The 72,089-nt window shown below is 37.4% G+C and overlaps 2 protein-coding genes across 2 annotated transcripts in view; one reads left to right on the top strand and one right to left on the bottom strand.

Annotated features, from left to right (window-relative positions):
• The window catches only part of LOC140239358 (metalloproteinase inhibitor 3-like), a 19,557-nt gene extending 491 nt beyond the window's left edge, over positions 1–19,066 (top strand). Inside the window, exons 2-4 of the mRNA XM_072319233.1 lie at positions 16,132–16,392; positions 16,874–16,995; positions 18,874–19,066. Of these exons, the coding sequence (XP_072175334.1) occupies positions 16,132–16,392; positions 16,874–16,995; positions 18,874–19,059 (569 nt within the window). The 3' untranslated portion in view covers positions 19,060–19,066. The remainder of the gene's footprint in view (positions 1–16,131; positions 16,393–16,873; positions 16,996–18,873) is intronic.
• Positions 19,067–30,216: 11,150 nt separating this feature from the next.
• Positions 30,217–48,872, bottom strand: LOC140238028 (synapsin-3-like). Its single transcript, XM_072317957.1, has 5 exons — positions 48,603–48,872; positions 42,433–42,490; positions 37,061–37,152; positions 32,928–33,084; positions 30,217–30,426 (listed from the first exon to the last, which is right to left on the bottom strand). The coding sequence occupies exons 1-5, from the start codon at positions 48,851–48,853 to the stop codon at positions 30,217–30,219; spliced, it is 768 nt and encodes a 255-aa protein (XP_072174058.1). The 5' UTR covers positions 48,854–48,872.
• Between the last annotated feature and the right edge of the window lie 23,217 nt (positions 48,873–72,089).

Here is a 72,089-nt window from a genome sequence, read left to right as displayed (position 1 = left end):
AGATTCCATATTTTATTTATTTTCATTTCACTGTCCCCCTCCCCCCCCCCAAAAAAAAAAAGGTTACTGATTTCAAATAACTGACAGTTTTTTACTGAACAAAATGACTGAAATGCTCATTGCCATCATTTGAGGCTGGAAAAAAAAAATTTGATTTTCACCACAGAGTCATGATTGTCAGTGGGGAGTGAGTTGCACTTACTAGAGTGTGATAGTTGTATTATGCAGTTGTAAAGTTGTATGGTTCTGAAGCTGAAGTTGCCGGAGCAATATGAATTCAAAGTCTCTGAACTGAGCAAATATTTTATGCAAGCAAAGGAGGAAAAAGGTAAACAACAGCCAAGCATAACTCATAAAGTATTTGCTCTCATAATGGTCTTCATCTGAAAGTTGACAAATCCTACACTGATAAATTATGACTCAACTGCCAAATTGTATGACTTACTCTGTCACACTGATACGATCTCATTTGGCTGTGCAACTAAGCTGTTTGATGCCCTTGCCATTACTAAATCAATGTTTCACAATTTGTGAGTGAGCAAGTAGCGGATAGTCTAAGCACGCGGCATTGACATTTTTGACCAAGTGTTCATGAACCTTTTGTTCAGACACAACCATTCCAGAAATTCAGCTAACACACTTCCAATGCCTACATTTACAATAGCATGTGCTCTACTTAATACTATAATAGTGGGTCAGGGAAGTGTAATTGAATTTTGTGCAGGCACAAGTGCACATCAAGATTATGATCGTGGAGTCATTTTGTAATGATATTAAATCTTTCAATTTAATAAAGCCATGGTCAACTTGATATAATTTGGACGATTGGGAAGAGATGGTCATTACTAGATTGACCACACTTGTTTCCAAAAGACAATAGTGGGATTTGCCCTGACAGAAATTAGCGAAATACATACATATCTCGAGATTTACATCGCCATCCAAATCTTTAGAATTTTGCCTGTTTGGTCATGAAACTCCCACTAGATAGCATGATTAGCATCGCCATGCAAACTCTAATATATCCTATATGATTATTGTGGAATTATCATGATAATTTGCACTGCGGTTTGTGTGAATGCCTATTTTTGTCCCGTCATTCAAAATATGAATGATTGAATCAATATCCCTGTAGTTTGTCTGTGCGAATGCGACAAAACTGTCTGAACTTAACACCCTTATCACCCGACCCTTTAATAGCTTCATTCATTTACACCAAGATACAGTGATTAGCACATTTTGTTTGTCCATTTGTTTATTTTTGTTCAAGAAACAACCAACGCTGTAGAAAGAAAGCAACGCAAAAAGTAAATCCCAAAAGTCTGACTAGAGAAGATCCAAACCAAGGTTCAGAAAAAGCTTTACCACGATGTTCAGACGTTATGTTGTCAAAAGAAACAATCCCACTTTTTTGTTCAAAACTGCCCCTTTCATAGTATTGATTGAGCACTAGTCAATCAATATGTAAGGCAGATGGTCAAAGAAAGATCGAGGCTCTTGTCCCGATCCTTGCACCGCATCAGGTGTTCCTTGTTTTAGAAACATATCAGATGGGGAGGATATGGACAAAAAAGAAAAGAAAAGAAAAGAAAGCAGGCCTGTCACTGCAAACTAATTGGTGCCACTTGTAGAAGAGAAGAAGCTACAGTGTATAACTACTTATAATATTGATCAAACAAAGGGACACACACTTGCCACCTCCCTCCTCTTATGTTTTCGCTCGACATGCCCCTCATCCATCTTAAATCTTCTTTGGAGAGAAATGATGTGCTTACATACAAAGGCTTCCCTCCCCCACTGTGTATTGCCCTGACCAGCGCTAATTGTTAGGGAGGATGATTCTTTATACCAGTAGAAAGCCAGCGGTGGTGATGGGGGGGGGAGGGAGGGGATGTAGGTTGGTAATGAGGCATCATTACCAGTGGCTTAACTTGTTATCATGTTTCTTTATTGTCACTGTTTGGTAACAATGGATAAAATTTGCACAGGATGTGGATACGGGAGAGACAGAGATTATCCGATATATAGCCTGAAGCTATACCAATGGCTAAAAGACTCACATCCAACCCCAGTTTCCTCAAGAATACTCATGTCGTTTCCAGACTGCTGATATAACAGGGTAGGCTTCAATTGGCTTTGAATGTAGAATAACAAATGTGGACTGATACATATGTGTGTGAAAGCACTAACCCCTTACGGCATAATTCCTTATGTAGGGATATGGAGCAATGCTGAAAATTGTCTACACGACTCATACATTGTTCCCCCTTTGGATTTGCAAATCTGCGTTCAAGGAGGGCCCTCTCTTCTTCACATGGCAATAATTCTTTTTGACTCCAACGTGCACAGAATTAGGAGCAGAAGTGTTCGGAGGACGGCAGGGGATTAGATGAGATAAAGATATAGCTCAGGGAAGATGGCTTGAGGGGATTAGAATCATCATAGAAGATTGGGCATTACAATTTCTGGACTCTAATGGGAGCTCGTGGGGTGGAAGACTGTGAAGTTCAATGAAATCTTCACCAATTAGTGACTTCAACAGGATGATTCATCAAATTTCTTCGTCACTTGTTCTCTTTCTCTGACCTTTGCTCTTTCTCTCTCTCTCTCTCTCTGTATGAATGAAAACAATGAACATTATCTCTACATGTGGTCAATTCATCACTAGCTGCTGGCTTATTGTGAATAACTCCCAATTTGTTTCAATCGTACAAAAGCACTTCAAACACAAAAAGGACTAAATGTATGTGCAATCAGATAAAGAAGTCGAGATCGTAAGCCCACCAGAAATTGCTAAATGTGTAATCCTAGCCTCTAGTAAATTTCGTTAAGCCTTCACTAAGAATCTATTTTGAATAGTCTGGCATTACAAAAATATATGTGTAGCCCTATATGAAAAGAGAAACACATTGTTGCCACCAGAAAAGAGAGGAAATTTGCAATTCTATCTTTCTTATCAAATCATTGTATAGAAAGACGGGGGAAAGCAGAGAAAAGACCACAAATCCCCTTGATTTTTGGTTTCTTTACACAGGTTTCTCCATCCTTGCTGGATAATAGAATGCCCTTCTCAACGAAGAAAAGAAGGGGCAGTGTTTTTGATGTATTAAATCAACTTTAACTCTCCTCCCTTCTTGCAGCAAGCTTTTCACTTGCATCTATACACGGACACATAAAGACAAACACACATACATAGAAAAAGAAAAAGAACTGCTTAATGAATTGAAAACAACCCTCAGGGATGCTCATTTCTGAAACTTTCAAAGCGGCAGATGACTAGTCTAATAATATGTACATCTCCAAGTGGGAAAATGAGAGTCAATAGAGCATTATCACCATCATGCAGTATGGTTCTGCTCCAGGAGAGGTTAGATTATCTTCTTGCAAATGGCTATGGAAGAATATTAATCATAGACGATATATTTATGTATACATGTATATATATCCACTATGGTATTTATAGCTATATAACATATAGCATGCAAACAAACAAATAGCAACACACGTGTCGAACGCATTCTTGTTTATACAAAAAGGGCGAGTTCATCAGTGCGCCTTCACAGCTAACGGCGCATCTTTTTGTAAAAAATACAATTTATTGATTTTTAAACATCATTTCATTCGAGCTTTATGGAGTTAGGCAAAGCCAAGCTTTTGTCGCCAGGCACGAGGGCCATTGTATGGAGCGATGTGGTCTGGGGTCTGCTGGAGCAGGGCGAGCGGCACGCGCCCATCCTATAAAGCCAAGACAGCACAATAGCCCCTGAACAATAGACTTTGAGGGACCAGGAGAATGGGTTGAAAAAAAAGGGGGAAAAAATTGAGAGGATTCTATTGATGGAAATGTGTCTTAGTCCCCTTGTTTTGTTTGAAAGAGGTGCACGCAAAGTTGTACCAACTGTTGAGAAGAAACAACAATAACAACCAACACAGAGAAAGAGAGAGGGGGGGGGGGGATGGAGAGGGGAAAGAAAGAAATGTTCCAGCACTTATTTAGGGTAGAAAGAACCCCATGGAGCAGATGTTAATTGAGGTACATAGGGAGGATTATAGGCTTGAGGAGTTTGGGTAGTCGGCAGCTGGGATGCAGTCACTTGTTTGGCAGGGAGCAGTGGGGAGCTCCTGGGCGGGTTGACGGTGCAGTGTCATGCAGAGAGCCATGGTATAGTGCTGCAGAATGCATGGGCGCGTGGTGTGCGAGTGACCACACCCGCCTGCCTTTTGTCTTGGGAGCGTGCAGGCTGGTGTTTTCAAGTGCAAGAATTTGGCAAGGAACAATGGCTTAGGGGAAGGCAACAAGTCCTCTTGTTGATGCAGTGTGCTGCAGGAATCTATGGCTTCACAAAATGGGATTATCCACCCTAAACTCATAGTCCACTTAGTTTTGTCCAAAGCCTCTGTGAGACTGATCCTTCTTTTTAGATAGATTTCTCAGCCAAATGGCTCCAAAAACCCGGCATGTAAATTTTGGCAAGAAAGATAAAATATATAATCTTCTGATGATGGCTAACCTTTGTATGAATGTGTGTATGATGCAGCAAATACATAGCCATCCACTCATTTCAGATATACATTATGAAAAGTTTCCGAACACCAAAGGATCTCAAAATATTGATGATAGATACAGGCACATAAAACCAGCAACATTACAAAAACAATATTATTTCTTCTTTTAAGCTGCATATTTTTAGATTTAACACTGAATGCTTGTTTTACATGGTGATCATAGTTGTGATGTTACCCTAAGGATTTATATCTGCTGTACAATGTATTCTCAAAAGTTGCTGAAGGATAAAATTTTGATAATATATCCCATTTGATTTTGATTACATCAATTTCTGTAGGGCCTACATGTCTGACATGCTTTTTGATCGGAAGGGGGTGGATATTTCTATTTTTTATGCTTGCACACATCATCATGATGAGATTAGAGTTCATACTAGAGTTTCATGTTTAATAAATGATTACAACCAAGTAGAATTACTTTAGATTGAAAAATGTGGAGACCAAAAAGTGGGAAAAGATACACTGTACATTATCTGATGAGCACCAACTAGACAAATGCCAGAACTTAATAGTTCAGGATTTTATAGGTTCCTTTTTGTGCAGTCCATAACAAGCATGTAATCATTATTGTCACACTGCAAAGCCAACACGTGTGTATGTTGTGACAGCCAGGCTCTGCGCATCATTTACTCTCAAACAATGGGGGATGCGGACGAGGAGTGGGGTGGGGGTGGGGGGGGGGATAAATGGAGAAGGGCAGCTCTGCCCAAAGCATCGGAGAGCGTCCCTCGCTTCCCAATACGGACAAAGGGATGAGTCCGTAATTACACCATTCAGTAATAACAAGAGATAGGATGACAATAACCATCAGTGACCACAACTCCAGCATGGGGAGCATCTGCTGGTAATTGATTTTTTTTTTAACCTATTTTCTTATCTTTTATACTTTAGAGACATAACATGAAGAATAAAGGCCCTGTCAAGATAGATTCAGGAAGAGAGTTGTTCTAATTTGGTGAAGACGATATATCTTCACTAGTGGCATGATGAAATACCATTCATGCTAAACGTTGGAATGGGGCTGTCGTTGAAAAAGCAAGCATCACTGTAGTTAAGAGATCCTCACATCATAAAAAATACATCCCCAGTGCACACTCACACAGTCACATAATCATTGTCAGAGATATGAAGGAGATAGAATTGACTTGATATTCATTCAGAATGTATACTCTATCAAAGTCATGATATATAGACCTGTCCACACATAGAAAAAAACAAACAAACAATATTTCCATCATGATCCCAAAACTGATAACTTTTTAGTGTGAATATGCCTTACCAGTGAGAATCACATCAATTGGTTTCTTGTCTAATTGGTTTACTTTGTATGAATCTTTTGTCACTAGCTTCATTTTTTGTTTTATTTTCTCTTTTTTTTTTTTGGTTCTCCTTACAACAATTTTGTAATGGTGTCTTTATGCTTACATTTGAATGTCAACCCAAGGAGATTTAATATGATACACGCATAACAATTATTAACCATGAATGAAATGTTGTGACATGGCATGGCAACAAAACATGATACAATTTAACCTTTTCAGCACCGAGCAAACTTCTCTCTGCCACCGTCCCCTTAAGCATAAATTTGAACATTTTTTCTCTTTTTTTTTATATTATGCATTAGTTTACTTAAATGTAATATCTATCAAATATGTTATATCAGGGAGTATGTGAAAAAATCATGAAGTTATTCAAACCTCAAGTCATTGCAGAATGATCTCACATTGACTTAACACTTCTCTAGACATCAACCTTAAAGGGATGGCGTAGTTTTGGTCGAGATGAGGCTTCAGGTTTCCAACTTTTTTTCATGAGATGATAAGAAACCTCTTATAAAATATGAAATAGCATGTAATTCTCAGAGGGATTCAAAATTTACTCGATGAAAATTGGTTTTGAAATGGCTGAGATATCCAAAAGCAAAGGGATCCTGGTAAAAGGTGGGACCCACCTTTTATTAGGATTACTTTGTTTTGCACTGTTTTTGGATATCCCATCCATTCCAAAACCAATTTTCATAAAGTAAATTAACTTTGAATTCCTCTTAGAATTGTATGCTCTGTAACATTTCATATAAAGTGGTTTCTTGGTGTCTTGCAAAAAGTTAAAAGCTCAATCCTTAATTTCAACCAATACTATACCATCCCTTTAACATTCCATCGACATGTACAAGTTGGTATCCATTGGCACTTAGGGGGTTAAAGTTATGATGGGGTATAATTTCTACAGGCCTCCAGCTGGGTATACAATGGACATAGTCCCAGTAAAGCAGGTTAACAAACAATGGCTGATCAGTGGGTAATTATTACCTAGGAAGACAGGTATAGTGCAGACACAGCTATCAGCAAGTTTGGTTGTCTGTTTGCAGAGAGAAAACATTAAAACAGGAGACTTGTTGGGCATGTTGGGGCACTGAAGAAGCTTAATTCACTCACAAAAATGACTGAAAACAGGAAGGGGATGGGAGAAAGGTGACAAAGATTGTTAAAAAGAAAATGCTAAAGGCAGTGTATAATGAGGCCGCGATCAATCCAGACAATGATTGCTTTTGAAACAGGTCTTGTTTTGGACACAGCTTGCCTAAAACCAATTGGACACATCTGATTGTTGACCATGGGACAAAAGACTTCCCTCAGACAGATCTGGGCAGGAGGATGATGACAAGAGAGTGTTAATTACTTTCCAGCTTGTGTGTGAAATAGCATCCTATCCCAGAAGGCTTGCATGACACAAAGGAGGAAATTTTGACTTTATACTCTACCACAATATTTAACCAAGGAGCTCTACTGGAATCAATACAATGTACTTGTTGAACTCAATCTGCCCACACTTTTGGCATAGAAAATTAAATGAAAGAAGACATAATGGAAGCTAATTCATTTTCATTTGAATTGCTACTATTTTGCAAAGGCCAGAAGGCTTGTATTTCAAGCAACTGAAACAAATTATATTTCTTATTTATATCATTACAAATGAGGGATAGAACTTTAATGGTTTCCATGATAATTAAAAAATGAACATTACAATTTCTCATAAATTATTTTATTTTCATCATTATTTTCATTTTAATTATCTAGAATGGAATACTTTTTCATCTCAAACTGCCACCACTTCTCAGCAGCTTTGCAAGTACATGTAGATAGCCATTGTTTTCTTTGGGGTAGTCTTTACTCCAGATGTTCCAAAGGATTATTTATTCGTGATCATCCAAAAAGGATAATGAAATAGGATGCAGGCCACAGCAAAACGATATCTCAAAAATATTTACTCAAGTTATGGGGGGGGGGGGGGATTAACTCAAGGCCCACTGTGAAATATTGAACTCAAGGGAGGGAAAAAATATTTTGACCTCGCGGTATTTAACATTCTCCTACCATCCTCCACATCCGTATCACTTTTACTCCTCTCTTCTTCTTCTTCTTCTTCCTTTTTTTTTTCTTTTTTTTACTTTTCATCGCCGCAAATGTCATAATCATCACTGCCCTGGACTCTCCAAATCCACCCTGATTTGCCCGTAATCCCCGAGTAAAAGCCTCGTCCGAGCCGAAATCGCATCTCGCCCGGCAAATCCCACACATGCCTGTAAAGACCAGTCAATCATGGCGTGGGGGAAGACGAAACGTGGTGCGCGGCCTCTCCTACGCACTGACCCCGATCGGTGAGAGCGAGGATCGCTCACCGGCCACGTGATATGATATGATACCTTTGACAGAAGGTGAGGGTGACCATTCCATTGGATTGGCATTTCCATGACGAGAAAGATTTTGTAAACTGGGCCAGCAAGCGCAAAGGAGATTTAGAATGAGTGCAAGGCTTAAATGCTCTCTGCTTACTTTTCAAGCATTCGCTGTGTGTACAGAAAGCTCAAAAATACAGACAGGCCTTTTTCTACTTAATGTTAAATGATATGTACGTAATATATATTTATCTATCTATTTCTATCTCTCTCTCCTTTTTTCTGCATAAATATGTATGTGAATATATAGATAAATGTATATAGATATATATAATTATGGAATGCATATAAATAAATTCAAGATACGAATACAATAGGTGTGATAATGTGCATTTTTGCATGTAAGCTGAACACGTGCAATCTCTATAAGTGAGTTGCAACTTCTTCTCAGTTCTATTTTAATAAATTGATCACTCATCCACTTGGTGACCTCAAGGTAATTGTTGCTATCAAAAGTGCATTCCAGCGATGCCTTCTCCCACTTACTTTTTCTCTCATTCTCTCTCTTCTATTTCTACTCTCTCTCTCTTGATCTCTCCATCTCCCCCTCCCCTCTTTCTATCTCTTCTCTCTTCTTCCAAATTTATCTCCTGGCCCTTTGCAGGTCTTCATTTATCTATCTCTCTCCCTTTCCAACACACATCTGTCTCACTCACTCTTCTCCCCTTCTTCTCTCTCCCTGTCAATGCTTTTAAAGGGGAAATCCAGTCCAAAAATAAGTTAGTCTGATAAAAAGGATAAGAGTAAAATCTGACGAATTCAATGATAAAAATATGACTGAAATCAGATGAAAAATAAGAAAGTTAAGGCATTTTGAACTTTTGCTAATTTCTGCAAAACAGTTCTTGCACAGTGGATTTGAATATGCAAATGAGTGAGCTAACCATATCATAACCTCACATTTTTCCATTGATTGCATTAAAAAACAAATGACGAAAATTCAATGTTTCTGCCATTGAAGTCTGAAACATGATGTTATTCCTGGTTGAGGATGTTCAGAATAGTGATCAGTTAGATATACGAGGATTTGAGCCTTGAGCATAATTACGTTTGCTTTAAAAATTGGAAATTTCAAAAAAAAATTTATATTCAAACTATATATATGGTAAGTTGTGAGGGAATGACATGCTCACTTTGCATTTGCATATTCATATTGACCGTTCAAGAACTGTTTCCTGAAAAAATAGCGAAACTTCAAAATATCGTAACTTCCTTATTTTCCATCCGATTTCAATCAAGCTTATACCATTGAACTTGTAATGAAATTGCAATTAAAGAGCATACAATTCAAAGATGACTTCCATGTTTGTTTGATAAAATAAGCCAGTTCGGGGTTAGCTCATGGGCACATCGGTACAAATGACCTTTCTTCTTTTTCAGTTGATTAGGCACTCCACGAGTTTTCAAGCGAGAGAAGGTATTTCAGCTTACCCGATGTAACAATTTATGGAATTCATCAGTCATGCTCAAACAAAGAATGAACTTGCGTAGACCAAGTGACCAGAATGATCCATCAATTAACACTTTTGAAAGCATCCATTTCATTATTTCTCATTGAATGTATTAACAATCTTTTTCTATTGATATTGTCAAATTCCGTTTTTGCTGTCAGGTGGATGTGCTGGCAAGCACCACTCATAATGATCACTTGAATAATCATTACATCACAGATGCTTATCTCAGTGAATAAAAAACCAACATGCTCTGCCGGTACTGATGACCTTTTTCTGCTCATGCTCAAAGTGGAACCCAGAACTGGCTTATTGTTATTGAAATGGCTGTAATCCCCCCAAAACACAGTTAACCCGTTGAGGATGGGCTGATTTTGCTACATCATAAACTTCAAAATCCTCTTGAATTGTATGCTTTCTCATATTTCATAAGAAGTTTTGCAGTCTTACAAAGAAGTTGGAAACCTGAAACCCTATTTCAACGAAAACTATACCTTCCTTTAAAAAAAATAATAATAATAAATTAAGAAAAAATATATATATATACATATACATCAAAGTTCTGTCCACCTTTCTATAATTCTCTCATCTATCTCCCTCTTTCTCTGTCTGTTTCTTTTTCAAGCCTGTATTTCCATACAGCAAGTTTCCATACAGCAAGTTGTATAAAGGGTTCGATAACCTATCCCAGCATTTTAACTGCCATTTCAAGAAGGTTTTATTTCCCTTTTCTGAGAAATTGCTTGAACTGGAAATCAATAAATGATTTGATCTTAATCAATCAACCTCTACTTCAGACAAGAAAAAAAAAGATTGACAATTCTTATCATCAATACATTACAATCAATTTTTTCCCTTTAGTTAGTGTGTCCTTTTCTTGAGATTACCACAAGTTAGAAAATGGGCAATTCGCAATCACAAGCTGCTGCAATAAACAGATTTGTATATGTGCTGCAATAAACAGATTTGTATATGTGCTGTGATAACTGCAGAGTTTCAAAAAAAAACCTCAAGAACAATGGAGTCATGCATCCAAAAACAAATAACAGGAAACCTGTTTCAAACCCACTGACTGTATCCTGTAAGTGAATACTTGATGCATTTCGAACACCTCACAGTTCTTTTCATTTACCCCCCAACAAGGTGTCTTTATCCGGTCTACGTCCCCTATGGTCCCATTGTATCATTCTGATATCAACCATGAATGGACACACCTCATTACCTGAGTGTCTTTCTCATTTTTATGTACCACAGTCTCCCCTTTGATTGGTGCCAAGCTCTTTCTCTTCTGGATGATCTCTGAAATCAATTGTCTACAGAAACTCAGTGGTCCTGTGAGGGCTTTAACCCGTTGAGGACGAGTCCCGAGTCTACTCGGGCAAGTGTCTATGGGAAATGCGTGTTGTAGCAAAATCAAACCGTCCTCAACGGGTTAAGGGGAGATCAAATGTGGTAGGAGATGGGTTATAACCCTCTAAGGACAAACTGATTTTGTTATAACATAGACACATGCCCGAGTATACTCGGGACTAGTCTTCAATGGGTTAAAAGAAGATATGATGCATGCGTCATAAACCAACTATGAAGAAGGAGGCAAATTGGACATGGTTCACGAAGTTTCTACAATCCCTTTTTAGTCAAGGAAATAGGTATAAATAGCTGCACTGTGTTGTTTGCTGCTGTAAAGATTTTTTTTTTTTTTTTTTTGGGGGGGGGGGGGAGGGGGTAGAGGTTGTGATGGAAGGCAATCCTCTACCAAAATGAAAATGTAAACTTGGACAACACTCAAAACATTGACATCAATAATGCTCAGTTTTGCTGCTGTCACAGTTACAAAAATTATTATCTATGATGATGAAGGTGATACAGAGTACTGAATTGATTTGCTTTAACCCGTTGAGGACGAGTCCCGAGTATACTCGGGCAGGTGTCTATGGGAAATGCGTGTTGTAGCAAAATCAAACCGTCCTCAACAGGTTAAAGGGGATGGGTAGTAACTGATCAGTGGGAGGAATGCTGGGGGATGATTGTTCCAATCCTTGTGGGATTCATTTAAGAGTACATTATACATCTGAAGAGTTTGTTTGCAAAAACCGATAAGTCCATTTTTGAAGATTTTGAAGTACGGTCTTTGTCACAAAGTACAAAATAATACCTTTTAAATGATATATTGGTCACTACATATGAAGGTACATTTTTGAAGTTATGGTCAAAAGAAGCAGAAATGTTCTTATTATTCTCTTTATTTTTCTTGACCTTTCATCGCAAATATCTCCATTTGACAAATATGGACTTATCAGTTTTTGCAAACAAACTCTTCATCTATTGTTGTATGATGGGGTAATCGTTAACGGCCCGTTAACAGGCCGTTAACGATCACCCGTCACTGTACAGGAATGCTAACCTGGAAACATTAAACTGCACATTACTTGAATATGAGACCATTCTGAAGCAAATGATTTTCACACAACAATAGATATATAATGTACTCTTAAATGAATCCCACATGGATTGGAGCAATTATCCCCAGCATTCCCACTGATTCCCACTGATCAGTTACCAGCCATCCCCTTAAAAAGACTGCTAAAGAAGTAATAAATGCTTGTAAGTAAGCAGCCAAGGGATCAATGATTTTAAGCCCCCTCCGAAAACCATGGCCAGATACTGATTATAGTAAAAGTAGATATGTGATACAGTTTCGTGCAGTGAACAGTCCTGGTGATGTCTCAAAGGTAATGGATCAATAATTATCAAAACTAAAATGGCTTTTTTTTAAATGATTTATTACATTATCACATCCATGTTGTCATATTCATAATTTTAATCACACTGATGGAGTATTTTGTATGTATAAAAGCAAGTAATCTTTTGCAATTGCCATTCACTTTAACCCAGTGAGGACAAACTGATTTTGTTATATACAACAAGCATTTCCTGTAGACACCTGCTCAAGTATACTTGGGACTAATCTTCTGAGTGCATTGCTGTAGAGATCTTGATGGACACTGCGCTGAGTTTCAGATATCATTCAAACCAGAGACAGCTTAACAGTAGCTGTGGCCCAGTGACCACTAATAAGATTACAAAAATGATGTCTGGCCACCAAACTTCCAAAAAGGCCATCTTTTGGTGGCTTGATCAGGCAATGAAGAGTCAGAAGAGATGTTTGTGTTTCTTTTTATTTCAGACCAATTCATTCCTTTTTCGGGCTACCAAGTTTTCAGATTTCATGATTTTAATGGCCCAAATATGCCATCAGAGAGAAAAAAAAATTAGTTTTGAGCTCGGCAGAGTGCACTAAGCAAGAGTTTGATGCATGATAAACTTTTCAATGAAGAGACCATGACAAACGAAGATTGTCATGCCATTGAGCATAAGAAAAACCACCGTAAACTTTACAGTGCCAGCTATGCATTATTTGGGACAATGGACACTGCCATAGCCTGCTGAACACATTGATGGTCTCCACCCCAAAAAATATAGAAAAAAAGATGAAGTCGGCCAACAAGTTTAGAATTATTTCCAGTCACGGACGATTTATTTTTTTGCTGATATTTCTGTCTTTTTTTCTTTTACCTTCTTCCATGACACCGATTCTGCCGATCTCAATGAAACCATTGTTGATATTCTTCCGTTTTCAAGGATAAAAGCCAATGATATAATGGATTCAGACTTGACTTTTCTTGTGGAAAATGGTGCACCTGGCTTGCTAAATTATTTACAGATTATCTCCTCTCTAAGAAACGAGTGAATACACTTCAGGGAAGGTGTGGTGAAGCACACCGGGATGGTGCACAATGAGCAGTGATAGGGGATAGAGATGAATTTTGGACTCCAACTTTGTGATAAGATTTGTCAAATGATTGAGATAAACGAGGTGGCATATGAGTAGGTTGTGGTCAAGGTTCTCAAATTGCCTTTTTTTTTTTGAAGATAGATTTGCTTAAATGTGTTCAATTTGAATTCACACTTTTACAAATACAGTGTATCACTTTTTTCTTTCTTTTAAAGCTTTACAAAAGCAATAGAAAATATAAAAAATATATGGAAGTATATTCCTTTGGGTAGGTATGCACGATTTCGTCTTCAGGTATTGTGAATGACTGCGTCAAGTCATATACTGTAAAACCAGAAATTTTCACATTCACATAGCTTTTGTTAATTCCAAGGAGGAGACAAGATTCACTAATTTTGCAAGGAGCCATGATTCACGAAAGTAAAATGCACAGGAAAGTTTTTTTTTTTTTTTTTTTGTCTTAACAATGCATTGAATGTCAGTGCAGTGGTGTAAGCTATCATGGTCGGTCATTTTGCTACAATACACATTTCGCATAGACGCTTGCCCAAGTATACTCGGGACTTGTCCTCAATGGGTTGTTATACATTATGACCCTTTTTTGTTTGTTTTTTTCATCTGAAAAGTTCATGTAGGGAAGTTGATACCCTCAACATAGATTATGTATTTCCTTTATTACATATTTGCTGTATGATAATCACTAAGAGGAGATTAGTAAATGATTTTGTCAAAGATTGCGTGGTTTGGATCAAAGTCAGAGAGAGCAAAAAATTACTTCATCTTTTTCTTTTTTGCCACACAAGGGGTTGGGGGAGGGGCAGTATATTAAATTTGACCTCTCCCTAGACGAGGGCCATATATGGTCACATGGAGTGTGGAACCTACATTGTATAGTCCCTGATAGCTTGCCTCTGGACTAAAGTGGTCAATCTACTTGTTGTGTTTTCATTTCTTTTCCACCCTGTTCTTTTGGGGTTGAATGAGGCAAGGGTCATACAATGAGACAAGAAATAGCTCAGTAATTATTCTAGCATTAACAAATGAAACCAAAAATACATGTAAAACCAGCTAATCCCACTGGGTACATTGACTCTATACTGACCCTTAATCAGTCCCAAATGAGTCATCTGGTTCTGCACCAACAACTGAAGCCACATTACAATCAAACCTGCTCTCCCAATTAAAGAACATCGAGTTCAACGAATTGAAACTACTAATTCACGGCTGCAGCAGATGGGGCTGCAACATATGAATGTCTCTCTCTTGTGGCAAAATTGATACAAAAACTGGGGGGGGGGGGCTACAAGTTTGCTGACAATGAAAACAGAAATTTGAATGCCTATTAGTGCTGTATAGTTGTTGAAGTTGCAATTTCTTCCTGCTGAGTGGCACGGATGTAGGGTCTACACTTAAGACGAGAGCTCGGCTGCAAGGAATTAGACCGCTCACTCCTACCATGCTGAGTCTCAACAAGATACCCAATTACACAGGGCAATTACACAGCAGTGTACGTTAAAGCTAGAGGTCACTTTTTTTTTGGGGGGGGGATAAAAACAAATCATTTCATCATTTATTTTGTTCATTTCATAGTTGAGGGAAATATAACCATATGGTAGCACTGCAGCATTTTGGTGTTGTTTTTGTGAAGACAAGATGAAGAAAACATTAACCTGCAGACTTAATAAATCTCAAAGTAAGTGATTACTTTATATCTGCAACTGCAGATCTAATCATCTTGAGTAAATCTCATACATATTTTTCACACACATGCTGTTGATATAAAAATGATAAATAACAACAAACAAGCGGGTGAAAAATGTTCCCTGGATTTAACAAGGCATTCTCCACTTAATGTAAGCTGTTTGTAACACTTGCATTTGTGCGATATGCTCACACATTGATACATTTAGCCCCTGTCCAAGAAGCAGATGGCAATGAAGCTTGAAAGACTGAGGACTGATATTGTACGCCTTCCTCATCGCCTTCCACTAGGATGTGAAGTACACATGATCTCAAAGGTCAAGCATGCAGGCGGTCATCTGGCACTTCGGCCAGACAATCAACCTTGCAAATATGAGGACACAATCATTCCCTGATTAACTTTGATGTCATATGTGATGACAGAAGTTACCACAGTAAAACAAAAAACAAAAACAAAAAATAACTCAAGGAATGACAGTTAAGAATAAAAAACCAAAACAAGACTTGGCGAAACAGATATAACTGAAATATATACCAAAACAATAAAAAAAGACCCCCAAAACATCACTTTGATGCAATTCAGCTAAACAAGATCCACACATCAGACAACCCATATTGGAAGACATCATTTACATGTTTTGTTTTGTTTCGTTTTTTAGTTTTGTTAAATAGTTTTTTGTTTGTTTTGCAAATTATGCCAATGAGGGTTTGTGTATTGTGTAAACACATTTAAAAAAAGACTGTTGACTCAATATCACTCAGAGGTTTTGCCAATCTAAATAAATGTGTCATTTTTTCCATCTCTTTTTGAGTGATTTCCATCTCTTTTTGAGTGATTTCCATTAATTTGCTGCTTCCATTTTGCTTGCTTTGTTTCACAGCCATTAGAGTGAAAATATACAACCAAGTATTAAAGCTTCCCAATGGTCAGCGCTTCAACATCAGTGACCCAAAAATCTCCGAGCTACCTCTGGGGGAGCTCAGCCAGTCGCAACGCGAGTGGACCGGCCACGTACAGAAGGTCTACAAGGGGTTCAGCAAGTTCACACGGCTGTCGTCAACGGTCAAACTTTACTCGCCATTCTTCGATTCCATGTGTGGAGTGGGCACACTTATTAGCGATGAGGTCTATGTTATAGTGGGTAAGATCTCTCAATGTCTCTTTTTTTTTAATGTTCACATACATAGATGCATGCAGGAATGATTACAGAATGGAAATATGCTGGTTCATTAACGTATTAAAATCATATTCTCTCCTTAAGACATAGTAACAAGCTATTCATTTCCCCTATATATTCCTATTAGATACATTTCAACACTTTGAGCCCTTTCACATGCATTACTTGTTGCTATGTCAGGCAAGACTTGGACTAGCTTCCTGGTTCAAAGAACAACCTTAGTTACAAAGTAGATTTACACAAACCTTGAAAACATATCTTAAACTGGCCTATTCTTCTGCACTGCCTAATTACGTACTTCTCCAGGAAAACTTGGATTTAAGATTCTTGTCTTGCACCTATTGAACCAAACCATGACTCACAATGCCACAATTCACTTCTCCCTTACTGAATAAACATTGTTGGTGTGTGCTTTTTTTCATGCCGTAATTCTTATTGTTAACAGGCACATTTGGTAAAAGAGGGTTGAACTTCAACTTTTGCGACTGGCACCCCCAGTGGAAGACGGTAACGTCGAAGCAGAGGCGGGGCCTGCGCTACTGGTATGCTGAGAACTGCTTGTGTCAAGTAAGTTTCAACATCTACCTTACACCAAGTAGACTGAGGAAAGATGAAGAAGAAACAAAAAGAAAATGATTGCTAGGCTCACTACAAGAAGTTTACACAGCCTGAAATTTCGAGAATGTGCTTGAAAGCAATAGCCTCTGCATATAGGAGTCTTCTCATCATGACTGGAGATGAGGTTAAAAGAGTTCTAGATTGGAAGACAGGATGGAAGAAAAGAGAAATATCAGAGCTTTGAAGCGAAATAATTCAGCAAGTCATCCCTAGGTCAGAGAGTGGCTTTCTCTGCACCCACCTAATCAAATAATGGCCATCGATTGATCTAACATGGCCAGCTTTTGATAAGCGCACATCTGCAGTTCCATTCCTCTCGGTGATGCAGACGCCGTGGCCACAGGCGCACCAGACGAAATTTACGCCCGCGTCTCGTCTGCTCTGGCATGTGGAATGACACTGTAGATTTTTAAGGAGCAAGGAGATATCTCCGTCTCGCATTCTCAAAAGAATTGTAAAGTGTTGTAGCTGTGACTCGCAGTGTGCTATTGCGAGGATGGTAGAGACATTGCTCAAATTGGCCAAAATATTTCTCAAACCAACAGACACTGAAAACAAAAACAAACAAACAAGCACATAGACCATGTGGAGTAATATTCATGCACAGTATCGAGACTGCTAGGTAATGCTGTGCGTGTGTGTGTGTGTGTACAGTGTATGTGTATACATTTGTCAGTTTTGGAGAAACAATGAAGCTTTTGATTGGGATGAAATCCTGTTGCCTTAGTGGGGGGCAAAACAAGGGGGGTGAAATGCAATGAGTCATGTTTTAATGGTTGGAGTCTTTTCAGAGCAGGCTGGCTTGTACTTTATAATTTCATTCTCTCTGATTTGGGGTAGCTGCTTAATTCTTTCTGATTTGGGTAGCTGTGCTACCCCAATTAAAGACACTTTGACATCTTCAATATTATGGAGAATAATATCACTGAATTATTCCTTTCTTATCATAATTATCTTTACATGGTTATGTCCGTCAACATCTTATCAGATTAACTTTTCATTAGTATGTAAATTTCACCAAGACACGACAAATGAGAACCATGTGATATAATTAACTGTTATACAGTGTGATATGACTTTGGCCCTGTTATGGAACAATGCATTTAACTATTTAAAGTGTGAAATCTTTGCATGACATGCCACATAGAACACACTAGAGGTAGGTTTAGGGTTGACATTTAAAATAACACTAAACACTCAGAAAAAAAAGAATAATATCTATCCTTAATGTTTCATGGGATTTGTCAAGCACCAAACTGAAGCAAAATATTTTCTTTTTGACCTGAAAAGTGTAAGAAATTGCATTTTGTCCCTATTTAGAATCTCTTACCTAGAACAAGATTTTGTGAGCTTTATCCACAGGTCAAATATTCCTATAACTGCTTCTATCCACTCAGCAAATCAGCATGATTCATTCAGGGTTTTTGTTTTTTTCTCTTTCTCTTTAATCCCACCTCTCGTGGTGGTACCATTAGTGCACATGCAATGAAATTGATTACCTTCCTGTGTTAATTGTTTCTTTTATCCATTATTTGTTATCGTCGTTATGTTGATTAAGATTTTGTTGTTGTTGTTGTTGTTTTTTTATATTGCCTTACAAAATTGTATGGGATGAGTAACTAGTCAATGACAATACTCTTAATGGATGATACCGGATGTGAGCATTCCTACCACTCAAATTCATCAAGGATGATGAGGTTGTGATGATGAATGTATCAGCCTTGGTAGTCATCATCTGTGATGTTAACTTTCTTCATGGTTACAGTACCCATTTGAGCAAATTTCCTCCTTTCACTTTCCTCCTTTCATCTACACACACACACACAGGTTGACACGTGCGGGCTCAGGCATCCCTGTGGTGAAGGCACGAAGGAGGACGCGCCCACGATGAGCTGCGAGTGGGACGCGTGGCACAGCGCCTGCACCAACCACCACACGGCATGCGTGATGACATCGAAAGGATGCAGCTGGCACCAGTCCAAAGAGTTTGCAGAGTGCTTGAAAAGACCTTGATACACAAGCAAACACATATACACACACCCATACAGTACACATACACAAACTTAAACACACACAGACAAACTTAAATACACACACACACACATACACATTGCATACACAAACACACAAAGGGTGATAGTGTCAGATGTCAAAAAAAGAGAAAGTTACATAATGTGGTGCAAGAACCAAGATGGCTACCACTGTACATCTATCAGTATTGGATCCAGACAGTATCAATCTGTGCTGAGCACCATCCAATTTTTAAGTCACAAGAATTTTTTTTTTAATGTATCTCTCTTATGCCTACATGATATGTTAAATTGAAAAAGATGTTTTATATCTTCTTGTCATTGGTGATAAAACAAGATGACGATTTCATTACTATTTTGTCGCCGTTCAAAGAAGAAAAATTGTTCTCAATAATTCATGGGTTTGTTGAAGATTAACATCAGTGTCAGCTGCCATTTCCACAGAGCAACTGAGCAATTAAGCACAGACAGACAGAAGTCTCACCATTTTCTTTTTTATATTCTTATTTTCCTGGGATTGAAAACTGAGGCCCAAATTCTTTGGTAATGGACTGGAATTATCTCTGTACTGTGATATTTTCTTAAAGATCAAACTTGCCTTGATTGTGTGATATCTTTTTTAAGATAAATGAAATGTAAAATATCTAAAGTGTACATATGTATGAATCAGTTTGTGTGATGTAATTTCTTTTTTATCATATGATGTATATTGAAACGTGTTGTTATACAGACCCGTTTCCACTCACACTTCTTACACGAGTGGTTCTGTTGATTTTTTACAATACCTGTAGATGTGTTTAGATTTTGACTACTGTAAAAGTGGAAATTTTTGCGGTGTGGAAAACTTTTGTGCATTTCACATGACCAGAAACTAAAGTGAAAATGAAAGCAAGCAAATACTTTTTCGTGTTATATGCACCACCATGTAATGCCTTGATTCCATCGAATGAAAAACACACAAAATTCATCTTATTCAGCAGAGTGTGAAAAATTACCTACATAAAAATATCCACTTTTACAGTATTTTAAGAGAATTGTCACATTTGTTACATTCAGACAGTGATCCTTAACTTTGAGGATAAGCTCTATGGGGCACCAAGTGTCACACGGTCATTTTGTTTCAAAATCAGTCATTTCGTCGTGAAATGGACCGTGCGAGACTTGGTGCCCCATAGAGCTTATCCTTAAGTTAGCTTATCCTTGAGGATATCCACTTTTACAGTATTTTAAGAGAATTGCCACATTTGTTACATTCAGACAGTGATCCTTAACTTTGAGGATAAGCTCTATGGGGCACCAAGTGTCACACGGTCATTTTGTTTCAAAATCAGTCATTTCGTCGTGAAATGGACCGTGCGAGACTTGGTGCCCCATAGAGCTTATCCTTAAGTTAGCTTATCCTTGAGGATCACCGTCTGAACTTAACTATTCAAGTTTTGTATACCACAATAAAGCATTATATAAAAAGTCAGACTATCAAATGTGAATGTGCACAGTCCAGTAGCTCATTAATACAGTACGTGTCATTTTCTGTTGACTCAGTCAACATGGTGTCAAGTTCACATGTGACTTCCTCAATAATATCAGATAAACCTGCTCATTAATACTGATTTTATGTTGCCAAACGATTCTCCACCCATTGCCACGTAGCACCCACAATCTTGTAATTATACATTAAAAGAGAAATGGCCTACTGCAGAACATTTGGTACAACTTAAGCTCCTTCATTGTTCAATAATAATTCAGGTGAAGTACTGATGTGTTTGAGCAATTTGCAGAAATTTGGCAAACAATTCAATTGAATTTTAGGAAGGCAAGTGCAGTTCCTAAAGAGTAAAACATCCCTCAAGCAATAGCAAGCATCCTGGCATTTAACTTGGAGCACCGCCATCAGAATTTAACCCGTTGAGGATGGGCTGATTTTGCTACAACATGCATTTCCCATAGACTACTTCCCATAGAATTTCGCATCTCCCATAGAGTCCCGAGTATACTCGAGACTCGTCCTCAATGGGTTAACATTACTAAAAGATATTATGATTCCATGAAGTACAATGTATTAGCTGCCACAGTTGCTCTGATAAAAGGAACACTTCTGCCATAACTTTCACCTTGAAACACCATTTAGAGATGGCAGAAAGGTGCTGACAGAGCACAAATTCATGAAGTGGTAAATACCCTTTTGCAACAATATTACCATTAACATGTGAGTTAAGTCAAGGGAATGTGTACTTCCAATAAAAAATGACAATTTGTGGAATTCTCTTTACGTTTTCTTTATATCAATGTCTTGTTGTAATGTCACAAACTGTTGTAGTCTTCTCATCCAGCAATTATGGCGCTAAAACTTAAAAAAAAAAATCACAGTTTGAAGGGACAGTATGATTTTCCTCAAATTTCACTGATGTCTTCTACTAATATTGCTGCATTCAGTCAATCCACGATGACATTTATTTAGGTGAAGTTGTCCTTTGAGTACATGTAACAATAAGAAATGCCATTATGCTTTCTTGACACTTGTACTAAAGTCATTTTACTGGAAGTTTGTTAGGAATTAAGCACTAGTTTTTCATAGTTACCCTTACTGATGGCATCTTGAAAAAAAGTGGCAATTTGCTTCACTTTCCTTAAACCATTTGTTATTATTGTTTTTTTCCCCAGTCTGCACAATGTACTCCTATGTGTTATAATGTAAGAGAAGTCTTTCGCACTAACCTTAAGTGTGCCTGTAATGAAACATTTTTTCCTCTCTTTTTTTTTTTCAATAAAGAGAAATGTAATCTAATAAAAATCCTCGCTCAAGGCTTGTCTTGTTTGGTGGTATGTTCACTGCAATCTTTACTTTTCATGGTTTTGTAATAGCGGTATCATACATATTCACTGTATGAAGTGAACAGCATTTTTGGGTAGCTTGAAGTATTATCTAGATTAGCAAATGAGCTGTCCTCTCACAAGGAAACAGAAGCTGCAGCCTTAAATATGTCAGTTTGCATGAACATTTATTCACAATTATTTGTTTCTGTGCACGTGTGCGTGTCTTTCTGTCTCTCTGTCTGTGTATGATTCATGCTTTTGTGCGCTGCCTTTCCTTCAGTCTGGTTATGTCTGCACATTATTAACCATGTAGTTTATGGGTTTGAACTTAACAACAACCTACACATGCATTATTAGCATTTGTTTGGCCATCCGGCCCTAGGGATGGCCTTTTATGGTATAATGGTCGAAATTAACTTATTTTCGTTTTGTTTTGGGTTTTTTTACCATCACATGAACAAAGTAGGACTTTAACTCAAAGCATGATTTTTATAAAACTATTTTTTGTCCATGATCATTTTTAAGGAAGTATAAACAACTCATAATAAAATCTATGTTAAAAGAACACAGAAAAGATTACTTTATATAACGCCTGAAGAGATCCCTGTCATTTGATTGGTTGTTTGACATTGGTCATTTGGCCCATTTCACTATGACGTCATCACCTGTGCAATTGCGGCTCCATTTACCGTGCAATTTTGGATCCATACGATTTGCTCCATTGCACGCTCGCTGAAAGCCCGGCTTACTACGCATTTGCAGTGGGTGTATGCGACAGCGCGCTAAGCGCTAGGCTAAGCGTAAAGCGCTCAGTGAGCACTCTCGCGATCTCAGATGACAATGATCTATTTTAGGCGTAATATAAAACAAATAATAAATGTTTTTCATTCGTGCTATGGACAGAATATTTCATTCGGTGAAAGATGAAATATAGATCCATTCAACGAGGCGCAGCTGAGTTGAATGGATCATTTTCATCTTTCACCTCATGAAATATTCTGTCCATTGCACTCATAAACATTCATTATTTGTATAATATGCTACATGTCCATTCATGAGCCATGAAACTGTAGGACTGTTGTGCCATATTTTCAATAAATCCTTGTAGTCAGACATACCCATGGAAATCAATCTTGACTTTGGCATGTTCAAGATGTACAAAAATGTGCTTGACATCAAAATCGGTAACACAAAGTTGTGTCATCAGTCACAACATATACTGTATCTCACACAGGGGCTTTATACCCAAACTGACCCACTGTACGTTAGTCATTGAATCCTCATTCCCTTCTACCAACCTTTTTCAGGTCCATCAGAGATGGATGCATTTTCAAAATCAGCTGACTGTCATGCAACAGAGACAGTAATAATTGCATATTTAAGATGAAAAAGGGGAAAAAAGGAGCAATTTCTAGTGAATGTTTCACTGCAAGCCAAACATAGTCCCTGGGGATGCCCAGACACCTTAATAACATATCCTGGATTTATGACGCTAAGTCCCATCAATCAACCAGAAATGTCTGGATGCTTCCTTTCACACATCTCATCTCCTACCCTGTGCAATTCTCATCTACTCCGCTCCACCCATCTTACATCTTAAACCCCCCTTTTTTAAGTTTAGCACTACCATAAGGCATGTACAGTAGCTGGTATCCCCACTCACACACACCAAAAATGATAACTAAAACAAAGGCAAGACACCATCCTATCCCCTTTACATTGTTCTCATCCTCCAGTTATACGAGTTACTACTAGCATATTTCATTGACTGGCTTTCTTGACAATGATTTACAGATGTCGGTTAATTATCAACTTGGAGTGAAGTGTGGCACCTGAATGGGTGCCTTGGAGTGGAAAAGACCAGGCTGACAGGGGCAACCCAAATTTTCATTTATGTTAAAGGGGTAGCTTTGCCTAGAAAGATAATAAAATTGGATTTTACAGATTTGTTTATTTGCATGTACTGCCCTCTCTATATGGCAACAGATTGTGATGCCAACGTAATAGAATGATACATGGAATGAATAAAACATACAGCAGGAATATTGCATATTTCTATTTCTTCAATAAATATGACATGGCACTAAACTTCTCACTGAGAAATGTTGCAGTAAATATTACTCTCCATGCCTGTTACAGGAGCTGTGGCAAGTGTTCATTTAATGTCCTGAAAAAGGACATTTTGCAAAATTTAACTTACATTTTCTTTATTTTACTCTACTAATGTGACACCACAAATTGTTGAAGTGTTACCATCTAAAATAAACCAAAACTGAAAAAAAAAATAACTGATTATCTGATATTCTGTCAGACTCTCACCGAATGTTTAACAGAGCTTTCGCCATCTGCTGCATCCACATCATAAAGCTCGGGGAAACTTAACTAAGTCATAATTATAAGATCACTACTCTGGATAGGGATATAGAAAAAAAAAAAGAAGAAAGTAAAACCCAAAATGTTTGTTTGCATTTTGATTTCGCAAATTTCGCAAGAGCCAAGGTTCACGAAATTAAAATGCATGTGAAAGTTCTTGTCTACACTATATGCAGTGAATGCCAATGGCAATTCACCATCATGAAATGCCCAGGCCATATATTTTGTGAGCATAATGTTGTACAAATTGGGACTTCAGAGACAATTTTGCAAGTGGCTGAATTCATGATTGAGTATTTCTGTGATTGAATGAGAAATATATATATAAATTATGATCCCTTTTCAGGTGGAAAAAAAAAATTCTGACCTTGGATATGGTATACAGTACATTTGTGTTACAACAGTCCATATTTGTGACCCTGCATCACAAAACCAACAAAAAGTCACCAGACATGGAATTTTAGTTAACCCGTTGAGGACGAGTCCCGAGTATACTCGGGCAGGGGTCTATGGGAAATGCGTGTTGTAGCAAAATCAGTCCATCCTCAACGGGTTAAGGGCAGATTCTTAACTCTGTATGTGCCACGTTCGCACGTCCGACTCGGTCAGCGGCGTGCCAACTTCGCATAAAAAATTCTCCTCAAATGTACAAATCCGCCAAAACCGATCGATAAATCGCCAAATGCCGCAATACAATGCAAGCGTTCCTCATGCTTCCATTCCTCGTACATATAGCTTGTATTTTATGTTGTGATAGACCAACAGGCGGTGTTCCGTACTGGATTTGCGTGTAAATTCTAAGTTTCTGTCACTGTTTGTAAGCAAAAGTCATGCCTTTACTGTAATTTAGCTACTAGTCATTTGAAAGAAAAACAATCATAAGAATCAAATCAAAGCTTGGCATTTTCTCTCCAACTTAACTCACTATATGTCCAGTTTAACAGAAGTCTATAGAAGTGACATAGATTTGAAAAACAGAATGTTTTCTCAAAACATGACAAGGTTGGTGTGTCTCAGAATAATGTGGCACACAGGGGGTTTCCACCATGGCACATAAAGAGTTAAAGAGCAGACTCTAAGCTTTAAAATGATGTATAACTCATTTCCAATGAACTCCCCTAACCTATCTAAATATTAGGAAGAAAGCACACACTCTGGAAAAGTGTGAACTGAGAAAAGAGGCTCTGAAGTACAGGATCTATTCAAGCGCATAATCTTTACCAAGCCGTGCTAGCTGTGCAACAAAAGGGACAACAAACAGGATGTAAACCACTGGAGCAACAACAATGAAGAGATTATCAGATTAAGCTAAAATTTCTATGTTCTATTAACACATTCTGTCCATGATTAATGCCAACTTTCAAAGAAGTAGAGTTATCCTTTCAAACGTTACCAGACTTGAAAGTGAAGAGTGTGTAAAGCATTTCAAGAAATGAAAAGGGGACTCTAAGACATACCCAATCTTGCTATTCTCCCCCATAATAGGGTTGTAGAAAAACTGCTGAAAACACACTTTCTCATTGATGTTATGATCCCAAACTAAAGAATAATGTAGAAGAAGGACAGCTCTTTCAGAAAACGGTATGAAAAACTCAATATTGACTCGGTTGACCTATTCCACCTTTTTTGAGTCCTCACGTAAAATCAAGGGGTGCGACTTTTTGTTCATTTTGTGATGCACGGTCACATTTGTTAAGTTGTTAATTTTGCAAACATCACTCAATTCACAAAATTTGCACACACAAAAAAGAAGAAAAATACTGCGAAATATATGGCATATACAATATGTCAGTAATATTTTTTGTCATTGCTTATATCACAAGGACTCATTTCAAATGCTCCTTCACTGGCAGAAAGCTGTACTCAGTGCTTGGAGACTGTGGTATTGTCACCATGCATGTAGGCACTTCAGGATAGGGTACTTACACTCATCACACTGCCATCAACTTGATAGGAAATAAAAGCTAATGCATTAGATCATAATCATTCCAGAGATTGCATATCAAAGGTTGAGGCAGAAATTGAGCAAAGACCATTTTGCCAGATCTCAGGAAAGTTGAGTTACCAAGAAACTTGCCATTTAAGTTTGCATCAAAAATGTCTTAATAATTGTCCAACAAAACAGCTCTTTTGTGTGAATCTAAAAGGTTAGAAGCACTTGATATGCCATAAACGAGCTAGAAAAAAAAATGTCTAAAACCATGAGGCTCTGCCTCCATATGAATACTTGCAAGAGATTCTGCAATGTAGATACTCATGGGTGGCACTCAGAATACACAGTTTAATAAATTTTTACTTTGCAATTCATATTTGAAATGCTGCAAAATGAGGAATGTTCACATGCATCTTAATTTTGCGAATTTCGCAAGAGCCAAAATTTGCGATATTAAAATGCACATGAAAGTTCTTGTCTACACTATATGTACGCAATGAATTTTAGAGGCAACTCGCAAAAATTTCATGCCGCGAAAAAGGCCGTCGGCTCCAATTCGTGAAAATTTCATGCCGCAAAAATATCGTGTTTCATAGTATATCGATTATCCAAACAATAAAGTATAAATTCTGAGAGACTTCCAACTGTTAATTCCTTGATATGCAGTGTAATATGTTCAAAGAGAAAGTCCAGTTTACTTTGTTACAAAGTGTAGATGTAGTTGAGAATTATGGGAAATAGCATGAGATACTGCATGCTGTATATACATACACTGATGAGATACTATGATAGGGGGATTATAAGGGAAGGAGGAGCTTGTGCATGTCACTCAGCCCAGCCCACAGTATGAATCACTCCTCCAGCTGATATCACCAGACACGCCTCCATAAATATTTGTGCAGATTTGCGGCCAGCACTGCTACAAATTGTCATCGGAGGCCGACGTCCACAAAACCTGTCATCCCCCGTCCACTTCTGGAAAGAATGAAGCTCTCATATCAATTCATCATTGTCCTCCAAATTCCAACTGTGCTTCTTTTAACGACATCGTAAACTTAACCATCTGCACCAATGAGCTAATTAATATTTGTTTACGCATTACTTTTAAGATTCTTTTTCTCTTTTTTTTTTCTTTTCTATCCCTTGTCCACCTACAATTCGGCAGGAGATTAAAAAAAAAAAAACACTTTTCATTATTGGCTAGCATCCCTTCAAAATAAAAATGGTATGTTTATTTCCATTGTACGGAGTACAGACATATACAAAGTAGTAATTTTCCCCCTCCCCCCCCCCAAAAAAAAAAAAAGATATAGAAATGTCGCTATGGCGACTGGTATGCCTCCACTATAATGCATGGTTCTCCTAATAGGTCTACAGTACAATGTCTTAACAATGTGTGATGACAGTTCCACATAATTGGCAAAATATTAAAATGACAGGTTTATCACAAATGTGCTGAATATTCACTTTCCTTGAACTAGCTTTAATTGAATGAATGGCTAAATTGTCTAAGAGTGCAGGTATTTGGGGATTTGAGGATTTTTACTTGACTTTTCACCCTTTCATAAGTTTATGCATTGAGTAATTTTCAAGGTATGGAGATAAAGTATAAAGTATAAAATGGTAACATATTACCATTTAAACCTGGCATTTGACCCTTGACCTTTGACCTTGTGACCCCACAGTTCCCATGAGAATCACTGTCAGACAGAACATGCATTAAAAAAAAAGTTTCATGATGATACCTTCTTGAGTCACTTTCGAGATATGGAGGAAGAAATGAAATTCAGCACTTTCACTTGACCTTTTGGGCAAGAAATTTCCCACAGAATCTCTATTGGGTAATACATGTACATGTATATATCAAGTTTCAAGAAAAATCCTGCATGGATCGCATAAATATGAGGGAAGTAGTGCTTTTTGAGAAGTTGACCTTGACCTTTGACCCACAACCCCCAAATTCCCTAGATAATCACCGCCAGCTAGTACATGCATATATACTAGGTCACCTTGAACCATTTGCGAGATATGGAGAAAAACATGAAATTTCAACATTTTGACTTGACCTTTGACCTCATGACCCGAAACTCTCTCTGGAGAATCTTTATTTGGTAGTACATGTATACACTAAGTTTCAAGAAAATACCTTCGGACATTACATGGACATGGGGGAAATAGTGAAATTTGGAGCATTTGACCTTGACCTTTTGACCTTTAGCATGTGCACCTAAAAGTTGATAGGCACAACTTCGCCCACTCATACATATACATGCCAAGTTTCATTAGGATACTGTAAAACAAGGAATGTTTGCGTGCATTTTAATTTCTCGAATTTTGCGCAATTAAAATGCACGCGAAAGTTCTTGTCTACACTATATGCATTGAATACCAGAGGTGGTTCGCGAAAATTTCATGCCGCAAAAAAGGCTGTCGGCTCCAATTCGCGAAAAATTCATGCCGCGAATATATGTTTTACATACCTCTAACAGTTTTTTAATTACCCTGTCCACAAAATTTATTATGGACGGAAGGACGGACGGACATCCCGAAAATGTAATGCCTCCGGCGGAGGCATAAAAAAGCATAGAAGAAACCTTAGGAGTGAAGACAATGGAAAAGTCGTCATTGTTTGTTGTATATGTTAGAATGTCTTATTCCCTATGGGCATGAACATTATTACTCATTCAATGACATAATCAGTCAACTCCACTATCATAACTGCTATCCATCATCAGTGTCAATGGACAAACTGGTCGTACTGGGAAGAGACTCACAATCATGTCAATTTCCAGCACCCATTGTCATTCTTTCATCACATGCATGCCGCAGGAAAGAGGCACATTGGCTCAGAGGACGGCACGTCTGTTCAAGACCCGGCAGGTTCCTGGTTCAAATCCCATAAGGATACCGCTGATGACTGATGCAAAGTTGGAAGTGTGACCATGCCTCCTTTTCTGTCACCCTACGTGAGATACTGAGTGGTCATTCTGACAGTACGATAGCCAAAGTCCATGACCTAAAGGGAGGGTTGTTCTATATCACTTCTAATAAAATGTAACATAAAAGTAAGACAGCCCTCATCAGAGCACACATACTAGAAACAACATATTTATATGTCACCAGCATTTCGCGGTCAATACTTCTAAGCTATATACTGTAAATGTCAGTATTTTCATGCGATTTGATTTTTCATGTTCTGCGGTTCAAAAACATATTTTGCAGGTTCTTGAAATCACACTACACAATTGCTTTATAGTCATATTGTTGTTGTTGTTGTTTTTTTTTTTATCAAGTTCACACAAAAAAATGCATGAAAATTGCTGTACTGCCTGATCCATTTGACCGTATGACCTGCAGTGAACTACTGCATACACACATGAATCCTACTCATAGTACCAGGGCACATGCACACACTCACACTCTCACCAGGGAGTCATCATTGACAAAGTGCACAATTCAACCCATGTTAAATGTGCAGAAAAAGTTGTGAAGATATTTTCACGGGTTATTGAAATCGCATTTGGCCAAAAGTAGTGCAAAATAAGCAAAACTTAGTGAACCATGACCAATTCCTTATTTACAGTAATGCTAATTGATATATCAACAACTAGGTATGTTGAGCCCAAAATAACAAACAAAAGATTAATAAAATTCAGTAACAAGATTACCACTCAACATCTGCACACTTTTGCATCACATTCTCTGATAGTTTACCCACTTTTCTCATAGATTTTCACTGAAAATGTCAGTTCAGAAGCATAAAGAAGCTTACTGAAAGAAAAATTTAGACAGGAGGTCCTATGATGGTAATCATGCCCATCTTGCACTCAAGGGAAAGCATAATTAAGTGGTCAGTCATTTTTCTCACACATACAACCTCTAACTTGCAAACTGACCAGTTGAGAGTCAGAAAAAACTGAGTCAGTATATTCAAGCTGCTATCACCCTCAACAGACAGTATATTATATAATGTGTCAATATTATTCTCACACATATACTCGCGAATTTGCATACCAACCGTCAATGATCAGCAGTAACCATACATCGACCATACATCGAGCAAGTCGCACAAAGTTTGATACCTTTTTGGTATTTTAAGAGACATTTATGAGTGTTTCTAGGTCCGTTCCACAGACTTACCATTTCGCGATGGTTGGGAAAGAAAGCTTGGTCGATGAGGGGGAACTTCTCTCGCCCGTGCTTTTCCTGTAGCTTGTTGAGCTGTGAAAACTGGGGAGATTTAAAGAGAAATTCAGTGCAGTAGATGTGGTATATAATCTAAAGACATGATGTCACAAGTACAATATTCAACTGTATTTATAAAAATCAATTCAATTCAAACTGTTGTGAGAGCTAAAATGGCTGGTTTATTCATCACATTGGAGATGCCAGCTGGAGATATTTCATTACTGTCATTATTTCACAGCTTCTAAAAAAAAAACTAGAAATGTCGCTTTGGCGACTGGTATGCCTCCGCCATAATGCATGATTTTCCCAATAGGTCTAGATAGTACATGTGGACAATGTGTGATTACATTTTCACAAAATTGGCAAAATATTGAAATGACAAGTTTGTCACAAATGTGTTGAATGTTCACCTTCCTTTACCTAGGTTAAATTGGATGAATAGGAGAGCATGTATCTAGGGATTTAAGGACTTTAACTCGACTTTGACCCATTCATACATTTAGACATTGAGTAATTTTCAAGGTACAGGTGTGGAGAAAAAGTGCAATTTCTGAATTGAATAGTAAATTGCTACCATTTTCATCTGGCCCTTGACCCTAAAATTCATAAGATAATCACTTTCAGGTAGAACATGCGTAATATGTACTATGTTTCAAGATAACTTGAGCCACTTCCGAGATATGGAGGAAAAAGTTAGTTCAGCACTTTCACTTGATCTTTGACCTTTTGACATTTGAGGCAAAAAAAGAAGAAAAAAAAACTTTCCAGAGAATTTCTATTAGGTTACACATGTATGCATACACCAAGTGTAAAAAAAAAATAACCCTGCTGGCATTGCATGATAGGAGGGAAATAGTAAAATTTTGAAGTGTTGCACTTGACCTTCGACCACTGACCTTTGACCCCATGAACCCTACATTCTCTAGATAATCACTTCCAGTCGGTATATGTATATACTATGTTCCATGAAGATACCTTGAACAATTTTCCAAGGTATGGAGAAAAAAAAAGAAGTTTTGATATTTTTACTTGACCTTTTGACCTTTGACCTTTGACCTCATGACCCAAACTTTCACCAGATAATCTTCATTGGGTAATACATGTAAACACTAAGTTTCAAGAAAATATCTTCAGGCATTCAATAGATATGGTGGCAATAGTGAAATTTTATGTATTTGACCCTGACCTTTTGACCTTTGACCTTTGACCTCATGACCCAAACTTTCACCAGAGAATCTTAATTGGGTAATACATGTATACATTAAGTTTCCAGAAAATATCTTCAGGCATTCAATAGATATGGTGGAAATAGTGAAATTTTATATATTTGACCTTGACCTTTTGACCTTTGACCTTGAGCATGTGCACCCAAAAGTTGATAGGCACAACTTCACCCCCTAATACACATACATGCCAAGTTTCATTAGGATACCTCAACAGGTTTTGATAGTTACCTTGTCCACAAAATTCATTACGGACGGACGGAAGGACGGACGGACGCTACGACGGACGGACGGACGGACGGACGCTACGACGGACGGACGGACGGACAACCCGAAAACATAATGCCTCAGGCACCACTTCGTGGCGGAGGCATAAAAATCAGAAAAAAGTACATAATGCATGAGATTGCTTTCAGAGATTATGACAGGCCAAATGAAAACTAAAGAATGGCACAAATGTAAACATAAAATACATCTCTTTGCTTTAACAGGGCAGAAGAGATAATTTCACAACACAGATTTTGTCAGTGTGACTCACAGATTCTGAGAACTGACAAATTACTGACTTAACTTCATTCATTTCCAAAAAAAAAAAAAAAAAAAGCCAGGCAATGGCAATGGCAATGGCAATGGCAAAAAAAAAAAAAAAAAAAAATGTCTGAAATGCCAAGAATTGAACTCATCACTTGCTCAGCAGATAATTGTAGCACTCCACCGTCTCATGTTGTTTGAAACTTAACTCTTTATGTGCCACGTTCTCTACAATTTTTCTCACTATATGTCCAGCTGAACAAAAATCTATGGAAGTAACATAGATTTGAAAATACAGAATATTTTCTCAAAGCATGACATTGTTGGTGTCTCAGAATAATGTGGCACACAGGTTGTTTCCATAGTGGCACATAAAGAGTTAATGAATCTTACAACGTAAGTTCTACGTTTTGGTTTTATACAAATTGCCACAATGTCTTCAGTAAGATACTGTAAGTATTCTCTGACAAAATATCACTGGATGTCACTGAAGCAAATCTTCATGAAATAAACTGCATTTGAAAATAACTGCAACTAAATCTGGGCTTAATTTACAAATCCTACAGACAATTTTTGAAAGAATCCCATTCCCTCCTATCTCGCCCCCAAACAAAAGAGAAGAAAACAAATGAAAACAAACTCAAAACTGTTCCTTAACCCATTGAGGACGAGTCCCGAATATACTCGGGCAAGTGTCTACGGGAAATGCGTGTTGTAACAAGATCAGCCCGTCCTCAACGGGTTTTAAAAGAATGTGTGATCTGATAAGTCATCAAATTGAAAGCTAACCACCCAGGGCTTGTCCATAAAGTTGTAGACGACGTGCCAAGAGTTGACGCTGGGCACGTTGCCGTATTGGAAGCCAATCACCAGATTCCGCCAGTCCTCCTGGACCTCCATACTGCGAGCATGCTGGCGTACCAAGACAAAATCGGGCTTGAAGGTCCTGTTGGATGGAAAGAAAATTGAAGAATACGGCATAAATTGGATAGATGGTTAAGAAAGGACAGGAAGATAGATGGAGTAAGTGAGAGGAATAGATACATAGGGAGACAGGTTATAGATAGATAGATAGATAGATAGATAGATAGACAGGTATAGTAGATTAAGATAGATAAATAGACAGATAGATAGAAAGGTAAATAGAGATAGATAGATAGACAGGTAGACAGATAAAGATAGATAAATAGACAGATAAATAGATAGATAGATAAAATAGATAGATAGATAGAGAGAGAGAGAGAGAGAGAGACATGGATAGATAAATAAATAAATAAATAAATAAATAAGTAAATAAATAAATAAACAAATAAATAAATAAATAAATAGACAGAATTATAGATAGAGAGGGAGATAGAGGGGGTAGATAGAAGGGACAAGGGTGAGCAGAGAAGGAGGAGAGATACAAAATAGAAGGAAAGAAGTCAGAGAGAGATATATAACAGAAGTGAGAAAAAGAGAGATTGAGAGAGAGGTCAGACCATAGTTAAATAAAAAAAAAAAAGGATAAGGTAGTTGACAGAGGGATGACAGGAAAGACAGGCTGGATGAAACAAAGAAAAGCAGAGAAAGAAAGATAGGAAGACAGATTAGTATAGAGAGGGTGATAAAGGAAAGAAAACAGATGAAAATAAGGAAGTAAGCACAGCAAAAATTACAAGACAAGGCTGTGAAAAGCCAAAAGCAGTGGAGTTGAACAGAGAGATGGTTAAAGGTAGGCAAAATATAAACTAGAAAATCACTTAGAGAGCGCAGACCTCCATCAAGCCATACCATACATGCATTAAATTTCCCTATATAGAAGCGTTTGTTACATCATCAGCCTCCAAGCTGCACAGCGCCTTGCCCAAGCACAGCACGCACTTAGTGCGTGTATGTGTATCTCCAGTGTGTGCAACTAGAACTCCCAAGTTCATTGACCTTTATATGTGACCCTGTATCACAAAACGGACACAAAGTCGCCAGACATGAAATTTTAGTTAAGAGCATATTCTGAAAGAGCAGTCTTTAAGCTTTAAAATGATGTACAACTCAAATCAAATGGACTCTCCTAACCCATCTAAATATTGGAAAGAAAGCACACACTCAGGAAAAGTGTGAACTGAGAAAAGGGGCTCTGAAATACGGTGTCTATTCAAGCGCTAAATTTTTACCAAGCCGTGTTGGCTGTGCGATGAATGGGACAAAAAAAAAAAAAACAGGATGTGAACCAGCAGAGTAACAACAATGAAGGGACTATCAAATTAAACTGAAATTAAGCATGCCTCATTAACACATTCTGTTCATAACCAATGCCAACTTTCAAAGTAGTAGCATTATCCTTTCAAAAGTTATTAGAGTTGAAATTGAAGAATGTGTACAAGGTTTTTAAGAAATGAAAAAGGGACTCTAAAGACACACCTAATCACATTATTCTACCAAAAAACTGTTCGAGATAAACTGCTAAATACACACTTTCCTGCCCGTTTTATGATCTCAAATTTTTAGCATAATGTAGAAGAAAACTTGTTCTTTCAGAAAATATGAAAAAGTCAAGATCGGCTAGGTTGACCCATATCACCTATTTTCAGTCCTCACACAAAATCAGTGTGTGCGACTTTTTGTTCGTTTTGTGATGCACGGTCACATATATGCTAAAAGATAAAGAATCCTTGAAAGATCTATAATCATATATCCAGATCACTACCAAAATTTAATCATCTGTTCCTTGTGCCATTATTGAATTTTTCTGCAGGTTTCATTCAAGTCTGTTCACGTCATTTGGAGTTATTTTCCAAACAGACAAACCAATGCCGACGATCATATAACTTCCTCCTTCTTTGGCTGAGGGAACAAAACAAGAGGAGAGCAAAGGGGTCAGTGAGATGGAAATACAGAGAAATAAGCTATGGAGCAAACTGAATAACAAAGTGGAGAAAGGAAGAAGAAAAGATATAATGAAAGATATAAAAAAGAAAAAAAAAAGAAATACCTATGAAAGAGGGAAGCATTGGAAACCTACTTTTATGTCATTTATACCTATCAAATAAAAGATCTGTGGTTGTGTAATGACCTGCCAATGGTGAATTTTGCAGTTTTCAATTTGATTCATTTTACATTAAAACAAAACTGCTCTGTTCACCCTTCTTGTGACATCTTTGTTTGTATGTTAAGTAATGATTTCTTACAGAATGTTAACTTATTCTTTTATATTATTGATTAAACATCAGGCCCCTGATAGTGAGAGTCAGTGCTGAGTGTTTGAAAGAAATTTTGCGCTTCAGTAGTGATTATTAATGCTACAAGACCTCCAAAATGAAATGCTGCCCTCTCTTGCCCAGTATACACATGACAGGGGACCACCTCCTGCCAGATACTGTCCCTTATTAGTTTTCTCTAAACACAATTTTCATTACACCCTGCCACTGTTCTATCACAGCATTGCTGTCCCAATCATTGTCTGCTATTAAAAAGAGAAGACTCTGAGGATTGTAAGTCCAGAATTTTACTTTTCTTCTTTTATTCATCACTTCTTACTTGTTTTCTTTTAAACGATGTCATCATTCAACTGATGATCATAGCTAGAGAATGTCTATCACTTCAGGAGTTGTAGTTAATGCGTTGCACGTCTACCTCCAAATGCTGCCCTCTATTGCTCAATGCATAAATGAGGGAGAACCCCTTTGCACATATGAAGCCCGTACCCACAATGTTCATTACTGGATAATGGGATACATTCAGAGTGTGGCCCAATTAGGTCACAAACTCAGATAATGTAGCAGTTGTGTACTTGTGCCTATCATTCCATTAATGTGCCTTGGTAATTCCATTAACCTCCATTTTGCCACCAGACAGCACATTATCTCATTCTGCTAATGGATATTGGAGAAGGTAGCACTTTGTGAAGAGGCTGTTCTCATGAAATCCTAATGTGAATTTCAGAATTGGCCACCCTAGAGCGGATTACTATTTGACTCATAATTACATTTCCTTGCAGAATCATATTTCTAAACCTGATTTTACTTTCTCTCTTTTTTTTTGCCAGAAAATGTTACAACTCCATTCCATTTTTATCAAAATGCTTAATCATCTAAGAGTTTGCTGTTGTTTAAGCTTTCTTTTGTGGGCTTTCATCAGTCTTTTTACACAATTGTTGTGCTTTTTAAAAAGATATGCGGCCAATGGCTTTAAAGGTAGGGAATCCCATTTGCATGCCTTAAATGAAGAGTTGTATAAATACAGTGATATGCTGAAGAGATTATCATTTTAGAAACTCCAATAAAGTATTGAAAGTGGAAGGTAGCATTTAGTACATTTTTATTGACCGTTAGATTTTGAATTGAATTTTTTTCGGGGCTCACCGTAAATTCCAGTACATTACTAGGCTACCTTTGCAGACCCATGCACTGCATGTGTGTCCATCATGTATATTTTGTGAAGAAAGTTCATCAAAACTTACAAACATTTCTATATACATTCTTGCCACACACTCTATATGTTATTACATCAGCTCTTATACTTTTAGATTTATGTTTATAGATAAAAAAGAATACAGAAGATTGCAACAAAAAGGCTTAAGTGTGGCTGACACACAGAACTACTGAGTAGTTTAATTTTGTGCATAATTCAAATTGTAGATAACTGTTGACTTCCAAATTTCTCAGCAGTGGCCTAAACAAGTCCCCTGAGGTTCATATTTAATGTTTTGCTGCATTTTGGGAGGTCTGTAAAAGGTATCCCCTACCTTTAAGTCCCCTACGAAGGCCTTGGTAATGAGTATAAAGTGTTTTGCCCTGGGGCACGGACACTGCTGCCACAGGTTTCAAACCAGGAGCACAAGATTAAAAGTGTAAGGGCTAATCTACTGAGCCTCAACTTCTTATGAATTTTCCCACAAAGTATTTCAGAAAAGAAGTATAATTTTTTTTCCTCGCCATAATTACCTTACGACTCGCTGACCCTGCCTGATGCCCCGCATGTCAATGGTCACCCCAGCGTCGCTGTATGCAGCCAGGTTCAGCTCGGAGAATTCACACTATTGGACGAGAACCAGACACAGTAATAAACATTAAAAGCCTGACAGGATGATGATGGGGTATAAAACTTGATTCTCAAAACACATAAAACTTTACAAACTTGCCCTCTGACTTACATTCATTGTAATGATTATTCAATACATGCAGTTTTGATTCATAAGGCTCTCCCCCCCCCCCCAAAAAAAAAAAAGAAGCCAAAAGAATGAACTGAGCTGCAAAATCTGCAAAAGGCAATTTTCAATTCTACAAATTATTTCATGCAAGATCTTTCACCTCAGATTTGAATGGGTAAGGACTCACTTTCCTTTTTTTTTCCCTGTGCTTAATGTTATTCTCCCTGTAAAACTGCTAAAGCACAATTCAAAACATAATCTGGACACCTTGCATTTAACAACAATTTTTGCTTTCTTTTACAAATGTCTTGAACTAAATGACATCCCCAGTGGTTATTTTTAAATGGATCTCACCATTTTGTAATTTGAATTTGATTTAGAAAGTCAAATTTTCACTTTTTTTTTGTCGTGCTGGTGAATTTATTGCTAACCTACCTCAGAACTGACCTGCAGATTCTTGAAAGTAGGCATGAAAATCTAAAATTCACATTAACATACTCATCATCTCCAATTTCATGTTGTTGTGCTAATGGGTCTGAATATATCCCCGGCAGATCTTGGTTTGGAACCTTCCTTGCAAAACTCAGTCTGTAATCAAAGAGGCTGTTGAATTTTCATCGTGCTAAGCACAGTAAACATTCCACGTCCCAAACTGCCGTTGAATAAACAATAGGTTCGGACAGGCAAGCTAGGGGTCCAATGATCCCTAAATGCCATCAAAACAGAAGCCCGATCGGCGTGTGAAATATCAACCGCTCTCGGCTTGCAGGCACTTTGTTGTGATTCATTTCCTTTTCACAACTATATCTGGAGTAATGGATCGGACTGGAATGCAAGATTGGAATATCTTAGAAGCGGTAACTACAATGGATTCACATCCGTGTTTCCCCATCACCCCTTCCATCCTATGCCCAACTCCCATCAAAAGGCAGAAAAAAGGTCTTTAATTTTTTTTTCTTTTTGATTTACCGTATATGATATAAAACACAACTACTGCAAACTGGGAATACAACTGAAGAGCTTGATTGCAAAATGGGTCAAGAGTCATTTTTTAACATTTTATAGTAAGATCATCATCAGATAGAGCAAAATACAACATTTCCACTAATACCTTACTTGTTACATAAGAAGGAATATTCTTGAAGTTATGGTTAATAATATTACATATTTTCTTATTATTTTCTTTGTTTATCAGCAGGTTTAATCACAATATCTGAATTGACAAAAATGGAAGTGACTTGTTTTGCGATTAAACTCTTTAAATATTCAGCAGAGTAGCTACTTTACACGTAACCAATACTCAGTTATAGTAATAAATACTCAGTCGAGTAGATTTGTGTAAAACTGTTCCGATACTCAGTTGTACTGGTAAATAGTCACTTGAGTGGATATGTGTACACTTGACTTATCATGACAATCATAATGTAGAAACAGCAAACATGCTCCCAGCAATACATCACAGCAGAGAACTAACTTTCATATACTTCAAATCTTACAAAACAATTGAGCATGTAAATTTTTTTTTTTTAGATTAAGCAAACAAACAAAAATCATTACACATCTGCATTAGATAGCAAGATTCATGCGAATGTTTTGCTCTGTCTCCTCTCAGACTATCATAACTCGGATAAGATAACTCAAATAACTCAATAAGTAAAAAGACTTAAGTTCAGTGTGTTAGCCATGCAAGACAACTCTTTATCATATCAGAAACAAAAATCCTCTGGTTCAAACCCTTAATTTGCTCATAGAGCATTTCAAACATTACAAAGTTGTTCTTATGCTAGTGCTTGGTTTACTTCAAAGGCAAAGTTAATTGTCTAAGCATTTGTATTAGAATAATAACCCTCTTTTTTCTTTCTTTTTTTTTTTCTGCTATAAGTGGACCTTAAGTGGAAAAGAGATAGATGTGGTAAATTAAAAGACACACCCACTCATGTGTAGAATTAATCTGATCTCGGCAGTGTGATTGGCATTTAATCAAGTGTGATGTCTATGAGTGTACTAACAAACCAGGGACTCCATCAATATGTGACCGTGAATCACAAAACCAACAGAAAGTTGCACACTGATTTTAAGTGAGGACTCAAAATACGTGAAATGGGTCAAACTAGTGGATCTTGATTTTTTTTTTTTCATATTTTCTAAAAGAACAATTCTTCCTCTACATCATTACATAGGTTGGGATCATAAAATGAAATGGAAGTTGTGTTTTTAGCAGTTTTTCTAGAACACTTTTTTTTTTGCAGAATAGTGTGATTAGGTATGTCTTAGAGGCCCTTTTTCATTTCTTCAAAATTCCTTACACACTCTTCACTTTTACTCTAATAACTTTTGAAAGGATGGTACTACTGCTATAAAAGTTAGTATTAGTAATAGATAGAATGTGTTAATAGAGCATGTTGAATTCCAGCTTAATATGAAAACCCCTTTCAGCTGCTGCTATGGTGTTTAAGTCATGTTTTTGTCCCATTCATTGCACAGCTTACACAGCTTGGTAAGATTGAACACTTGAATAGACCCTCTTTTCTCAGTTCACACTTTTCCAGAGTGTGTGCCTTCTTTCCAATATTCAGATTGGTTAGGAGAGTCCATCTGAATTGAGTAATGTATCATTTTAAAGCTTAAAGTCTGCTCTTTCAGGATCTGCCCTTTATTAAAAATCCATGTTTGGTGATCATTTGTAGGTTTTGTGATGCAGGGTCATGTATGCAAAATTGCTTGAAAGTGACACATGGATCAGAGTTGAACTGCCTCGAAGGGAATTGATTGATTTTTTTTTTGCAACCGTAGCCAAGACGTGACAGACGACAGCTGAAAGAGGGCCAACTCAAGTACGGCATTTCTCAAACGGTGGTTGGCTTCGGAGTCTGGAAAGCGGGCAGACAGACTATTTCACGTGATTGAATTAGCTCCCCCGACGATCGGAGGAGATAACACGCTCATCTTCTGGATGATGAATCACTCCCATGTAAACACTCATGGTGATAGCAGGAATCCGGGACGGACAACATTATTTTTCCGGTAGGAGGATATATTAATGTACACTGATGTTGATGTAATTAAAGTGAAAATCAACTCTCTGGTCCATTTGACTTATAGTTGACTTGTCAAGGAAAATCAGACCAACAAAACAGTGAGAGATTCATGAAGATCGAGAAATAAAGAACAGAAAAACTACGGAAATCCAAAGAAAGACAGTTTGCTTCGGACAGTCATATCAGTCACATCTAATTATACACATTTAGAGAAGTTGATGATGACATAGGCCACAAAATCTCATTTGCATACAAAGTCTTCATCAAATTTTCCTCTCTGGCATAAATTAATGAATAAGGAAATAAACCCTGCAAAGCAGACTGTTCCAAAGGTGTGACAATTCCGCTGTCTTAACTTTTAAATGGAAAGAGGCTATAGTGAGTAAATTGAGTTTAATAACATTCTAATATCTAAACTAATAAGAGTTGTAAGACTATGATGCCAACCCCTCTTCAAGTATGAATACCCGATTGTCACTGATGTTACAGTTTTGCAATACCATGTTGAATTATATTTCATAATTCTTTCATAATTTGTTGATTTTTTTAATGATTCTCTTACGCTCTGTTTGTTTGATTTATTCAATTTCACGACTAACCCTTTGTGTGTCAGTGACATTGGACAGTGTGTACAATGCTGTGGGGTTTTCTGTGCCAATCGGCACTCAAAGCATACAAAGGGTCAAAGTTATCCTGATCACAGGTTGGTATTTCCCTTTAAGCAGAAGGGAAGGAAGACTGGTGTGAAAGAAGAGGCCACCATGTACCATTGGGAAAGGGGGGGGGGAGGCATGGGGTTAGCACACAATACAAAATGAGCGAGTATGATGGGGTGTTGGTGAATACACATCAGCCGAAGCATTGCCCAAATTCAATCAGTTTCGCAATCTCTTCGTTGGCTACAGGCAGAGAAGATATCTGGAGGAAAGTGGATGATGGGGTGGGGGGGGGAGGAAGGGGGAGAGGAGGGGAGCAGTCGTCTGTTCTGAGAACATAGGAGAGGGGGTTAAAAGATGGAGGGCAGGTGACTTAAGTTGATGCCCATGGTAAATGTATCCGTCTTCAGATGATGTGCTCTGTAATTGCTGTGTAGGAGCAAAACAAGGGACCTGGGAATTGGATTGGATTGGATGGGAGAGAGGTTCTGAGCGAAATGGGGGGGGGGGGGGGCATGTTTATTCGTTGCTGCCAGGACTAGGAGCTTCCCATAATTGTCTGCGAAGCCTTGTGAGGACAGGGAACACATTTGTGGACAAAGTCACTTTACAGCACTAGCTGAAGTTTGAAATGTAACAGAGAGCAATAACATCTCAAAAGTCTAAGTGATGCTGGTTTGGATGCATTTCAAATAATACCACGACAATTACAATATGCATTTCCTCTTATTGTTGTGCGTGCAGTAAGTGTCATCATAATCACCACCTTGACACCTTGCTTACCAGTTGATACCTTTAGCACATGTGCTCACTCATCAATTGCTACTTTAGGCACAAATGTAGCAAGACATGCACACAATCTTTCTTTCCATATTATTGCACACACAAACTCACGAGATCACTGATCACCACATTCCTGGTCTTTTCTTGAGAGTGAATGTAAGGATTTTATCCACAGACAAAGTTAACGGCCTGACCATCCCTTGTGAGAGAGTTTCTCATCCATGTGAAAATCTGCTTTACAAAATTCACTGACTTCTAAATGATTCATTTCAACCCTCTCTAGTTTTTTCCTGTAAGATTCTTGAACTACACTGCAAACCTTTTGAAATTTCATGTTTCACTCTCCAGATGTCCGAAACAAACCCATGTCTGAAACTAGAACTTCATGACTGCACTGTAATTCTCCTAATGCGTGTCTCTCATGTTTGGCAAGATAGGAAATTAATTTGCCAGTCTGTGGTGTGAATCCAAAGTGATCAGTGGGTAAAGTTTGCTCCTGAAGTAACCATGGATGTTATTAAACATCTAACATGCTGCTGCAGTATTGACTCTGTCCTCTTTTCTGAGACCGAAATGTACAAAACTTGCATAAAAGGTGATAATAAATCTCTGATGAAGAAAAATACAGGATGAAAAACATAAAAACTTTCATACAAAACAATGAAAACCATGTATTTGTCATTGCTTACCTGTTCCACCTTGATTTCAAATTCACCATGAATCAGTTTGCCCTTGAAGTACTTTGCCCTGCAAGACATACACAAGATAGGAGAGAATGCTGGTAAATTATTAATGATGACAAAAAAAAAAAAAAATCATTGCATCTCTGGTACAGGTTGTAACACTAGCTGAATTATATCACATACCCATTCTAAACACTTAGATTCTTATCTGAGTATCAAGGCAAAGCGCAATGTTGACAGATCACCATAAATGCAATACAGTAAATTACAAATGTTATGCATCTTCCTCAGAGATTGTGACCATGCACATTGTTAACTTGAGTGAAAATAATCTTTGAAAAGTACACATTATTTTTAACAAGAATGCTACACATCATCCTCTTTTAAGACCTGAGTAAGTGTGGTTCGAACATACATGTTATGTTTCCAAATACCAAACACGTACTGATTATTCTATGATAGCCATATTAATGACAAAGATAGAAATGTTGATGGCCACACTGACAGTCAAGATATCACCAGTGACGATGAGGATGACTTGACATTTAGATAAAGTAATGATGATCAGGATGTACTGTTTGTTTGAGGTACTAGTACCAAGGGATATAGCATTTAAATCTGAATCACTGAAGAATTAAGCATTGGTCTCACCATCTAAAAAAGAAGTGGGTTATTTGTTTTATAAAACATCCCACATCTCTTGCAAACATAAGTATTTCTTTATGTTTCTTATATTGTAAGCAAAGTTTTTTCTTTATGTTTCGGTTTACCAAATTTAAATCCAGCCTAGGTGATCACGTCTAAAAGGCTGAAGGTGTTAGTAGTGCATTCTGTTCAAATGATATATTTTGCGTTGCCCCATCATAACTTGAAGTCTCGGTGTCGTGCACACAGGATGCAAGGGGGAAAATCAATTCATGATGGGGCTTGTGCATATATATATTGAAAATTCTTGTGACCTCATCCTTGCAGGAGTTGCCGATGGCAATGCCAGTGGCATCCACTCAGACCATGAAGAAATGGCGATTTCTCTCAATATTGAAAAAGCACTATCTTATGTCGGCAAAAAAGGAGTACAATCCTATGGTAATTTTCTTGGTATGGCTCATAAATTTTTAGAAGTCAGTTGTCTGACTTGTTTGGAAACTATATTTTTGTTATGTGCTTGCTTTTCAACCAATGATATTGTACGAATTCTAGAATGTGCGAAATAATAGCTGAAAGCAGTAATTAAATATCGTAACAGCAATGATACAATAGATAAGGCAGTCATATCAAAATTTTACCTTAGAGGTTTAATCATAGTCACAAATGCAACAAGGTACGTATAACTCACAGTCTTGTACACCTTTTAATCACTATTAGTTGCCGGGTCTGACATTTAAGCGATCAGGCAGTACAACTTAGACAAATTCCACTACACTCGCTCCTAACTATCAGTGCATAAACAGTTCATGGCACAGCATGTGAGAGAGAGAAAGAGGGAGAGAGGTCGTGAGAGGCAGACGATGTATTAAGAGTTGATGACAGGTCGTCGTGCATGGCTGAAGATTCTTCACATCTATACCCAACCTGGTATATATTACATGCCAAGAATCAGCCAGCAAATGTACAATAGATACCCTGCAAACCTAGCCACTAGGAAGAAGCTTGGTATTTCTAATGTTTTCATTTGCCTTTGTTTTCTTATCAACATGGGTTGAGGGCAAAGGGCAGATTAATAGATGCTGACTGATATTAATGATTGCATCTGCAAACCAATGATATGGTTTCTTAAATCATATATGTGGAGATTAAATCCTACAAGACACTGAAGACATACAGAATCAAATACGTAGTCCTTTATGATCAACTTGTTGTTTTCATACTATACGAGCTGGGGTTGCCAATTTAAACATTAACTTAATGATTTGTGACAGTGCAGAAACATTCATTAACTTGCTATGACCAAAATGTTGAGGTATGAGTCTTCTTCAATTTGTCTCCCTCTGTTCAAATGAAATTTGTAAGATCAGAACTGTTGATATAAAATATTAACAAACATATGAATATATATATAAAGGAACCCCTCTGCTCCCCTCTGCTTAACAATCTCTTGCTTTCATTTAATCAAAAAGTTGTAGTAATCAACATGCCTGTTTGAAACCTAAGATGCATTCTTCAAATTAAACAAATTTCTCTTCGAAATAAAAGAGAGGTTAATGAATAATCATTAAAGCTTGAGTGAAATAAGAAGCAACACAAAAAAAAAAATGTAGCCTGCGTACAAGGACCATGGATATTTGGAATAATCTCCCGGACAACATAAAGTCTTGCTCAACTATTTATTCTTTGAAAGCTTCACTAAAGCAGTATTTGATACAATCATATGCTCCTCACTTATAACGTTAAGATAACATATATTTTTGGTGAGTGATTGTTATTTTTATTCAATCTATATTTTCTTCCTTCAACTGCATTTTGCACCCACACCTACAACTGCACTGCACCCACCTGATCACTTAATTTCCTCCAAGAGAGTTGTGTCGCCAGATAGTCTTTTTATGAAGCCCCATCCATTTCAAGCTAAACTGCTCACGATGGCGGTCTCCTGCATTCAATTATCTCTGTTATTCTACTGAAAAATACTGTATATTTTATTTTCTGTTTCTGTGTATGTATAATGCTCCATGCAATCACTTATGTGTATCTATCTGTGTGAGCTGTTATCATTTTATTTCACTCCACTTGTTATTTTTTGTCTTTGTGCTTTTGAAATTTGTATTCAATTTGTATTTGATTGAATGCAGAAATAAATCAAATCAAATCAAATCAAAAAATCAAACCATCCATCAAGGCTGGAGCCAAGTAATTCCCCTTCAAATTTTAGAATTGAAGTGAAACAACACAGTTTACCTGCCTATTGAGCATGACACGTAATGAATCATTTCTTCTTTTTCTTTTGTCCTATTTTTAAGAGAGAGAGATTTTTTTTTTCCAATTCAATATTTCCTATTAAGCCAAGACAAATACAGCAAGCTCAAGCCCAGTCTCGTCAAGTGGGAGATCAAATTTGGGCTCCTCGGTTATATGTGGCCCTATCTCTTCACTTGTTTTTACGACCGCATCAACTTTCGAGAGGTCCAAGACCTAAAATCAAATTATACGTGGAGCTCCCTTGGGAAAAGGAAAAACAGGCGTGCGGATCGGATTACTCCGTCCGAGCTGTGTTAATGCTGCTAATGTACCCGAGGCCTGTTCCCGTATTCCTGTCATATCAATGTCAGGTAATGCGTCAGAGCAAAAATTTCCCTTTCCCGCGCTATCACCTTACACAGACGCTTCACAACTGTTAGTCCAGTATAATTGATAGGGATTCGATTCCGGGAGAAATTTTCGTCTGCCCCCGTATCCCCTTCCAGAGAGTGAGACATGGGGGGGGGGGGGGGACTGGCTTCGGTCTATTTGACAGCAAAGTAAGGGTCATGTTATTGTAGCTTGTCTCCCAACATCAACAACATTCTAACTTCAATAGTTGGAGGTTACAGAATTCTGAACAGTAATGCTCACATAGTGCACATAAATGCACATTTGACAATGCAGAGACATACATACATACATACATGTTTATCCTCCGTCACAACTATACCTAAAAATAATGCAGCACCCATCACGTACAAAGCCGAGCCAACTTCACCTTACATGTATATATATATATATAATACATATTTCTTCTTCTTTTTTCTTTTTTTTTTTCTTTTTTTTTTTTTTTTTTGCTGCTGCATGTAGCTCATCCTACATAGTTCCTTTAGTGATTGTAAAATTTGAGTCAAGATAGATAAGACATAGAACAGTATTCAGAGGCATCTATCACACTATTCAAAAGTGGTAAGATAATGTACACATGCTCTGGTCAGCAATGAAATTTGCTCTTTCCATACTAACTGGACTGTAGCCATGAAGAAAGCAAGCTTTCACCAGCTCAAAGATGGTCTTCACATAATGTTTGGAAACTACAATCATTATATACACTTGACAGACATGCACTGGTATTCACAAAAGGGATCAGCTGAAACAGCTTAGATTCATCTGAATAATATCAGCTGAACCCTGGCACACTGAGACAATATTCCTCTGAAAGATTCCCTCACCACTGCTTTTGTATTTTGCAATGCTGCCAGAAATAACAGATATGTCATTTAAACTTGGAATGTCCATCTCATTTGAAATAGTCACAAACATGTTGAAAATAGACACACACAAGCAAAGTTGGTGAATTTAGTTCACCTCCCTTTTAACCCATTTCATACAGGAATCTGGTGGCCTGCGTATCAAGTCTATGGGCATTTCAGAGTTCAGTATGAACTGGGTTAACCTGTTGAAAACTAGTCACGAGAGTACTGACAGGTGTCTATGAGACATGTGTGATATCGCAAAATCAGCTAGTCCTCAACGGGTTATACTCTTTCACTTTTCATACTTGTCCTACTTCGTGCTGAACTGTGGATTAAAGATGTTCGGATAATTATACAGTTCAGAAAATGAAGAAACGAGAGAATACTAAAATGTTCAAGATGTCTATTTGGAAGGTTGGTTTTACCATTGGTGGTGGCTAGGTTTGAAAGGGTACGCTGAGAAATTTGGCAATTTGGCTATGGTTGCAATAAAGCACTTCTTCTTTTAAAGACTTTTCCATTCTATTTACATTGTCCTGAGAAATAGCTTTAATTCCTTTGCTATAATGTGCATACAAGTGCAATGATTCTTACAGGCATGTTTCACAAAGTATAACAACTTGGGCAGTCAATATGCATAGTATCAATACCCCTCTCATACCCATCATTTACAAATGCCAAAAGTATCATATAATGTTAGGTTGTCAATGGTGACAGTAGAGTTACAATGATCTCTACCTCCACCCATCATTAACAGGTGGATACTAAGTAAGGTGGTCGCAAATGCAGGTTGTTGTTGTTTTATTTATATTCATGGTGTAGTTTAAGCATGTCAAACAAATTTTTCAAGCAATAACCTGCAAGCATTACCTGCAACCACTGTCAATATATTTACAGCTGGTGGATTCAATTCTTGCATCCTCGCTGAAAAATATGACAAAATTCATCAGTCACAAAAAAAAAAAAATCAATCTTGCCCAGTAGAATACATCCGATCAAAAAAAAGTCCCTCTTTTCTCCCTTTTTTTCAAAGGATTTTTTGGAACTCCAGTAAAGTGATTAGCTTCGGGAGCTGCCACAGAAAAGCTCTGGAAATGCATGGGTAATAAAATGGCATCAATCCACCTACACCTAATGACAAGATCATCATTTATTGAAAGGTTTGTGGATTCAGACTGCAGTATAAATCCATTACCAATTACTCTTGGGAGAATGCTGCATCTTGCCTCGAAAGGACAACATTGCCACTTGCATCATGTCTGTCCTATTAATGCACAAGTCAGATTTATACAGCCATTTTTACAGACTTCATATTTTGGCAGTGAAGTAGCAGAGTTAGAAACCACATCCCAGTTTGCCCCGATTGACTGAAAAAAGTTGAGTGACACATAAAAAAGGTTAAGTGCCTGCTCAATGTATTAAACTCTTACATAATCCTAAAGTGGATACTGTTGTTTGCAAATGTAAAGTGCTCTGTTCTTTGCTGTAATAAAAGATATTTGATGTATTTTAATGTAAGATACTACTATATCACGTAAGTGATGTAAACAGGATGATGGACAGCCATCTTCAAACACATTATGGATGACAAATATTAGTATGATTACAAATCTTAGGAAGATATGAAATTACTGCCACGTGAGAAGAATAACACTGTTCCAATGAAACTGTACTTCACTTAATTATTCATGTATCTGTACAGGTTTGTGTGTTTTTCATCCATGTTTCTGCAGTGGAGTAAATGCCTTTGATAAAAAATTTTCACAATTTCATAGACACACAATCTTTCCAGGAAAATGGTTTAACCTTTAACCTATTTAACGAAACAAATTGCTTATGCCAGTTTTCCATTAATTTGCCGACCAAGGTGTAGTTTTATACAGTACCGGGTACCTCGCCTCTCAAATAGGAGCTTGCTATGTTTGGTGTGCTCACCCTTTATACGATACATGTGGTAATCCTTGTGTCTCAATCGGACAGTGAGTACTTATACTGGATAGAAGATGGACAGGGGTCACTTACCAGTCTGTGTGGGGATCATCGATAACCAGGAGGGTCTTAAACTTGCCCTTGTCCTGCCGCGGTCCCGTGCCCGAGAGGGTGCTGAGGAACCCCAGGCTCGTGTCCCGGCGGGGCATGGTAGGGCTGCTGGAGTTGCTGATGGCCGTACGTTCCTTGGGGCCCTCCTCGCGCCCTATGTTCTGGAAGTAGCCGTCCGGCAGGCCGGTCATGGCGTTGGGGTCAGAGAACCTCCGGCGGAGATAATTCATCATCGCTGACTGATTTTTTTCTTGTGCTTCCTTGGTGGTTGGAGAAGAGGACAAAATAATGCTGAGCTAGAAACTGAATATTCATTAAAACTACTGTAAGCTGAACAGACTCGGAAAGAAACATCTGTGCAACTACTCTTTGTTTTTAGTTCATTCTATCACTTTTTATTTTTCTCTTAATTCTTTCTTCTTCTTCTTTTTTTAAGGGAGAGGGGAGGAGACCTTTCCTTGTCTAGCTTTTTGTTCATTACATAGTCATCAACAATGACAACATTTTTTTTCCCTTTGTGTTTACAACAAACATATTTACTATCATTGTATATTTTAATGCAAACATATTCATTGTTTTAAGCCGGCTATGACATCACAAATATATATGTACACAGCAAAGTAAAAGAAGTCCCATTATTATACAGCACTGCCTTTTTTCTTTTGTGTGTGTGTGTTTTTTTTTTTACCATTTGCATGTGTGCAGAAGGAGGTCAGATGAGACAAAATCTGATGCTGCATGCTATGGGTTAAAGGAATAAAAAAACAGGAGGGAGCTATTGATTTCTTGTCATCATTTTCTAGATTTGTTGTTGTAAGCTGGATGAAGCATGGACTTACCTCAAAATTCTATTGCTCCCGATTCCCAGCAGCCAACCTTGAATCGTAATCCCGCTATGAATTCGCGAAGCAAATCCTCCAGCAATGGCGAGTAGAATCTTTCCAAAGGAGGGATGTTATTCCACCAATGTTAAAAAAAGATGAGGTTTGCCCCCTTGAGCACCTCTGAAATATATCCAGACCGAGGTTTTTGAGACTTAAGGAGATGGTTTAAATTGGTCGCTTAATCCACCACAAGTTGTCCATGAATTTTCAAAGATGATAATCTCTACTCAAAATGTAGCTCTTGCTAATGTGATTTTTACCGTCTTTCAAGCTGCCGCACATGCAACTTTCACTGAGGAAGCAACAGGCAACTAAAATCTGACGGGAAAAATGCTGAAGCAATGCGACACATCCAAAAGGGCCTTAGCTTGATATCCGCTATTGTGATTGTGATATATATCCAATTATAGATCCCAAGAAAATCCAGACTGGCGACAATTGCAGCATCCGTGTTGAAGAAATGGACAGAAGGTTAGGCTGATTTTCAAAAAGTTGTTCAGCTTTCTTGCCAATTCAAGGTAATGTAGTATCTGTAGCATGCAATCCTTGATGCCTTCCTCGACAGCTCACTGCAGTGGTAAGAATAGAAATTGGAATATATAAAAACAAATTTTAGAATTGCCCCAAGTATCGACAACTATATAATGAAATCTGAAAATGAAATCAAATCTGCATTTATTTTCCAATGATGATCTTATACAGGTGTTATCAACAACAAAGAATACCTGTCAACATTTCAAGATGAAATATCTTACTCGTGGATTGCAAAAATCTTATTTTATATGCAAACTGAAGTTAAAAATCTTACTTTCGGTCAAATCTTCAGAAAATATACATGAAAGGTATATCTAAATATTTTTTTTTAATCTGATTTCTCTGACAGAAAATCTGATTTTGCTATTTTTAACATAAAAAAATCTTACTGAATCTGATAAAATCTTACTAGCTGGCAAGTATGACAAAGTAATACCGATTGCACTTCAAAATATTAATAAAATCTTTTCCCACTCTTCAGTCATATCAAACTGGATGACATGCAATGATTTCACTGTTATTCTGTTTAGTCTGCATAATTTTTACTGCAGATAAAAAAGCAATGTATCTCTTTTTATGTTCTTTTATTTCAACATCTGCCGAGGTACTTTGAATGTACACCTCAAATGAACTCACTGTTGGACAGAATCTCTGGTGCTTCATAAATGTTAAAGAACACATTAACACACAAACTTGCACAGACACACATCAAAGCTTGACTTCAAGCTGTGATGTTACATCTCATACACTTCTCATAGCAGCATCAAGTGCATTCTTCACAGTGAAATGACAGCCTGCTTTTCCTGTCCTTTTCTTTTTTTCAGAATAGAGTTTGAGGCTGCTTTTATTTTGCCCTTGTGAAAAAAAAAATGACATTCTTAGAACACCTTTGACAGGGGATCAAATAATATAGGCAACAAGTCAGAGAAAGAAAAAATCAGAATGTAACAGATCAACAAATATTTGATTGACTGTCCGATCAAGAGATGCTATTGTATATGCCATCAAAAAGAGAGAAAGAGAAAAAAAACTCCGCTGGCTCAAGACGAGGACACTTGATGGTACACTTCGCATCTCGTATCGTATCGCGTCGTTGAACGGCGAGTGCTCGGTGGCGCTTTCTAGGAGTGATGGGAAAGTGCATGCAGACTGCCATCTGCTTGGTCAAATGTGGATCCCTAGGGGGGCGTGCCTACGAAGAGTCTCTGGCAGTCACGACAAAAAACGAGGATCCCCTAGACTCCAGATTCCACAAACTCCTTCTTAAATTTCAGACGTGACTGCACTTTTCAGTCAAGTGCAATGTCACAAGATGGGGAGTCATGTTTATTGGGAATCGGAATAACGAAATCTTTTTACTCTAGACTATTATGGAACTGTTCCATAACCTGTGAGGGTTGATTTTTACCTCTCCCACATCATTGGTAACATTCACCATTCCATTTTTTTTCCCACTTCAACTAAGCTTAAAAAGAGAAAAGGGGACAAAAGAATGGCATAGTTGGCAATCGGCAATTCAGCAAGAAAAATGTATACCGCTTTTCACCCCAAAGTCTTATCTGAATGACTGCTAACGCATTACCATATGAACGAGGATAAGGCCTGGTTGTACTGTGATAGACCTAACAACACGGCCAAACCTATCCGAGTTTCTACTGACATCATCACACTAAAAAAAAAAAAAAAAAAAAAAAAAAACACCTTGTACAAAGTGCATTTCTCCACAAGTCTACAGCAACATTCCAACACATTGCAACAGGCGCTACATTGACAGTTTGAATGTGTACTGTAAAACCAGAATTTGTTTGTGCCCATGAAATTTTTCACAAACTTGCAAGGAGCCAAGATTTGTGGAATTAATTAGCATCTACGTTTTTTGCTTGTTAGTTGTAGTTGCTTTTAGAGGATGAAGGCAGGAGGGGTGGGGGGGGGGGGGGGGTGGGGGGCTATTATCCCCCTACTCCAGTCCCGCATGATCTATTAATGTGTATGCATACATTATGAATGATCTCTCTCCTGGGAATAATGTACGTAATCATACTCAAGTGAGCCCCCACCCGCAGGCAAGCTGCCATTAACTCTGCGTACAATGACCTCAAAATGACTTTAAGAAATTCCAGGAAAGAAAATGTGACAAACAGCCTTCTAAGTTCCCAATATAACATCCTTTAGACATTCTACATGTGTACATAGAGTAGAAATGCAGCAAGATCAGGCTGTTGACTCATAGGAGTACTTTTCAAATGAAAATGGAAACTTTGCAACAATGAAATAACTTGAGTGGATGCAAGATCTTTGACTTTGTGCAGTACAACCACGTTTCTAAATGTTTGCGTTCATACTCAAACCAAAGAGAAAGGACAAAGTTTTCATTATTTTCTTTCATAATGGAAACAAGATTCTCTCTGGTCTCTCAATTTAGATCAAAATTAATCATTTCAGCCCATTCGTCATTGAAATAACAAGATTGTCTGGAGACAAATATATGTATCTTTGTTTCATGAACACTTTACAAAAATCATACATGTCCACAAGAAGTGGACAAACATTCAAATCATATCCTCTCCAACTAGTGAAAATCATATCCCATTTCTATTTTAGTTGAAGTGTAATGTTCAAGAAATTTATAACTGTCCAAAGTATGGTTGTAACATTAATTTTTGTTGTTGTTGTTGTTTTATTTTTCCTGAGCTTCTTAGCCAAGGAAGTCAGAACATCCATCAAATTGGCAAAACATGCCATTCTCCTCCGGAGTAAATTTGAGAACTTAATCAAGAGGTAAATTGATTGCCCAGGTGCCTGCACAATGGTGGCGTGCACAGGAGAGAGGTTGGGGTAATTTCAATGCACCGTGTGCAGAAGGTACATATCCCGCCATGAATAATAAAGACTAATACCTGTACCCAGATTAGAAAGTACAATGGTCTTTATATACAAAGAACTGCAGTCCTCCAAACTTCACTTCTAATATAACATGCCGACATTTGTATTATGGAGAAAGAAAGTGTTCACAACAATACAAAACATGAATCAAATCCATTTTTGTATTTCTTTTTTTTAAATCAATAACCCCTCAATTTGCAACTGATTGACAAATTGATCGTACATCGAGGTAAATAAGTTCCGATTAAAAACTTCATGGCACTCACCCCCTCCCCCTTGCTGCACCAAAAGAAAGAAATAACCGCTTACTTTGTCACATTCTTTCATTACATGATCCATTCTTTAAAACATAAAAGACAATTTTGCGATCAATCATGACATGGTACTTCCTCTCGCGTGACCAAATGCTTGATATATCATTTCTATCACAGACCGAGTTTGAGCATCTCTTCTCAAGCATGCAAAGAAAAAGTCAGAAATTGCAATGAGAATCTGTCACGACGGTATCAATAACAATGCTCCTAGCGCAAATTAAATGTCCGATTACCCACTCTCCCATCACAACGCGGTAATAGATTTAATTGCTTGCAGAGTTGTCACTCGGACTTGATGGCCCCCCCCCCCCCCCCCATCCATTAGCATCGCCGGGTCAAAACATTCTGTCATCAACCAAATGACTCTGTTCCAATGATTATCCAACTAGCTAATGAGGGCAAAATGATGCGATAATGTCATCGGTCTCACTCCACTGCCCCTGCCTGACTTTCCGATTAAAAAAATGCATGGTATTACACCCCGTCCCTGCTTGCTGCACCAAAAGAAAGAATAAACAAATGTAGAGGTAGAAAAATGATAACAGTATTAACACAAAATGTTTGCAAAGTGGTGGTTGTACAATGTATCTTCCCAGTACTGTTTATGGTCCATGGAAGACCATCAATTTCACCACTGCTGAAATCATGATATTCTTCCAACCGAGCTATACATCAGACTGTATACCTTTATGGTATGTCTTATAATCACATTCTCTTTAATCAATGATTTCTGTTGTTCAACATCCAAAGCACAGCATTAACTCGAATGGTTATCATGTTTACATACTGAAATTGTGATTACTTTATAAACAGAAATATGCTTCTGTGGTTACCACTCTTTTCATGTATAGTCATCAACTTCAGTTATTTCATTAATTCTGTTTTCCAGTCATTACTTTTCTGTCTGATCTCCGCAATCTTACATCACCTCAGATTTAATGGGACCTGCAATCAAGCAAGCTTTAATACTTCTGTATAGACACCATGATACAGTGTATTTATTTCTTTATTTCCTTTGCTACCTCAACATTACTGTACTATTTACCACTTGGTAAATTTGAGTTTGAGCTACAAATTTAATTTGAGTATTCACTTGTATTGTACTTCCTTTTTGCTGTATTTAATTTGAGAAATACAAAATGAAATGAAATGAAATGAAATGAAATGAAATGAAATGAAATGAAATGAAATGAAATGAAATGAAATGAAATGAAATGAAATGAAATGAAATGAAATGAAATGAAATGAAATGAAATGAAATGAGTAAAGTCGGATGGCACAAAGATCCACTTGTACATCAGGAAATTGCACATAGGGAATCCTTGCTCTATGGTTGCCACAAACCATAACAGCATGATGCAAAAATGATAGCAATTATGAGCATCAATTAAAGCAAAGAGGACTCGTCACACTTTACTGTAATTCTCCAATATTAGAAAGAGGGATGAAATGAAATGATGTACGACAAAATCTGGTCATAGGTAATGAAGACAAAATACTGAATGATCAAAGAATCGACAAGTTTAAAGGACTATTTAAGAGCAGCTTGGGATTTTGAATTTCCTGCATTTTCATCACCATCACATAATACAGTAGCTGGTTGCCAAACAATTTGCAGAATGAAATTAGTATTCAACTTTTGATCTCAACACAAGATATTCACCTCCGAAATTTTCACCTATTGACCGTCACTTGATCAAGGTGAAGATGGGTCATTCCAATGATACAGGCTGTAGCGTTGACAGCTGAAAATTCCAGAGGTAAATATCTGGAGATCTTGAGATCAAAAGTTTAACATCAATTTCAGTTGAATTTCCAATACAGATGAGCTTCTGCTCTAATTTGCAGAATGATGCATACAAGATTTACTGTCCCATGTATATTAACACTAATGGCTGACCGAACAATCAACCAATGACACAGAGGGGGATTTTTCTTTACTGTTGATAAAATATGCTGTAATTTAAGGTAATCCTCTTTATAGGTTGTCCCAATTTAACAATGGCAACGGAACCCTCCTCTTGCACAGAACTTTATTCCTCATACAGGTAAGATAATGACCAAGTCTGCAAAGTAAATGAGGGTAGCCTCAATGACCCTGGTTGCTAAATATTTGATGCACCTGTTCATCATTCAAAACACTGGACCTGGATAGATATATCAACCTACTCAGGAGTGTATATGAAAGAGACAAACAAAAACAAATAAGGGGGTTGAATGGATTAAGGAGGGGCCATAATGAGGTGAATGGTATTAATCACTTTGAAACCAAATAGAATTAATGATTACATCGGTATCATCCTCATCTTTGGAAACACGGACATTGCCAGCCTCTTGGGACGTTGATATTCATCGGGGATATGCTGTATTGTGAGCGGATGCTGGTACCACCTTGTCTCCCTGCCACATAAAGGGGAATGACGCACTGGAGAGCAGATCCGGGCTCAGCGAAACTGGTGAAAAATAATTCACGAGGATCGGGCCGCCGAGAACGGTAAGGGTGTTAACCCTATATAGAGAGTCACTGCCCCAGCTGCCCTACTTTTGACACACAATGTTAAAGGGGAATGATAACCAAATATATATGGATGGAGTGAATGCAGTAATATTAGTAGAATTCATCAGTGATGCTTGAGGAAAACTAGACAATCTGTTTAAAAGTTATGATTTTTTGAAGTTTTTGGTACCAATGCTGGATGAGAGGATTAGAAGAGTTCATGACATCACTGCAGCAGGACAATAATATAGAAAAAACTCCACAAGATATCATTTTTTTAATGAAAAGTACACACTCTCTTGACTTTTTATGGATATATACGTTAAGGGGAAATCCATGTACTCTGCTTTATGAAAGAGGCATTGTAAATCAAGTGCTCTTTCATTATGCTGGAAAAATGAAAATATTTTGAATTTTCTTTAGGGTAACATCCCCAGTATTCAGTCACTTAAGCTTTTTTGCAATATTTTTCAAACTAAAATAATACATACATACATCATATCTACAGCAATGTATGTGAAATATATCAAATTTCTTTAATCTCAACTTTCGTTTTGTTAAATATCTCACAGAATTGCACAAAATCGCGAAATATTTCACCTTGAAAATTCCCCAGTATACGGTCATCAGCTCCAGTATTCGGTCACGCGATGTGCGCGTTCAAAGTCAATGCGTGTTCAAGGCAGCTGAAAAACGCGCGTACGCGCTACCTTGTTGGCGCAAAATTGCATCGGGGACGTTGCGGCGACCGTTGGTGACCGAATACTGGGGCCTCGGCACTTGCATTCAACCCTTGTACATTGGGACACTGTATCAGCACGTACGGACATTTTGTTTTTCTTTTGCGTTTTTGAGGATACCATTACACTCCAAGCTTGCGATAAGTGAAAAATCCCGCGAGAGAACGGCATATTTTTCGATTTTTAGCGCTTTTTCGGTGACCCGTACTCTTAAAACTGGGCCTTATCCGCACACGCTTTTGGAAAGTAGCGCCGATTCTGCACTTTTGACGGTAAAATTTGGGATTTTGGCTGGATTTTTGGAGGGGGCTAACGGAGTTTCCTGTTGTGAATGAGTGTGCAAGTATGTGAATTAGTGTGATTTGCGTGTGTTGTGACAGTTGAACTTACTGGCTAGTGACTAGTGATAAGTGACCGAATACCGGTGCCCGACCGAATACTCGTGCCCTTACCCTATTCAAAACTTTAAAAAACCTACATCACTATTAGTCCTGTGTGCAGTCTGGTTAGAATCTGCACAGAAGGAGAGCTACATCTATAAACAACATGATATCAACTTTAACAAGTTGATGCAGATAATTTTTAGTCTTTCTTTCATGAATACCTTTTGGAATTTGGTATAATGTGGAGAAATTCACCTGCACCAAAACGGAAGAAGTTAACACACTACTGCCATGAGACGAAGTCCAACACACTACTGCCCCCGTACATTTGTACAGTCTATAAATGGCATGTTTTTCAGTATGTTACTTTTCTTGCTTACATCAGCTACATGTATACCATCAAATTGCAAAACGATGTTAGGAAAATGTATAAGTACATCAAGATTACTCATTCAAACATAGATCCCTGACCGTGTTCTCTTTTTTTCCTAGCATTTGTTTAACCAAATGACAAAAAGGGAAAAGACACTCAATGGAGGAAAGATCATTGTACAGTAGCCCACCATACCAAGAGTGGATCAAGTACCATTCTGCTCATCCCAGGCAAGCTCCTCATTTTGCCCGCAGAAGGGTAACCAAGGACTCGCCTGGATGATAGCGGCACTTTGTTCCTGTCAAGAGCAGAAGGGTGTCCTCTCCAACTCGCAGCGTCGGCGACATGATATTGAGGAAGGTGTTTGCAAGGGAGAGGGGACCTCTCACGACAACACCAAGAAAGGCCTCTTGGGACATTGCAGCTTCAAGACATGTCCATCATGGTTCTTCTGGATTGATGATATATATGTTTCACAACGTCATGGGTTCTCTACCGTAATAGATTCTAGTGAAAATGGAGAAGGGTAGGTTAGAAAGAGAGGCTCTGAATCCGAACTCTGCCAATCTTTCCAAATTCTGACTAAAATGGCATAAATTTCAGGCTGAATATTTCCCTTGCAGGTGACATTTCTTTTTTTCATACGGGATAGAATATTTCTTCAAAAACTCTGCTTAAAGACTTTTTTTTTATACAACTACAGAGGGCTGGCAAAGAATTTTCTGTATGATTTTTGGTAGACTGAGAGTATGGGAAATACAGTATTATTAGCAATATAACAGCTCTACAAATAGCACTGCTATTACTTGCATGGCGTCAAAATAGCCACATGAACCATTAACAGCTCAGTTTTCATTCTCTCAATAGCTGCCATATTGAGATATAAAGAAAACTCACAGCAATTGCTGTAACAAAAAGGCATTTAGCACAGCAGACAATGGGAACCTCAGTCACAAGGGTGACGTGACTGAGGCAACGATTGCACAGAACTACTACTTTGAGAAAAAATATACCGTATACACCATATATTTTGTGAGTCTAAATTTTTGCAAAACGGGACCTCTCGACAATTTCGGGAGTGGTTAAATTTGCGATTGTGTAGTCCTGTACTGAACGGTGAAATGTATATGCGTACGTCACATATAATGAAACATGGTTGCACTCCAATTCCCCGGACCTGTTTGGCATTGACAATTACAATTTTATTCGTAATGACAGAAAGCATGGCATAGGAGGTGGGGTTGCCATGTATGTTAATAATCAAATTAAGTTCAGAATTCGAACTGATTTGCATATTCAAGGAGCAGAAAGCTTATTTATTGAAATTTTAAATGACAATGAGAAAAATATTATAGTTGGTACCATCTACCGTCCTCCGCAAAATGATATTCAATCTTTTTTTGACAATTTCGATCAATGTGCTAATGAAATTCTTGGAGAGAGAAAATCAATTTTTTTGATGGGAGATTACAATATAGATTTATTACAACCCACCCATTTTCATGACATATTACTTTCCAACTCACTGCATCCCCACATCAATAAACCCACCAGAATAAACAATAACACCCATAGTAAAACATTAATAGATAATATACTGTCTAATGTCATTACTGAAACCTGTACGAACGGCATTCTTTATTCAGACATATCTGATCATCTACCGATTTTTATGATTAAAGACAAATCTGTAACAACCCCAATACGCCGCCAACCCAAACAATACTTGAAAATGTATAGAAATGAAACACCACAAAGTATTGATTCATTGAATCAAGATTTATTTGAAGAACAATGGGATGACGTCTTTGAACTCCAAGACGTTGATTCTTCTTATGAAATTTTTTTACAAAAATTATTAGATTATTATGACAAACATATTCCTTTAACTACAAAGAGAAATGGAAGGAAAAGAGCGTGGCAACCCTGGATTACTCAAGGTCTTATACATGCCATTCTTACTCGAAACCGTCTTTATAAGATATCTCTGAGAAAACCCACTCCTGAAAATGTGAAAAGGTATAAAACATATAGAAATAAATTAACTACTTTAATTCGAGTTTCACGTAAATCATATATTTCAAATAAACTCGAATCTAATAAGGATGATAAAAGTGCTCTTTGGCGGACTGTTAATGAAATACTTAAGAAGAAACCTATGGAATGTCCTGATAGTATTACTCATAATGATAATGTTATCACTAATCCTGACCAAATTGCAAATATTTTTAATAATTTTTTTGTTAATGTTGGTCCTTCTTTAGCAGCATCTATTCCCATAAATGATATAAAAAATTATAAAGAATATTTATCTGAAAATAATCAAAATTCTTTGTTTTTTACTCCAATTAATGAATCTGAAATTATTGATATTGTTCGACTTTTGAAATGTAGTAAATCCTGTGGGCCCGATAATTTGAGGGTGAATTTATTGAAAAAGATAATTTACCCCCTAGCAGCCCCTCTCACCCATATATTCAATCTATCCCTACTTAATGGCAAGTTTCCAGACTCTTTTAAAATCGCCAAAGTTATCCCCATCTATAAAAGAGAAAATCCATTAATGGTGAAAAATTATAGACCCATCTCATTGTTGCCTGTTCTATCGAAAATCTTAGAAAAAGTAGTTTACAAGCGTCTTTACTCGTTTATGATTGGAAATGATATATTGAATACGAATCAGTTTGGTTTTAGGAAAGGATTTTCTACCGATTATGCTATAATCAAATCTGTCGATAATATTATTGATGCGCTTAGTAAAAAAGAACATATAATTGGAGTTTTTATGGATCTTAGTAAGGCATTTGACACTATTGATCATGACATTTTACTTGGAAAATTACAGAATTATGGCGTGAGAGGGATTACTTTGTCATGGTTCAGAAGTTATCTAAGTCATCGCAAACAATATGTTGCATTTAAATCTAGTCACTCATTATATTCTAACGTGTCATGTGGTGTCCCTCAGGGATCTATCCTCGGTCCCCTACTTTTTTTGATTTACATTAATGACATCACCAATTGCTCCCCTCGTTTGAACTTCATCTTATTTGCAGACGACACTAACGTTTTTTATTCTCATAAGGATATTGCAACACTGATTGATACACTTAATATGGAATTAGGTAATATTTCGAAATGGTTTAGAAGTAACAAGCTTTCATTGAATATTGATAAGACATGTTTTATATATTTTCATACTCTTCAATCCCAACCCACCCTTCCCAAAAGTATTTATATTGATGGTATAAACATTGCTGAGAAACACTCAACCAAGTTTCTAGGAGTGACCCTAGATAGCAATTTAACTTGGAATACTCATGCGCAGAATATTACTACAGCAATATCTAAAACAACTGGTGTTTTAAGGAGAATAAAGTATTTGATTAATGATCAAACTTTAATAATGTTATATAACACTTTATTTTTACCATATGTAATGTATTGCAATATTGTATGGGGCAACTGTAGCAAAAGTAAATTGAATACAATTTTTATTCTTCAGAAAAAGGCTCTTCGTATATGCACACACTCAAATTTTTTGGCTCACACCGATCCTATATTTCATCGCCTAAAAACTTTAAAAGCCCATGACATACATATATATCTAACTGCTATATTTATGTATAAACACACTCGAAATTTATTACCATTTTTTCATAATGCCTTAGTAACCAATGACCATATTCATTCATACCCAACCCGTCGTTCCCATGATTTTCATTTAACTAATCCAAAGCTTTTACTTGCTCAAAAATCGATTAGACATCACGGTCCGGATACATGGAACACTCTTCCTGAGGAGTTGAAACAATGTGCCTCCTTGTTTTCATTTAAAGCAAACTTAAAGAAGCACATTTTATTACAGTATACTTCAAATACAAATTAAAAACAAATAATTTATATGATTAATGTTGGTCTCCCAAATAGCAACATCGCATACCGTTCCCTTTTTCAGCAAACCAATTCGATTATTCTACATTCCAGCATATCTGCCCTTCTGCACTTTCTAGCACTTGCACGCACATCCACCACCACCACCACCATCACGTTTTTCCCCTGCTATCTTCGCAGCAGAATCTGTATTGTATTGTAGTATTACCAGTACACTCCCCTACCTTTTCCTCTGGCCGGCCATCTTTTCAAGCTATGCTTACAATGGCGGCCCTCTGCATTATCGCTCCATAATTATAATTGTTGTAATCCCCGCTGCATAGACATGCATACTGTATATTGTATCATTAATTACCTTTTATATCTTTGTTTACGCAAGTCAAACGACTCTGTTTTGAATCTATTTTGTATATTTTCCACATATTCATGATCATGTGCCTTATGTATATTGATTTGCTGATTGATCTGTTGATTTGCAGAAAATAAAGTATCTATTAAACAAATAATTATAGGCATTAGAGTCAATATTTTCGCGTGCTTTTTATTTTGGGAAAAGAAGCTGACTCGCGAAATTTGCGAAAATAAAAACCTCGCGAAATATTCAGAGTATATACAGTACACTTGGCGGGTAATACACATATTATCTTTGTGTGCATACAACAGGTGCATCCCAGTATATCCATGATACATCTGTGATAGAATGAATAAGAAAATATCATTTAAGATACAGGATTTCTGTCACCACATACACAGGACACAACAGTGTTATGGAAACAATTTTTCAACCTTCACGAGACCACTGCTCATCTCTTGATTTTGCTAAATGAAGACAATATTGAATGACTTTCAAAGAGACACATAAACACATTATGTGTGTGTGTGTGTGTGTGTGTGTGTGTGTTTGTTTGTTTTAGTGACATAGTTCCTGTTTTGCAAACAGTAGAGACAGTAAAATGGAAAAGATTCCATGTGTACAGTGACCACCCCATGTCAAACATGGAATGACATAGTAGTGCATCAACATTGTAACTAGGGATACATATTTATTATGGGTTGGCCTATAACAAGGATAGTCGCATATCTCTTCTGATTTGTAGATGGATGTGGGGGGAGGGGATAAAATGCATCGGCCAATACTTCACATCCCTCACAATTATATAGCCTTTCTTTGCAGTCCTACAAAAGTCCACTGGTCTGACAATTTGATCTATGCTCTCAGCTTGGAAGCCATTTAGAAGCATTAAGATGGACAGGTCATCCAAGATTTATTTGCCTCATCCCTATTCTAACAATAAGGCATTTATTCATGCCCCTCCTCCCATTCTTTTTGGTATCTATATTTTTCCCCCCACATAAAATCTCGGCTGGGTATCACCCCAACACTTACAGCTCTGTAGGGGACCATTAGCAGGGTAAGCCATGGGTGCCAGTGGGGTGATGGGACTAGGAAATCATTCATTATTCAACACAAATGGGAGTTCTCCATCACGCTGGTTTTTTTTTTTCCCCGCTCACACTTATTTCTCTTGCTTCCTTTTCAGATTCTTATCCACATACTTATTTTTTTTTTTTTGTGTGTGTGTCCAAGCGTCTGGTTCAAATCCTATAAAATCATGTAAATAAATAAATAATAAATAAACCCGGCTCCTTAGGGAAGCTCAACAGGGAAAGCCTGACACTTTGTTTTCTTGTGTTTTGCTTGTTTTATTTGTTTCTCTGTTGTCACTTGTATTGTTTTGCAATTGCCGAATAAATAATAATAATGATAATAATAATAATAATAATAATAATAATAATAATAATAATAATAATAATAATAATAATAATAATAATAATAATAATAATAATAATAATAAAGGAATTGGAAATTAAAACAATTTTGACTCGGTCGTGTTCACCTTTCGCAAAGCTGTAGGCCCTACACAAGACTGCAATGATTCCTTCATTCCATAAAACAAAAGTCACTTCAGACAATCTTTCAGATACACACTGCTTCGTTTTCTTCTTTGTTGTTGCCTTTGATAGGTGAGTGCCAACATATGATTTGTTTCAACAACTTAACCAGGCAGGATGCCTTCAAAACACTGCCAGCTATACTCCGTGCTCCTGCACCCTATGTGCACTTTTCACTGCTATTTCTATTTTCTTTTCTTTTCTTTTCTTTTTTTTTTTGGCCAAGGCTGAACAGTATCTGGGATTATGTTCACAATAGCAGTACATATACAAGCAACAAATTTACTCGACTTTATACTTGCGCTGATGTCATGTCGTGCAAAATGCATGAAAGTTTCCACAGAGCAAAAAATATCTCCTTTTACAGTATGCGCTTGCGAAAGTTTTCATGTCCAGCCCAGATTACAGTTGATTAATACCATGACCTTTTACTTTAGGAAGTGACACAAAGGAAAGGAGAAAAAAAATCTGAAAATGAACACAAGGTGCATACTGACAATCCTTCAGAATGATGGACCTTTAGAATGACGAACCAAAGTCATTTTCGAATTGGCGAACCTTCGGGACAACAAAACTCACTTTATTTTTGGATTAACAAACTTTCGGAATAGCAAACTGATCTTTTATATTCTTTCTTTGATAAAAAATAAAAATAATCAGCTATTCACCTACTCTACACTATAAAATTTTCATGTACATCTCTGAAATCATAATTGCATATATCTGTTTACGTATTATGCATTTACAGTAGGTATTTTGTTTTTTATAAAAACTTCTTTTGAGTTTTGTATCAAGAAAAGGTTGCAGAAATAAACTAAAAAGGAACCGCCTAGCAAAGTGAATGATTACAGTAACCTTGAGATGTCTGCAACCTTGAAATTACCAGATTGCATGCAAGCATGGTACAAACGAAAGATCACAGGCAGTGCATCAAGACAGGTGCATTATATGCCAGGCAGATTTAGTCCAATGATGCAGCTTTCAAAAGACCACAATGGGCCAGATGTTCATTGCTGAATTAAGAATAAGCAAAAAGAATATTTGCTACCTTTTAAAATCTAACAGCCATCTTTGATTCCCTAAAGCTATAAGTTGTATAACAAGAGAAATTGTGAAAATAAGTATAATGACCAAGGTTTTACAAGGATTTCCCACTGCTAGTGCTGGGAAGAATGCTTCAAATCCTAATTTCAGAATATAAATTTACGCTTGACTTTTTATACTGCGACCACTTCACTGCAGCTACTATGGAAGTGACTACTTAAAGAGTTGGCTGAAATCCATACACCAGCAAACAAAACGTGCCATCTATCAAACAGAGCCTCTCCTTTGAGCCATACAATTTCTGACAGATTTCACCAGCTCACAGCTATAAATATCAGCGGCAGTGGCGAGCATCAAAAGATCTGGCAGCAAAACAAAACTTTGAATATTTTGCTACATAGTCTGCTTTTTTTTTTTCATTTGTTTTTTTTTTTATGTTTAGTGCTGAGAGTATGATTTCTATAATACCAAAAGCTGTTCTACTGTAAACTGACAATAATACAATTACAGCAGGTCTCAGGTGCCACACACCTATGATTTGGCAGGGTTTTTTTTTTCAGTGATTTTTTATATTCATTTCTAGCAGTTCAAAAGGCTGCCTCAAAAACTTTTATGTGAGTCAGTTGTCACTCAAAGTGTTTATTGTGAATCTCAGAATTTTAAACAGGCTTATCAATTGCAAAATTTGTAAATAAGTATAAAATCAGCAGCAAATTTCAGAAGGTAACCTTCCTCTTTCTCTTCTCAGATTTGTAGACAGCTGTCATTTTTTTTTTCGAGTATTAATGAACTGAAATTCAAAAATGAAAAATCTTCTTCAGTGAAAGATATACAAAATTTAATACATTCACATGTATCAATTTAATTTGCAATTTGCAAAATTCTCCACTGCATGGTCTTGGTGGGCTAATGAATAAAATGTTGTGCTATCTTTTTTTTTTCTTTTTTTTTTTTGAGAGAGAGAGAGAAAGAGAGAGAGATGGAAACTAAATTTTGATGTCAGACAGAGCAATAGCCCAAGCAACTTTGTCTACAGTTTCTTATTGAGAAAGAAGTGAAGTTGTATCAATTGACCAGAAAACAATTTATTTCAACGATTTATGTGTCTCCTTGAGCTACAGGATACTGTAAAGCCAGCTATTTTTGTAGCATGCTATTTTTGATGATTGGAGTCGATGGCCTTTATGGCAGCATGAAAGTTTTGTGACTTGCTACTGGCATTCAATGCATATAGTGTAGAAAAAAAACAACTTTCGCATGCATTTTAATTTTGCGAATCTTGGCTCTCCTGAAATTCGAAAATATTAAAATATACACAAACATTTCTGGTTTTACAGTATACCAATTGGCCAGCTCAGTTCATCCCTCTCGAACTAAAATAAAGAATACTTTCTGCATAGGGAATGGGGGGGGGGGAGGAAAATTCAAAATAAACACCCAGGCTCTAACAGACTATCACAGCTCTGATCTACCCTCGAATTCTATCATCGCTGCCATCCATCACTGGGTTTGTCTTCCAACGTTAATTACATTAGCAAGGGGACACTTTGTTTGGAGGAATGATGAGTTGTGGCAGGAAGAAGAGCAGAGATGAATTTAGATACCTCACCGATGCTTCTTTGGTCCATAAAAACACATCCCCTTATCTCCTAAACTGATTACACAAAGGGGAGTGAGTGATGAATAACAACAGCAACAGACAAAGCAGGTGTTCTGGCATTCCTTCATTGGGAATATATATATATATATATATATATATATATATATATATATATGAATATATTCATTCATATATGGAGCAAAGCTTCAGAATTTTAATGCATTCATTTGATGATATGTACAATAGACTGATGATGCAACTTGCAACACAAGACAACTACATTGTTACCATGTAATTCCTCATTCTTAGGTATGGATTTATTCAGTGGCAGATAAAATGGTAATGGCTCGAAACTGTAAAATTACACTGATCTCCATTTTTTTTTTTTTTTGCATCAGATAAAATAATTGATATTATTCTTTTATTTCATTGTGTGTCCAAGAAGGTCTTTAAAAAATCCTCAGTGACAAAGTGATAACATTAGCAAATTGTTCATTGCCATTCACAGGCATGGGTAACTAAAACTGTTTTGTGGTCACAACATTATTTTCAATCTCTAGAAAGCTGCATGAAGAAATATGAAACTAAAACATCAAACCAAATGTTATTTCCTCTCCCCTCTGTTCCTCTCCAAGTGAAGAGTTTGTTCACAAAAACTGATAAGTCCATATTTGACAAATGGAGATATTTGCGATTAAAGGTCAAGAAAAATAAAGAGCATAATAAGAAAATTTTTACTTCTTTTGACCATAACTTCAAAAAATGTACCTTTATATGTAGTGACCAATATATCATTTAAAAGGTATTATTTTGAACTTTACGACAGAGAACGTACTTCAAAATCTTCAAAAATGGACTTATCGGTTTTTGCGAATAAACTCTTCAATTGTACTTCCATGTACGTCTATGTGTTGTATGTAATTCCGTCTTTTGCACTAGTTGCATCTTATGATTTCCAATAAATTTGGAACCTCGCAAATCATATACACTGTTATTATCATGAACTACAAACAAATACAACTAGAAGTCTGCTTCAGAATTTTTCCACCATGAATGACACATGCTCACAGTAGACCACACATGTGTATTTCCAATTGCATTCTGTATTACAGACAGACTGAATACAGTGTTACATTAAACAAAATCAGCATGTCTGTAGTTGAGAACAAAGTCAAATGTGGACATCAGTCAAAAGCGAGCAATGTGGCATCCAACGAGGCATCAACATATTTATTTTGAATTATCTCATTGAAGTTCATTATCATCATGGACTAACAAACTACTACAGAAAAACTATGCACAATGTATCTCTCATATATGTTTTTAATTCTTAATTAATAATAATAATAGTGAGACTCTTATAAAGCGCTCATTTCTACCTAAAAAAGATACTCAGGCACTATACATAGAACAGAGTACATATTGTGTCACGTTACAACAGTATCACAGAAAATGATAAGACAATAAACCAACAAACGATATATACGTACACATACAGGTATGGTCAATTTAAATTGAAAATATATGTCTTGAGATTCTTTTTGAAACCATCAATTCTTCTATATCCTAAATTATCTACACAACACACATTGATGTGAGAACAGCAGTACATGTACCTGCATCACAAGAGCTGGTATAATTATAATTTTTGTCATTGTCATAAAGATGAAAGTGTAATGATGTTAATGATTATTGCTATCTTCATAAACTGCGGTGTTAGTATTAGGGCTTAACATGGCAGTCATATTGCAATGATAATCAAAATTAAAAGTACCACAGCTATCATTTTCACTATCATTATTACTACTATCATTTGTCTTCTTCTTTTTCTAGTCACAATCATCATCATTGTCAAAATCATCAATTCTATCATTATCACTATCAATCTTTACATTTAAATGGAAACTATAATCAAATCTTTATTCAGAGGAAAGGTTAGGAGGAATTTCACATATTCAAAGTGAAGAGAAAAGATAATACATGCATGCAGTCTAAAAAGATCCAACAGTCTTCTAATGTGATTCAAATTGGAACAAAAAAGCCCAAAAGTTGATGATTCCCTTGAGAAGGACAGAGTAACGCAGAATCATGAAGGTGCAAACGGCAGTTTCATTTCATCTTCTTTCTCTGGGGCTCAGTATGAGCAGGAACAGCCTTTCTCCCCCCTCCCCTACCCCCATCCCCCACCCCCCATCTCCCCCCCCCCCCCTCCCCATCTTCCCTTGGGCTGAAACTTGACAGAAATATTCACATCATGTCCTGCTCCCTAGCTTATAAATCATTGAGCACTTTCAGGCAGATTGTGTGTCAGCGGGCAGGCACCCAATCAGAATATAAAATCGGAAGACAGCAAAGTGTCGCGATAAGAAAGAAGAAACCCACACAGACGAGAAAATGCCGTGATAACGCCAACCACCCCGCCACTCGAGGTGGACCCAAACTCTGATAACCTTCCAAATGGCCCATGGGGGAAAGAAGGCAAGGCAAGCCGAGGGGGTGTACTCTAGAGAGCCATCAAAGATAGAAGAGCAGGTGGTTGTCTGATATTTTGTTTCCCCAATCAAGGAACTTAAGTAAAGTATTGATTGCCCCCCTCTCCGTCCCCTCCCCCCCCCCCCCCCCCGCGACATCTTTTTGGAGGAAGATTATCATTCGAGCGAAGACACAAACAGCGTGCCATGGCATCACATCTCTTGTTTCAAAAGCCACGGTTTGCTCAAGTTTGCGGTCAAGTATTGCTCTTCATATCCTCTCTGATAAACCACAAGGACGCCAGAAGCACACACCTTTTATGAGGAGTGTGTGTGTGAGCGCGCGCGTCTGTGTGTGTGTGTACATATTTATTCCCTTATGCGTGTGCATACATAAATATGTGTGTGTGTTTTAAACACTGTTTTCAGATCTACTTCAGATTGCCTTGAAGGTAACCAAAATTGTTTAAATGAGTCTGTGTGTGTGTATATACTGTGTATGCTGTTATTTTCGCGTACTGATATTTTCGCGAATGACGAGGTCATAGACATTGACATTCGTGAGATGTTGTTTTTGCGAATCGACGCTGACCTTTACGTTAGTGCTGTATTAACAAAGCACATGTAGACATTACGCGTTGCTAAATTCGCGATCCAACTGTGATTCGCAAAATTCGCGCAAATCAAACCCTTGCGAAAATAACAGCTTATACAGTATACATACATATGTACACAAACAAAATACATACTGTACATATACACAAATGTTCATTTTTAAAAAGTATCTATAAAAAATACAAAAATATATGCTAATATAACTATACATATATTCAATGTGAAATGTGACAGTCATGCAGAGTAATGGACAGACAGACAGACAAACAAAAGAGACCTTGCAGGTGCTACATGGTAGAGGCTTACAAGTAAGTAAAGATACAACTTCGAACGCATGAATCATGCGCATCATATTTTACAAATTCACCCCCCTGCACCAAATATGCCAAACAGCATAACAACAAAAACAAAAATAAAAACAAAAACAAGATTTCATAGGTAACTTAACTGGTTTCGCATATACAGCTAGTCCACCTGAAATTGCAGGCTGGGCCTAATGAGGCAAATTCCACTGCCCTTGACAGTCTATCAACAAATTGAATTAATTTATAACAAAGGCCTGTGTGACTCATTGTGCTGGAATGGAATTTAAACAATTAACTTTGAGCATAATGAAGCAAGCTAATATCATCCTACCAATGCAATGAGAATCATATGAAGTAAGCTAATATTATCCTACCAATGCAATGAGAATCATATGAAGCAAGCTAATATCATCCTACCAATGCTATGAGAATCATGACATAAAAGGCAGTGAGACTGGAACATTGTGGCCCTGTTTTGAACTGTGGAGCAAATTATACGCATGTACTAATTAAGCCCATCCCCCCCCCCAAAAAAAAGAGGTATATTCAGACCGCACATTGTTTAGCTTATAAGAGTTAGTTATCTATTTTTAAAAAGTGACCTTGAATGTCAGCATGTACGCTCTCATAAATGAGATTAATAGGCTTCCGTTGTGTATTACTCTCGTCAGTGCTAATTCTTATCTGCAGAACAGCAGTGGTGGAGTACCGAACAGAATTCAGCTTGTTGTAGCTATAAGATAATGCAGTGTGTAGCTAAGACTGGTACTATGTATGGCAGAGAAACCAAGACTTGCAATACTTAGTTTCCGTCATTAACCTTGTACAATAAAACTTTTCAAAGACTCTTTTTACATTCCTCCAATTCAAAGATGCCTTTGACATTCAAAGGAAATGAAAGCATAATGAAATGATTTGATAAAGTGCTCAGGGAAAGAAAAAAACAACATCAATGCTGAAATGAAATGCATAAGAACTTATCATCAAAGCCCATTTTCAAAGGGCATGTGCGGTAAATTTTAAGTAAGATAAAAATATACTCAGACCCTGATATAAAAAGCACCATCAGTGAGCACAAGAATGGATTACGGCACCAAGATAAACTGCAAAATCCTAAAAATTGATCTCCCCATCCACGTAAATAAATAACTAGCACTGATTACTTCCATAAAAGTGCAAGCAAGCGCAGTTAATTTCCTAAATGGGTTTAGTTGAAACAATCATAAATTCTGGATGGTGCGTTCGCATGTATTGTGTATACCCATGGAGGACTCTGTGTGCATGTGTGTGTGTGTGTGTGTGTGTGTGTGTGTGCATGCTTGGGTGTGAATACTAGTTTGTTGGGTTGTTTGTTTTTTTTTATACAGTTTGATATAGCCTATGGAGCATCATAAAGGGGTAAATACTACAATACAAGGGGACTATAATTTATAAATCTGATAAAAATGTCTTAATCATCACTGTAACATTGGACAAGCCTTGCCCCTAGTGGATACGACCAGAATTTCTTGTCTTCTGTATACGATGATGTGATAAATCCTGTGCATCTACAACCTTGTACATATACGCATAATGCACACATATAGATATAATGTTTCCACCTCTATTTCCTCTAACTGTAATGGAAATGAGAAGTGAACGATTTAATAGTTAGCAGATTAACGAAACGTGACAACGTAATAGAAGATGTTTTACCGAATGCACGTTCATAGCATTTATAGTTGCCTTGGCGACTTCTTCATATCATCATAGCCAATGGGCTATAAATGGATGGTGATTAACTCTCCATTTATTATCAGCAGTTCTCCCATCATGAACACGCTGCCTGAGAAGTCTCTGACCAGCCTGTAATATCCTGTACTGTGAGAAAGGCGGTCGTTGCCATATGACAATCCACTGGATAGCTCATTTCCTTTCCTTGCCTGCTAACCTTTTTTGAGTCAAGGGGGGGGGGGGGAGGGAAGGGGGTCAGCACGGTAACACTACCAATATTGATTGTCTTCTGGTTTGTTAGTTGGGTCAGCATCCGTCTGTCCCGATTCCTCGATTTGTCTCAAATTAAGTCGCTCATTGTGACCATGTGACATTTAGGACCGACTGCTGATACCCCTGTAACCAGACAGCACTGCAAAAAGCCATAGTGCGCAGGTAGACTAGACATACAATGAAAGTCCTTCTTCCACAGAAACTGATGTATCAATTTGCACAGTGGAACTAATGTTTTGAGAAGTATCACGATACATTTCCTTCCTTGTCTTTAAAGTTGTCAATCTTGCTGACAAATGACAGGCTGAAAAATTATAGAAACTAATGTCAATTCATTTAAACATCGATATGATTCAACCTCACAGGGGAAACAAAGTAACAAGAATGAAACCGAAGCAGCATTTTTTTTTTCCACACAGAGCTGACATGAAAAACTGGCTGAGGTTTCATTACCATGGATCTAGACACCCAAACAATAATGAAACCCCCAAAATCCATCTGGAGGTTTCCTCACAAATCAATGACATTTGGGAACGGTACATGGGGGGGGGGGGGAGGGGAAGAGACACACACTCAAAATTGATGCTCGAAACTTAAGCACCGCTTCGGCTCTAGTGTCGCAAAAACAAACCGCGGAGAGTCTGTCTCTGACGCTTAGATGACCGGAGTAATTGACCCCGAGGCTGACATCTCTGCCGCATTAAGGGTGGGGGAACTTCTCACTCCAGCGGTTGTGACCACTGTCCCCTTGAACATTCCCATGATGCTCTTGTACCAACCTTTCCTGTCACTCTTGGCCGTCAAGAAACAGCAATCGGGCCAGTCTCTTGGCAATTCCAAATGGCAGTTGCATTTCAGAAATGCTACTCTACATCTAACTTGACCACTAAACAAGAGGGAAAGGGGAATTCCCAAGTTCCCTTTATTGCAGAGTAATGAGTTTTTGGGGGCAGCACTTGTATTTCTCTGTGCACCACAATAGCAACAAAACAC

The sequence above is a fragment of the Diadema setosum genome, chromosome 2 (assembly GCF_964275005.1).
Source record: "Diadema setosum chromosome 2, eeDiaSeto1, whole genome shotgun sequence".
Lineage (NCBI taxonomy): Eukaryota > Metazoa > Echinodermata > Echinoidea > Diadematoida > Diadematidae > Diadema > Diadema setosum.
This window is presented reverse-complemented; position numbering and strand designations above follow the sequence as displayed.

Excerpts from the sequence above, each read along its gene's own strand:
- LOC140238028 (XM_072317957.1), bottom strand. The coding sequence starts at position 48,853 with ATGATGAATTATCTCCGCCGGAGGTTCTCTGACCCCAACGCCATGACC. Across the intron at positions 42,491-48,602 it reads GATGATCCCCACACAGACTG|GGCAAAGTACTTCAAGGGCA; the intron begins GTAAGTGACCCC and ends TATGTCTTGCAG. Across the intron at positions 30,427-32,927 it reads TTATGGACAAGCCCTGGGTG|TTTTCACAGCTCAACAAGCT; the intron begins GTTAGCTTTCAA and ends AAATCTCCCCAG.